The 72,089-nt window shown below is 42.1% G+C and overlaps 1 protein-coding gene across 1 annotated transcript; it reads right to left on the bottom strand.

Annotated features, from left to right (window-relative positions):
• Positions 1 to 32,350: 32,350 nt before the first annotated feature.
• LOC100008793 (lipophilin AS) lies at positions 32,351 to 37,317 on the bottom strand. Its single transcript, NM_001082093.1, is given in 3 exon segments — positions 32,351 to 32,493; positions 34,978 to 35,165; positions 37,201 to 37,317. Coding segments are annotated over 3 exon segments (276 nt in total). The 5' UTR covers positions 37,256 to 37,317; the 3' UTR covers positions 32,351 to 32,460.
• Between the last annotated feature and the right edge of the window lie 34,772 nt (positions 37,318 to 72,089).

The raw sequence follows: 72,089 nt of genomic DNA, 5'->3' as shown, positions 1-72,089 counted from the left end.
TGTGAAACCCTTCCTGCATTATGTCTGCTTATTCATACTGAAATGCATGCTGAAAATAGAAATGCAAACCTGACTCTCTTCTCAATAACACAACAGGACTGCAGAGTTGCTAACTGATATTGATTTAAATATGGCGAGCATTTCAAATTCCAAACAATATTCATTTGAGCCTCTTAAAGTCTTCTATGAGCCTGAGGTTAGGTCACATATCTCTCTTTCTTATGACATAAGTTATTTCTCTCCAAGGGCACCTTTCCACTCTGGAGAGAACTTTTGCACTATTTTCTTTGTACTGTTTTTTCCATAGCAGATGACTGTTGCTGTGGATTCGTTTCTGAGAGGAAGAGCATGGTGGGGGCAAGAGGCATGGAATCACCACACAGACCCCGAGAGCCAGGTGAAAGCAGGCCTGAGGCAAGCAGCCTGCGGACTCATTTATTTCAGTTGCTACAGCAGCTTATATAGCCAAGGTGGCCAATCCAGTCAAGGGGCAGTCTATGCCCTAACCAATCACACCCTGTTGTCAGGCAGTTTCCAAAGCCATCCAATCACAGCCTGTTGCCAGTCAGGCTCTGTTGCCAGGCAGTTTCTGAAATCATCCAATCATGACCTAATGTCAGGCTCTGTTGTCATGCAGTTTCTGAAACCATCCCATCATGGCCTGTTGTCAGTCAGGCTCTGTTGTCATGTGGTTTCCAAAGCCATCCAATCACGGCCTGTTGCCAGGCAGTTTCTGTTGTCAGTGGCCATCTTGGCATGACCTTCTCACCTTCTCATTCCACCACATTCATGACCTTCTCACCTTCTCATTCCACCACAGATGACCAATAATTATTTATCATACAAATGTAGGAGGACTGAGTACTAGACTACTCCAGTTTCAATTTCATTTGGATTCCAGATCAGTGTTTGATTTTGGCAACAGAAAGGCTGGATAGCCTGGGGGTCTTACCCTACTACTGCACTATTAGGGAATAAATGCATAAAATCCTGGTGATCCTGTCTAGTCTGACATCCAGGAGCCATAGAAAATTGATCAATTTTCCTTACATAAAGTATATCTCTGCTTTCATTTTTCAGCCAGTGTAGTGGTAGTCCAGGCATTCTTGCTGAAACCTTAGGTTTCCTAGTGACTAGTGAAGCTGGGTTCAGGTTGCAAGTTGCCAATACATTGCATCTGCCATAGCTGTTGACATGAAGCTGAAGTGAAGAAATGCACAGATCATATGTTCCTCGGAAACAGGCTCTTAATGGCAAAAGCACTGGTGATTTCTTTCACTTTCATGCATGGAGGCATCAGAGTGGTCACAGGCAGGAATGTTTGCTTGCTTTTGTGTTTGTCACGTCCTTCTTGGTTGAACACTTGCTTTCTGCTCCCCTGTTGATTAAAGGATCTGAGGCCACCTAGTGGATGCCACCAGTAACATCTGCTGAATTACACTGCTACATAGGGCATCCTGGTCAAGTTCCTTCTTTTCAGGTCACCTTTGCGGATGTCCTGAGTAGGATTAAAACCCAGGTCTTAGGCAGGGATGTTGAAGTTCCATGCTCTGCTGGCTGCCTGCCTGCGAGCTTTCCTGAAGGTGATTTCTACTCAGTCAGGAGTCACAATCATCTTTAAATCTCCTGGGCAGTTTTGGGAGTACTATCCAATTCATCACCCTCCTCTATCTATTAGAAATCTAAGCTTCTTCCTGGCCCCACTCTGGGTATATTTGCTTGACTTGAGAAGGCTGACCACTACTGTGCATGGTAGTTTGTAATTTTACCAGGTCTGTTCCCGATTCCTCACGCACACTGGCTCTCCAAAGTGCCTTTACTGGCAAAACTCCTTTCAAATCTTTGTTATACAGGGTCTCTTGACTTTAATTCCTGGAGATTTCTCTCATGACCATTGTACTAAATAGAATTCCATTACTTTTTCTCTGGAAAAAAAGGGTTCTAACTCTCTTGGGCTCCCCTCTTCCCACATCTTCTTCATATATTCCACCTGACACTCTATGACAAGGTTGACCTTCTGGAAACAAATTCTGTTTTTTATAAGTTTACTTAAAGTAGAACTACAACAGCACTCCTTTTAAAATGTGTATGTTGACAGTATTGTGTTACAGTAGATAAAATTGCAGCCTGTGACAACAGGATCCAATGAAAGTGCCTGACCATGTCCTGGCAGCTCCACTTCCTATCCATCTCTCTGCTAATGCTCATGGAAAAGCAGCTTTAGATGGTCCAAGTGTTTGGCTCCCTGCCCTGTGACTCCTGGCTTCACTCTGGTACAACACTGGTCATTGCGGCAGTCTGGGGGAGTGCATCAGTGGATGGAAGATCTCTGTCTCTCTCTCTCTGTAACTCTGACTTTCTAAAAATAAGTAAATCTTAAAAAAAGTGTATTTGAAAGTCACTGAGAGAGAGAGGTAGTGAGAATAGAGAGAGCCCCAAATGAACACATGTCCGTGGGTGCAATTGGCAAGCCAGGAGCTGAAAAGTCAGTCCAGGTCTCTTACACATGGGCAGCAACACCCTTGTGCCCACTATGGTCTGTATTATTAGGACATGGGAATGAGGAGTCATAGCTGGCTGTTCTACCCAGGAGATCTGATATGGGACAGGGGTGTCTTAACTGTCATCCTAAGTGCTGGGCCAGATGTTCACCATGCCTCTCTATTTTTTTTTAATGAAATAAAATTTGGTATTTTAGTTGGGATTTAGCACATTGAACTCTGTGTCATTATCAAATTTTCATATTGTTATTTATTTATTTATTTATTTATTTTGACAGGCAGAGTGGAGAGTGAGAGAGAGAGACAGAGAGAAAAGTCTTCCTTGGCCGTTGGTTCACCCTTCAGTGGCCACCACGGCCGGTGCGCTGCGGCTGGCGCACCGCGCTGATCCGATGGCAGGAGTCAGGTGCTTCTCCTGGTCTCCCATGGGGTGCAGGGCCCAAGCACTTGGGCCATCCTCCACTGCACTCCCTGGCCACAGCAGAGAACTGGCCTGGAAGAGGGGTAACCGGGACAGAATCCGGCACCCCGACCAGGACTAGAACCCGGTGTGCCGGCGCCGCAAGGCGGAGGATTAGCCTAGTGAGCCGCGGCGCCGGCAAATTTTCATATTGTTTTAAAACAAATGTTTTTCTATTGCTCCTTCCCCATCTATGTTTTCTCTGCTATCTAAGCATGATTTAAGCAAAGTTGTTACCTAGGAAGGAGGAGATAAAAGAGACTGACAAGCTTCTCACTGCATCATCAGGTTTTAAGTTGTTCAGGCTGTGTGGGACTGACAAGTGCTTTGTCTCATGGGACAGTTTTGCGGGAGTTTGAGAAAAGCCAACATTATGAAGCTATATCATTGCTTTTTGTTTTGTTAAATAATGAATGTTCAGCAGAGCTTTAGAAAAATTAATGTTATAGTAGAAAAAATTAGTAGAGTTGGATACAAAAATTAAAAGGAAGATAAAATGTATGTCTGTAGTGAAAATGTTAAAAATGATATGATTGAAAGAGAAAGTTCAATGGACAATGAATTATTTACAATTAATAGAATTGCTGACTAAGAGACATGGTGTTAGAAGCAAATCTGCAAAGAAATAACCCAAGAAAATGTATCAGAAAGAAAACATGTGATAATGAAAAATCCATTATGAGAACTGGCATTTGGTCTGGTGGTCAGGGTACCCAGGTCCAATTCCTGGCAGCAGCTCCTGATTCCATCTTCCTGCAAACGCTGGAAAGTAGTGGTGATGGCTCAGGTAATTGGTTTCCAGCAACCCATGTGCGAGACCAGGATTGCATTCCTGGTTCCTGACTCCAAGCCTAGCCGAGGGTGGGTTTTTATAGGTGTTAGGGAATGGATTCAATGAACGGTTTTTTAGGTTTTTCTGTCTGTCTCATTCTGTTCTTTCTCTGCAAATGAAATAAGCAAACATAAAATAATCTGTAGAAAACTTATTCTCCTAATTTTGTGACATTTCAGTCACATCTTGAATATCATAATGAATCAAAGATTTCCAAGAAGGGTCAATCATCATGAAATTATCTCAGGAACTAGGAAGCAAGGAAATAACACTAAAAAATCAGATTGCCATTTGTATTTCCACACACACACACACACACACATCTTTATCTGTTTTATTCAAGGCTAATTATGGTATAAATACTCCCAAGAGTATTTTCTACCAAACAGGAAGGTGAAAATGGAATTATAAAGAATTGGGATTCAGGGGCAAGCCGTGGATTAACACGAGTTGATAGGTGACCAAGGAGACAATGGTTTTAAAGAGGAGAACCATAAAAGAAGTAGAGATGAGGATGGGAATAAGCATCTGGACAGAAGGGCAATGTGAAGTGCTTTTCATGGATGACTAAGGGCATTTTTTTTTCTTTTTAAAACGTGCAACTATATCACATTTTAAAATTAAATTTGTGGAAAGTGTAGACTATTTGGAAGACAGAAAAGAAAAAAAAGAAGGGATGGAAGAAAATGAGCAAAATTGTGGGCATGGTGTGATTTTTTTTCACAGAGAGAGCTTAAGATGTTACAGGTGAATATCATGTCAAATTGAAATCTACTTAATGTAGAAACAACAGATACTTTCTTTGGAAGATTAATTAATTTGCAGAAGAAATTAATTATCAAGTTGATTGACAAGAGAAGGAAGACGAAAAACAAGGTATATCAATAAGACTAGGCTTTCTCATGAAAATAAAGTCCTCTAGAGACTTGAAGCAGAATGAAACCTTTGATATGTACATTCTCAGAGAAGGAAGATTTGGTGGAGGAGGTGATGACTGAGTTGGACAGAGAAGTAACTAGAAGAAGATGACAGGCAGGGGGCAGTGGAGCACTTTAGGTGTGCAATGCAGCCTGTGTAGAGGCCTGGACATGAAGCTGAGCCCAGCACACTGGAGGACAGAGAGGTCCACACTCCTGCCCGTATCTTGCCATGCTGGGCCTCCACTGTCAATCACCTGAGTGTGAGACTCCCAGTAGTCCTCATTGTTCATAGGAGAAAATACTTTTAGGGAAATCTTGAGTATTTCTCAACCTTGGGTATATGGGCAAGGGAGGTGCATAATTCTTGAGAGGCTGACTCGTGACTCTTGGGTGTTTAGCAGCAACCTGGGCCTCCACACGCTTGAAGTTGTAGCACCACCTTGCAGACTGACATCCTCAGGGGATGGTGGAAGTGTGGAGTAAATATTCCTTAGTACACACTCACTGCTCCAGTTGTGGAAAATCTGGCTCTCTGTTCTTCTCCATAACTTTTCCAATGCCCCAAATATGTTCACAACTGTGGAAAAAACAACATGCTTAGCAGGTTCATGTGATCATGGATAGAAAATAAAATGGCTAAGTCAATGGAGTAGACTCTGGTTAGGAAATCAGCAGTCACTTTTGAACCAGAGTCAGCTCTTACTCAAACATTGCAGGGAAATGTCAATTTGAGTAAAGTGTACAGCTTTGGAGAAAGAACCCAGGAGAATTGGCCAGGGGCTGACACCTGACCCTGTTTCTGCTTCCAGATATATCTCTGGATTCTAGCTCATTAGAGGTAATCATGTTAGAACATGTCATGGTGCTGGTCACTTCAGAAGAAAGGGAAACTGAGGCCCTGGTTGGTTGGCCCAGTCTCTAACCACCACGTCTGCTTACCTGCCTCCTTCCTCCCTGACCCCAAGTTTCTCATCTTGAAAAGTGCAAAAGTTGTATTAGTTCCCAAAATGTCATACTGACATCGAGTTTTAGTGTGGGGTTTGATCTGAACCTTTTCTAAAAATTTAAATTAAATGAGCTCTTTTTAAAAATAACACTAGGAATAAAACAAGTAGCACAATTAATGGGCTCTGTACAATGTAAAACTCTGCTCCAGAAAATTAATTACAAGATTATTTCTTGATCTCTTACTGTAGGATATTACTATAGTAATACAAGTTGTGTGTATTCCACACTCCTCAGAAGCATGGAGCCAGGTATCAGGAAGATGGAGAAGTGAGGAGAGAGCTGCTAACGGAAACTCTTTGAGGTTAGTGAATAGGGAGATCTCTGAGATGCAGGGGGAAGGTAGGGGGAAAATGTGGGGTGTCCTTGATGTGGCTCAGGGAATGAATGAACTGCTTCAGACAGAGTGACTTACTCCGTGCAGGAGGAATCTTCAGGGAGCAGAGATCTCCAGCAAAAAACTCTGGACTTGTGCAGAAATCAATCCACAGTTTACAGGGTGCAGTGGAGGTCACAATGTTCATGTGAGCCCTGATGTGAGGTTATTGGTGACAAGCGAAGGAGGAAAGTAGGATTGAGCACAGTCTCTGGAGCCGGAACACCTGGGTTAAACGCTGGTTCTACCCCTACCGAGGGTGTTCTGGGGGAACTTCTGTCTGCTTTCTCTAGCTGAGGTAAAGTGATAGGACCACCTATTAAATAGGCGAGAAAACCTTCAGTTTGTTCAGGGTGGTCGTAAATTCTGACATCACATCCACTTCATGTCCTGTTTCATCTTCTACAGGCACAATATTTCCAGTAAATACTGTGGTAATCCTGTTCAAAAGATTGCTGTGAAGATTAGGGAGGCTAGTACAGTCTCTCATCTATGGCTGTATGTAATCATTTAACTTTCATGTTCTTTTTAAGAGTTTCCTGAAAATTGCTCAGAGATTAGATTTTAAATGTTTGCTCTACCAAAAATAACTATGTGAATTAATTGCTATTAACATTGAGTTAATCATTACTCATTTACACTTATGTGTATTAAAATACACAAGAATACACATATGATTCAAAATTGTCAGTAATATCTAAATAAAGTCGCTAAGAAATAAATTCTGAATATGTAAAATACTTTTGACTTGGATTCTATTATGACAGCAATATGAAGAAAATGAGGGAACTTTAAAATTGGGAAATACAATTAAAATAAGACTACTTTTCAGCAAAATTTTCAAAATGATCTATGCAGTTTTTTTTTCATAAAATTCATTTTCATGAACTTTTTAAAGAACCACATATAATCCACTTTTTGTTACTTTAAAGTACTTGAGAAGAGCTTTTTGGGAAAGAACTAGTTTATTTTAGCTTACAGCTGGAGACACAGGATCGGATTGGCTGTCATCCTATGGAAGCTGCCCTTGGCAGAGCAGGTATAGAGGAATCATCACTTGGTAACCCATGAAGTATGAAAAAGAGAGAACTTAGGATGAACTTGCACTGAAATAATCAACCCTCTTCCCCGAACCACCCTTCAAGGGCACATGCCCTATAATCACAAGACCTCCCACCAGCCCTACCACGCCAACACCATCGTTAGCTCAAGTCTCAACCCTAAGTCAATACACCATCAACATTAAGACCTCAGAGTTTAAACAACTGCCTTCATCTTTATAATGAACTTCAAAGTTTGGCAAGAAAATACATTTATCTTTAATTCCATCTGTCAACAAACTTTTTGAAGCTCTTGTATATGTTTGGGAAAGATGTTGTTTGTGAACAATAGCATTAAAGAGCTTGAAAAAGGAGGCATCAAGTAAAATCAAGTAAATATGGACCAAAATACAATGCTTTCCTTGCAAGCTTAAAATTTTTAACTTGTAACTTTATCATGAATGTGTTTCCTAACAATGGTTCCTGTTGACATGGTAGTAGTACCTACTGTGTGCCAAGCTCTATTCTAAGAACATGCATGTTTTAACTCTTTTATGGTTCACAACAATTCTATGATTGTGCTATTCCCACTTAAAAGTGACACAGTGCATTAAGTTTCACTCTGATGTTTCAGGCACAGCACACCATATAGCCAAGAAGTAGACAAGGTGGTCTGCCCTGAGTCCTCCCTCATGACCCACTGCCATCAGGACCCTAAGGTCTTGCAGAGATGTGGCCTAGCAGGCAGCATGTAGTGGCTCTCAGCCCAGGTACAGTTTCCGAGATTCTCTTTCCAGGTCCTCCAGATGTCCTGGGAATGTCCAGTAGGGATAGTGTCAACCTCTGGAGTGAAGGGATTATCCCCTCCTGGTCCTTCTCTTCCTTGATATCTCTGGTCTCATCCTCACTTCCCTCACCATCTAAATTCACTCAAATTCAACTTTCTAATTTCCTACCCAAAGCTTCCCTGGTCCTCTGACCCAGAGGAAGTGTCTCCCATTTAAATGAAAGTTCCCTATCCCTTCTCGACTTCCCAGAGCCCTTTGTGCAAATCCCTGTGCACTCCTCCTGTCCCATGGGGACTTTCATGTACTGTACTTTTGTCTCTAGCCTCCTAGAGGTTCAGAAGAACAGAGTGCTCTTCCCACAAGTGAGGTAGCAGTGGAGGGTTAAGCTACTGTAATGTGTATCCTGTGAGGGAAGTTAGGGTTGTTCCTGGGTTCCTAGTCACAATGGAGGCCCCAGTCTCTCCCAATTCCAATGCCGTTCCACAAAGATGAGGGCAGTAAGTATTTCTCAATGATCATGCTCTCTATGAGAGATTTTTTCTGTCCTCCATCACTCAATACCAACCCCTTGTCACTACATACATACACTAATACCTGAGGAAGACTGTCTGTTGCAGGCTTCTGTCATATGCGGAGGCTCTTAGTTGGACTATGAAGAGGGTAATGGACATGAGCTGAACACAGAGCAACACAGACACGAAATCTTTATCTAATTCAAGAGAAGTTCCAAATTTAGAAAAAACAGTCTTTAAGATCTGACCTAAAGCATTTCAGTGTAAACTAAGCTGCCTGCAAGATCACAGGGCTTTTTGATGGATCTTCAAATCTGTTCTAGATGTTGCAAAATATCTAGAGTGGAAGAGACACAGCTTCAACTATATGTCTGTCATTTATTTCTCAACATCTTTAGTAAATGAATGGTGCAGCCATATTCTCAGAATGATAGAAATATAATACACATGCAATATATTCCCCAATTATGAAGAAAAATGTACATATCAGAAGCTTACTATTTAAAGAAATATGGTGCCGGTGCCGCAGCTCACTAGGCTAATCCTCCGCCTTGTGGAGCTGGCACACCGGGTTCTAGTCCCAGTCAGGGCGCCGGATTCTGTGCCAGTTGCCCCTCTTCCAGGCCAGCTCTCTGCTGTGGCCAGGGAGTGCAGTGGAGGATGGCTCAAGTGCTTGGGCCCTGCACCCCATGGGAGACCAGGAGAAGCACCTGGCTCCTGCCATCGGATCAGCGCGGTGCGCCGGCCGCAGCTCGCCGGCCATGGCGGCCATTGGAGGGTGAACGAACGGCAAAGGAAGACCTTTCTCTCTGTCTCTTTCATTGTCCACTCTGCCTGTCAAAAAAAAAGGTACATAGAGGATTCAAAAATATTTTTGAGTTTTTTGTTGCAAATACATGAATTAATGAGAAATATGTTTCAGAAAATATTATTAGAGAACTGCTATGGCTAAAAATGGCTTTAAATGTCACAAAATATGCATGAATGTATACTAAGATCTTCTAGGAGGGTGAGAGATCAAATATCATTATTTTAAGGCATAATTTATTTCTCTCAAACAGACTAGCTCAGTTTGCACAGTGAAGGATTTATCTTTGTCACATATTTTTCATAGCAGGATATCTGTTAAAAAAGATGGGACCCTGAAGGATCCTAAAGTACTTCAATACCTGAACATCACTTGGTCTGATCAACATTTCTTTATCACAAGGGAAATGTTGGCCCAGCAACACACGGAATCTGAAATTTTTGAATCACTTTATTCTCCCTGTAAATTTTGGTTTGAAAATGAGTTCCTTTTCTGGGATGTTATTATCACAAGGCGTATCTCCAGGAAGCCTCACTCTAACATGTCTTGCTAAAACATGGAGTTTAAAAAGATAACCCATTTAGTGTGGGCACCTGACATAATGTGGGATGTTTTCAGATGAATTAGACAAGGGCACATCCATAAAGATGTGGACATCAACCAGCTCCCCATTAAGTCCTGACAAGGAAATTGTCTTTTATTTCATTACCAAAGTCAGTCAGTTGCTTGGGATTGGAGGAAGCTGTCCATGGCCTACTCTTTGAAGGTACACACTAAGCACACAATGCTTCTTACCTATGCTTTCCAAAAAAATCACTGTGATTTCTTCTCAGAACAACTTACACTCCATCAGAATGATGTAAAGAAAGCTGTCACAAATAGTCCAGACATCAGACAATTCATTCATGAGTAATGAAGAACAAATTCATGTCTCTGACTCTCATTTGTACTTCTTGCATTTTAAAAACACCTAAGCTCTGTTTTCCCTTCTTGTTAGGTTATTCGCTTCATCCTTACTCAAACTTGGCTGAGATTTCTATCCTTGTGGCTTTGCTTTTCTTTTCTTGACCCCATCTGGCCACTTGATTTGCCTTCCTTGACATTGGCAAGTGCCCTTCACCCTCAGGCTTCTGTCCTTGCTGTTCCTTCTGGCTAAAACTCTCTCACACCCCAGATCTGTCCTTGGATAATGTCCTCCATTCATCAAAGTCTTAGGAAGTGGCGGGTTTTCTTGCAGGATCTTGTCAGAGGCCCCCCTCACCAGTCAGTCTATTACTTCATTCTGCTTTTGCGATTATATTTTTCTTGCAGATTCCAATGTGTCTCTATTATTGTAGGTTTGTTAATTTATTTGCTCATTAGAAAGCAAGCTTTAGAACAGTAAAGTTGGGGTCATGTTTGTTCCTACACTAAATCTTCAGCACCCAGCCCAAGTCAGTGTGCAGGAGAGACTTCATAGATGGTGCATGGCTGCTTAGATGCATGGATGAGGCTCCATCTATGAGTAATAATTTATTCCTGATTATTCCAAGTTAGGCCACATGATAAAAGCTCAATCTATAGCATCCATCAACTATCTAAATCTCAGCGTGATTTAATTTATAGATTCCTCCCTCCCCCCCCCCCCAAAAAAAAAAAACACTCAGGAATCTCAGAGACATCAGCATTGCAACTTTCTCCTGGCTGAATTTCTTGCTCCATGTTGCCTATAGAGGGACAGTAGTGCAGGGTCTGAGCCACTTGCCACAGAGCAAAAAGGACGAGAAGAGCAAGAAGAAGAGGACCAAGAAGGAAAAAGGGAGAAGAAAGAAAAAAGAATGAGGAATAGGCAATCCCAGTAAATATAAAAATGATGATAAAGGCCTGCGCCATGGCTCACTAGCTCACTAGGCTAATCCTCCACCTGCAGCGCCAGCACTCTGGGTTCTAGTCCTGGTTGGGGAGCCGGATTCTGTCCCAGTTGCTCCTCTCCCATTCCAGCTCTCTGCTGTGGCCTGGGAATGCAGTGGAGGATGGCCCAAGTGCTTGGGCCCTGCATCTGCATGGGAGACCAGGAGAAGCACCTGGCTCCTGGCTTTGAATCGATACAGTGCGCCTGCTGCAGCGCACAGGCCATGGCGGCCATTTAGGGGGTGAACCAATGGAAGGAAGACCTTTCTCTCTGTCTCTCTCTCTCTCTCTAACTCTGCCTGTCAAAAAAAATGGTGATAAAAGCACAAGCTCCCACTGCTGGATTTGATCAGTGTGGAAGCACTTTCAAATACATTTCAACTAAAACCTGTGTCATCACTGTAGACTCAAATCATATGGAAATCAGAAATCACTGCCTTCCTGGGTAGATGGAGGGAATGAACCTGATTCCAGCAGGGCAGAACTACTCAGCAGAGAAAATGCTCACATTGGCTTTCCCTTGTGATTCCTCTCATATCCTAGGGAGTAGAAGTTCACAAATGTGGAGGACAACAGTTATCAAGAAAACGTTGGCACTGCAGTGGAAGACACATTTCTCACAGATTGGAGAACAGTTGATGTAAATATCTAATGAACCAAACTGATGCCCATATGGGTATGGGGATACATACCAGGCAATGTCAAGTTGTATAAAGCTTAGTATATTTGTGAAACAGATAAGAAGAATTAGTCAGTTCTTGGCACTAGGACCTTGGTTCAACTTCCTGATCTGGCTGCCTGCCAAAGATACATGTTGTACCTGGGTTAGATCACAGGTAATGGTTGCTGCTGGAAAGGGGACCTGAGATGACCTAGGTCCATCCTGGAAGGGTTTCTATTATGTCCTCTGCCTCCTCTTTCATGACACTCAACTCCTCAACCAGGAAATGAAATGTGGTGCTGTCAGATCTCAGGATGTCACACCAATTTTGGTATTTGAGTATGCTGTGATAGTTGCCTTTGCAAGTATGTGGATAAAGTCCCGCTTCCTAACAAAGAAGTATGCAACACAATTAGTAAATTCCTAGTTAAAAATAGTTGTGCTCCCCAGAATAATTGCACAATATTCTATGACTGTTTGGCAGAGACATGAAGGGCAAGATTTATGTCCTCGAGCGTTTGGAATTAATAACAAAACAAATGGTGAGGACAGAACTGCACAGTGTTCTATTTTTCTTATCATTAAATAAACTGTCATGTCCATTTTTTAAGGCTCCATGTCCCTTTGATAGTGTCAAGGTTGTCCTGGGTCCAAATTCACTATCTTCTGGTTACTGTGAAAGAAGGGGCTAAGTGGGCTCCCCCTAGTGGGCACTTGTTTCCTCGTCCAGTCTAAGGTCGAAACTATGACCCTCCATTTGTCCCGGGAGGGAATAGCTGGATCCCTGGGCAATAAAGAGAACAGTCCTTAGTGCTCACCTCCAAAGTGACTTCATTGATCCCTGACACTTAAGACAGAGGACAGCTGCCTCAACACAAAGCTGGCTATGGTCCTCATGCTGGCTATCCTCACCTTCACTGTTATTCAGCTGAATTCTGTGCTTAGGGCTGCCCTTGGAATGGTGGTTGTTACCTGGGTAATTCTTGTACCGGGGAGCCTCAGTACAAAGGGTGGGTATAATAGAAATAAGAATCACCATTACTTCTAGGGAAGAGATAAATTTCTTGGCTTTACACCAGCGCTGGAGCTGTATGTTATGTCTTATTGCCATTCAATGTGCTACACGATGGGCATCACTGTCATGAAAATCATGATGAACCTGAAGGTGGAATGTTAGATTTATATATTTCAGGGGAGCAAGGGAAGAGCATGACCAATGGCCCCAATGACATTGTGCTCCAGTTGAGTTCCCTGAAATAGGCACTCATAGAATTTCATAACTGTGTAAGAAATAGACCTTCCAAGGGGAAGGCACAGGATGCATTGTGTGGTCCAATGTCCAACATAAAGTGAGGGCACACTTCACTTATTCCTTAAGATGGTGTACATGCATTAAATCACAATAAGATCACAGTCAACTAAATCAAAAGTCCTGGAGTCAGTGGGGAAATCCAGGAAGAGGAATCCAAGTCTGAAATCTTTGCCTTCTGCCATAGGATTGGTCATAGCAAAGAGGTTCTTGAGCAGGAAGTTCTGTTGTACATTGGTTGTGCATAGTGAAATTAATAGAGTACCAGTTTGGACATTTGTACAAGTTGTGCCAGCTTGTGTCTATGCTCGGAAATCAGCTGAGCAGAGACTCCTTACTCCGGTATGGAGAAATAACAGAGGACTAGGAGCTTGTACTGTGTGAAGCTTCTGAACTGGGACTGTGAAAAAAAACTGAGGGTGTATGGGAAAACTCACTGTGTGGCCGGGACTTTTAGCAGTCTCAGTGGGAGATGCCACAAGCTCGGGGGTTCCTGGTTAGCTGGTGAGAGACATTGCTGGGGAATCTGAACTTGCACCGAGGACTGCACAGATCCTTTGTGTGGTCCTTGGGACAGAGCAGACAAATATTATACCATGGGGGCTAGCACTCAGGCACAAGTTTCCATCAAGGAGAAGAGGTCAGCTGAGCAGAATATACCTCTCTTCTGATTAAAAAAGAGAGAGAAGATTTTTCCACACCAACCTTGGGAGTGTCACCTTAGGTGCACCTTAACCCTGGAGAACTGAACAGAGCTCTCTGGCCACACCCACTACAAGGCCTCCAGAGATTCACTGAAAACAGAGAGTACACTTATCTACAGAGTTACAGTACAATGATAAAAGTTGCCACAGTGAAAAAAAAAAAAAGAAGAAAGAGACCAACGGGTATGTTCACAAATGCCGAACAACAAATACAACAATACAAGAAAGAGGAATAAGGAAAACAACATGATGCTCCCAAAAGAACACGACATGACACTTCAATGCCAGAATATGAAGATGATGGGACAGAAGAAATGGAACTCAAAAAATGATCATAAGCTTACACAGAAGCAATCAAGAGCAAACACATGAACTACTGAAATCCATGCAGGACATGAAAGGAAATTTCGCCACGTGAAAACAAGAGTGTCGATTTGTTAAGTCAACAACAGGAGTCACTGTGCACTTACTCCTCATGGAGGATCTCTGTCCTTAAGGTGCTGTACATTTTGATTTAATGCTATAACTAGTACTCAAACAGTATTTTTCACTTTGTGTTTCTATGTGGGTGCAAACTGTTGAAATCTTTACTTAATCTATACTAAACTGATCTTCTGTAAATAAAGAGACTTGAAAATGAATCTTGATGTGAAAGGAAGGGGAGAGGGTGTGGGAAAGGGGACGGTTGCTGGTGGGAGGGAAGGTATGGGGGGGAAGCCATTGTAATCCATAAGCTGTATTTTGGAAATTCATATTCATTAAATAAAAGTTTAAAAAAAGAGAAATCAAAATGGAATGAAGAATTCAATAGAATAAATAAAAAGTGCAGTGGAAAGTCTTAAAAACAGGATCAGTGAGGCAGAAGAGAGAATATTGGACTTATAAGACAAAGCACAGGAAATTTATACAGTCAAACCAAGAGCAAGAAGAGGAAAGTAGAAAATAGAAAAAAACACTGATGGAAATCTACAAGATACTATCAAAAAACCCAACATACGGGTTCTAGAGGGTCCCGAAAGCACGGAAATAAAGAAAAGATTAGGTGGTCTTTTTAGTGAAATAATAACAGGAAACTTCCTTAATTTGGAGAAAGAGAGGGGCATCCAAGTACAGGAAGAACACAGAACTAATAGAGAAGACCAGAAAAATCTTCACCACTACACATTGTAATCAAACTCAGCACAGTAAAACAAAATGAGAAGATTCTAAAATGTGCATGACAGAGAAGCCAGATTACTTTCAGAGGATCTCCAATTAGACTCACAGCAGACTTCTCATCAGAAACCCTACAGGCTAGGAGAGAATGGCGAGATGTAGCCCAAGTCCTAAGAGAAAAAAAACTGTCATCCCAGAATATTATATCCTGAAAAGCTATCATTTGTGAATGAAGGTGAAATAAAGACCTTTCATAGCAAACAGAAATTGAAAGAAGTTGTCTCCACTTGTCCAGCCCTGCAAAAGATGCGTATGGATGTGTTACACACAGAAACATGTTCATCAATACGAAAGAAGGTAAAGGAAGAAAATCTCTCAGTATAAGATCAAAGAAAGTTCAAAGTATAAATTAGGAATATCTTTGGACAAATGTCAGGGCAAATTCATTACATATCAGTAGTCACATTGAATGTAAATGGTCTCAACACCACAATTAAAAGACACACACAGGCTGAATGGATCAAAAGCAAAACACTAGTGGTGCTTACAAGAAACACATCTTATCAACAAAGACACACACAGACTGAAAGTAAAAGGATGGAAAAAGATATTCCATGCCAACAGAAACCAAAAAAGAGCTGGTGTAGCCATCTTAATATCAGACAAAATCAACTTTAGCACAAAAACTGTTAAGAGAGACAAAGAGGGGCACTATATAATGATAAAGGGATCAATTCAAGAGGAAGATGTAACTATTATAAACGTATAAGGACTTAATTACAGGGCACCTGCCTTTTTAAAGAAATGTTAAGGGACTTAAAGGGAGACTTAAACTCCAACACAATAGTATTGGGGACTTCAGTACTCACTGTCAGCAATGGACAGATCAATCAGACAGAAATTCAGCAAGGAAACAGCAGATTTAATCGACACTGTGCTCCAAATGGATCTAACAGATAACTACAGAACTTTTCATCCTATGCTTAAAGAATACACATTCTTCTCAGTAGTGCATGGAACTTTCTTTAGGATTGATCACTTACTAGGCCATAATGCAAGTCTCAGCAAATTCAAAAGAATTGAAATCTTATCACCATCTTCTTAGACCACCATGGAATGAAGCTGGAAGTCAGCAACTCAGGAATCTGTAGAGCATATGCAAACACATGGAGACTGAACAACATGCTCCAGAGTGAACAGTGGGTCACAGAAGAAATCAAAAGAGAAATCAAAAACTATCTGGAAGCAAATGAAGATAACTTACAATATATCAACATTTAGGGGATACAGGAAAAGCAGTGTTAAGAGGAAAGTTTATAGCAATAGGTGCCTACATCAAGAAATTGGAAAGGCACCAAATAAATGAGCCATCAATGCCTCTTAAGAATCTAGAAAAACAACAACAAACCAAACCAAAAACTAGTAGGAGAAAAGAAATAATTAAACTAGAAGTAGAAATCAACAAAACTGAATCCAAAAAATTTCAAAAGGTCAGCAAAACGAAGAGCTTGTTCTTTGAAAAAAATAAAAAACTGACACACCATTGGTCCAAGTAACCAAAAATAAGAATGAGAAGACCCAAATCAATAAAATTAGAGATGTAAGAGGAATTTTACAACAGACAACACTGAAATAAAAAGAGTCATTAGAAATTACTACAAAGAGTTGTATGCCAACAAACTGGGAAATCTATCAGAAATGAATCGATTCCTAGACACATGCAACCTACCTAAATTGAACCAGGAAGACATGGAAAACCTAAACAGAACTATAGTTGAGGCAGAAATTAAATTAGTAATAAAGGCCCTCCCAGCAAAGAAAAGCCCAGGACTGGATGGATTCACTGCTGAATTCTATCAGACATTTAAAGAAGAACTAACTCCAATTCTTCTCAAGCTATTCAAACAATTGAAAGAGAGGAAACCTTCCCAAATTCTGCCTATGAAGCCATCACCACCTTAATTCCTAAACCTGAAAATGATGCAGCAGAGAAAGAGAATTATAGACAAATTTCTCTGATGAACATAGACGTAAAAATCCTCAACAAAATTTTATCCAATAGAATGTAACAACACATCAGAAAGATCATCCATACACAAGCCAAGTGGGATTTATCCCTGGTATGCAAGGATTGTTCAATATTTGCAAATCAATCAATGTGATGCACCACATTAACAAACTGCAGAAGAAAAACCATAGGATTATCTCAATAGATGCAGAGAAAGCATTTGATAAATACGACACCCTCAGCATGATGTGTTGGAACACATCATGCTGAGTGAAATAAGCCAGTCCCAAAGGGACAAATACCATATGTTCTCCCTGATCGGTGACAACTGACTGAACACCAAGAGGGAAACCTGTTGGAGTGAGGTGGACACTATGGGAAACGGTGGCTTGATCAGCATAGCCCTGACTGTTAATGAACAACTTAATACATTATCCCTCTTAGTAGTTTTTTTATCTGTTCTACTTAATATGACTGGTTTAGATCTGTAATTGATGCACAGTTATTCTTAAGTGTTGAAAATTAACTGAAATGTGATCCCTGTTGAACATGGTGGTGGGAATGGGAGAGGGAAGAGATGTATAATTTGGGACATGCTCAGGCTGACTTGCCCCAAGTGGTGGAGTTGGAAGCATATCAGGGGATTCCAATTCAATCCCATCGAGGTGGCATGTACCAATGCCATCTCACTGCTCCAGGTGATCAGTTTCAGTTCACAGTTGGTCATGGTGGAGGGACTGGGAGTCAAAGGGAGCACATAGACAAGTCTAGTACCTGCTAACGCTAACCGATGGAGTAAATAAAGGGGAGAGTGATCCAACATGGGAAGTGAGATACTCAGCAGACTCATAGAATGGCAGATGTCCTAAATAGCACTCTGGCCTCAGAATCAGCCCTAAAGGCATTCGGAGCTGGCTGAAAAGCTCATGAGAGTATTTCAGGCATGGAAAGCCAAGACACTCTGGCAAAAGATCTCTGCGAGTGAGATCCCAGTGGAAAGAACAGGTCATCGAAGAAGGAGGTACCTTTCTCTGAAGGGAGGAGAGAACCTCCACTTTGACTATGACCTTGTCTAAACAAGATAAGAGTCGGAGAACTCAGAGGGCTTCCATAGCCTTGGAAACTCATGACTGGAGCATAGGGAGATTACTGATGCCATAGACAGGAGTGTCAATTGGTAAAGTCAACAACAGGAGTCACTGTGCACTTACTCCTCATGTAGGATCTCTATCCTTAATGTGCTGTACATTGAGATTTAATGCTATAACGAGTACTCAAACAATATATTTCACTTTGTGTTTCTATGGGGGTGCAAACTGTTGAAATCCTTACTTAATGCATACTAAACTGATCCTCTGTAAAAAAAAAAAAAAAAAAAAAAGAAATTATCAATTCCCAACTTGACTCTCACTGGGATTAAACATGACAATAGGTCTGCTCTGATTTCATCATCATTTAAAAAAAATCATCTATTATTTTTCACTTTATGTTTCTGTGTGGGAGCAAACTGTTGAAATCCATACTTGATGTATACTAAGCTGATCTTCTGTATATTAAGATAATCGAAAATGAATCTTGATGTGAATGGAAGGGGAGAGGGAGTGGGAAAGGGGAGGGTTGTGGGTGGGAGGGACGGTATGTGGGGTAAGCCATTGTAATCCATAAGTCGTACTTTGGAAATTTATATGCATTAAATAAAAGTTTAAAAAAAATATGACACCCTTTCAGCATGAAAACTCTAAGCAAATTGGGTCACAAGGAAATTTCCTCAACACAATTAAGGCAATTACGACAAACCACAGCCATCATCAGATTGATTGGGGAAATGTTAGAAGCCTTCCCACTGAGATATGGTACCAGACATGGATGCCCACTCTCACTATGACTACTCAGTGGAACTGGATATTTTAGCCAGAGCGATTAGGCAAGTCAAAGAAATCAAAGGGAATCAAATTGGGAAGGAAGAAATCAAACTATCCCTATTTGCAGACAACATGATTCTTTTTTCGGAGATCCAAAGAACTGCACTAAGAGACTCTTGGAATTCATATTCATAGAAGAGTTTGTCAAAGTAGCAGGATATAAGATCAATACACAAAAATCAACAGCCTTTGTATACACAGGCAATGCCCCAGCTGTGAAAGAACTTCTAAGATAAATCCCATTCACAATAGCTACAAATAAATTAAATACCTCAGAATAAATTTAACCAAGGAGGTCAAACATCTCTACAATGAGAATTACAAAGCTCTAAAGAAAGAAATATAATAAGACAGAAAAAATGAAAAAAACTTCCATGTTCATGGATGGAAAGAATCAATATCATCAAAATGTCCATTCGTCTAAATTAATTACAGATTCAATGCAATACCAATCAAAATACCCAAGACATTCTTCTCAGATCTAGAAAAAATGATGCTGAAATTCCTTTGGAAACACAAGAGGCCTCGGATAGCTAAAGCAATCATATACAACAAAAACAAATCTAGAGGAATCAGAATATCAGATTCCAAGACATACTACAGGGCAGTTGTAATCAAAACAGCATGGTACTGGTAACATATGGTACAGTCAACATATATTTTATCAAGGATCTAAAACAAATTACTGGAGCAAGGACAGTCTATTTAAAAATGGTGTCTGGAAAACTGGTTTTCCACAAGCAGAAGTATGAAGCAAGACCCCTACCATTCACCTTTCAGAAAAATCCACTCAATATGGATTAATGATCTAAATCTATGACCTGACACCATCAAATTGTTAGAGAACATCAGAGAAATACTTCAGGAAATTGGCAAAGACAAAAACTTTTCATGACAATAGCCTCAGGCGATCATTGACATCATAAATAAGAGGATCAATTGCTAAATCAACAACAGGAGTCACTGTGCACTTGCTCCCCATGTAGGACCCCTGTCCTTAATGAGTTGTACTATGAGAATTAATGGCAAAAATTGTCTTCAAACAGTACTTTATTCTTTGAGTGTCTGTGTGGGTGCAAACTATTAAAATCTTTACTTAGGACAGAATTGATCTTCTGTATATAAAGATATAAAAATAAATCTTAATGAAGAAATAGGTGGGAGAGGGAGTAGGAGATGAGACAGTTTAGGGGTGGGAGGGTGGGATGGGGGAAGAACTGCTATAATTCCATAGTTTTACCTATGAAATTTATTTTTATTAAATAAAGCTTTCATCCATGCATACCTCAAACCATACACACCAGCAATGTTAACCATATCATGAAGCTTCTCCTGCATGCGGACCTGTGCTCTGTGCTGCAGAGTCAGCATAGGATTAAGTAGGGCTCGATCTTTTTACTTTTCCGGAGCTTACTGTCTAATGAGAGGAAATGAACAAACCTAGAATAAATGAAGCATACCAGAACTGTGCAACACAAAAAATAATCACAAAATAGCTTGAAGTGATTGGTGAGAGGGTCCCTGGTAAGCAGCCCTGCAGGAACAGGTGCCATTTACCTAAGACCTGGATGAAGGGAGATCAGTATTCAGTATTCAGAGACAGAACTGGGAAGAGTGTTCTGGGCAGAAGGAACAGAAAGCACAGAGGCCTCAGGATGAAGGCGCTCATGGGTGTCAAAAAACGGAAGGGAAATGACCACATGGGATCAAGAGAGGAAAATCACAGCCCTAGAGTACACAAATGTCAGCCAAGTTTATTTAAGGATAAAGTGCACAACGCAGAAAGAAGAAACACAAACATGACATGTATGTTAAAAATAAGTGCATACAAGACCCAAAGATATGAGTTTGTTCTTAATTATGAAGAAATTGATTGATGTCTGAATTATTTGTGATATGTCTTACGTCACACTGACGAAGCGTAATTTGTTCTGTGTAGAGAACAATAATGATTTTGGGAATGGCTAGACAAGAAGAACTGTGTGCTTATGTAGGTACCTTAAAACAGTTGGCTGTTGATGGCTTCCTTCAGTCCAAAGGCAAGTGAAAGTCTTGGTAGTTGATGAAAGACAGTTTCTTTGCCCTGGGCTTAGCAAGAATATGCCTGACACCGACTACTTATGGCTTTTACCTAATTCACTTGGAAACACTCCACATTGTTCCAGGTGCCTACACTAAAGGGGTTATGGTTTTTTTTTAGCTTTCTCTTTTATAGGACATGTTATGTGCTCATTCTCTGGTGACTCAAATAATAATAACTCATTCTAGAAAGAAACTTATTAAAAACCAATATTTCCAGGGAGAAAAAGGTGGTCCAATAAGCTCACCATCCTTGTTTGTTGGTCCAAGCTTTCTCTTAGAAGAAAATGAATTTTGATTAGGTACCCAAAAGAAATTCAGGAACTGGAGTTGGGTGTTATCCTTCAGGGTCTTATGTGTGTATGACGGACATGTGCTTATCATCTGCTATGAGAAGTATCCCACAAATATAAATCATTCATTGGCTCTGTGCAGACTAAGCGGGTAACTTTGTGAGCAATTTATCTTTAGAAATAGTGATATTTGAACTCCTGTCAGCATGTACACATGCATATTTTCCGACAATTTATTCTTTAAAATTTACTATTACTAGGCTAATCCTCCGCCTTGCGGCGCCGGCACACCGGGTTCTAATCCCGGTCGGGGCGCCGGATTCTGTCCCGGTTGCTCCTCTTCCAGTCCAGCTCTCTGCTGTGGCCTGGGAGTGCAGTGGAGGATGGCCCAAGTGCCTGGGCCCTGCACCCGCATGGGAGACCAGGAAAAGCACCTGGCTCCTGGCTTCAGATCAGTGCAGTGTGCTGGCCGCAGCAGCCATTGGAGGGTGAACCAAAGGAAAAAGGAAGACCTTTCTCTCTCCCACTGTCTCTCTCCCACTGTCCTCTCTGGCTGTCCAAAAAAGTTACTGTTACGCTATTAACTTGTTTTTCAGAACCATGTTTCTCAGTAATTCATGCATTTGTACCCAAAACCTTGAAATTTCTTTTTGAAGATTTCATGTATTTTTTTTCTGGTAAGTTTTGGCTATGTACTTTTTCCACCATACTGGGACAAGGTGTCTCTCATTTTTCATATTTTTCATATTATGCTAACATTTTTACACTTTCCTCAGAGAGATTTTTTAACTTTTATTTAATAAATATAAATTTACAAAGTACAACTTTTGGATTACAGCAGCTTTTTCCCCCATAACCTCCCTCCCACCTGCAACCATCCCATCTCCTGCTCCCTCTCCCATCCCTTTCACATCAAGATTCATTTTCAATTTTTTTATATACAGAAGATCAATTTAGTATATATTAGGTAAAGATTTCATCAGTTTGCACCCACAGAGAACGTAAAGTGTAAAATACTGTTTCAGTACTAGTTATAGCATTAATTCACTTTGGACAACACATTAAGGACAGAGATCCCACATGGGGAATAAATGCAGAGAGATTTAACGTTAGACCTTGGAAATAACTTTGAAGGTTAGCCTTTTCCACTTTGTTATTTTGCAAAGTCTATAGGTGGTTATAAGATCTTCCAATGACAGAAACTTTGGGAAGGCCTCTCATTTTGGAGGCATCTTGGTTTGCCTTGAGATGTTCATATTTCAAGTCCTGAAGCTTTTCTAAACTAGGGACCTCCCTTGCTTTGGGAAAAGCCTGGTGCTAGGATTTCATGTCTATTTTTCCCTGTATTCAATTCACACCTGTTCACTTCACCATTCACTAACTAAGAGATTACATATATGTCAGCAACCTGCAACAGACTGTCTTCTCCCAGGTACTAGTGTATACATGTAGTGAGAAAAGGTAGAGACTGAGAGGGAGCAAGGGAATCCTTCATAGGTACATCATCACTGAGAAACACTTAATGGGCTCTCATTTGCATAATGGGACTGGAAAAGTGAAAGACTGGATCCTCAATGATGAGACCACAGAAATTAAGAAAAAAAACCCTCTTCCATATACAAGATGCACATTTAAAAAAATATTTATTTAGGGCCGGCGCCGTGGCTCAATAGGCTAATCCTCTGCCTTGCGGCGCCGGCACACCGGGTTCTAGTCCCGGTCGGGGCTCCGGATTCTGTCCTGGTTGCCCCTCTTCCAGGCCAGCTCTCTGCTGTGGCCCGGGAGTGCAGTGGAGGATGGCCCAAGTGCTTGGTCCCTGCACCCTCATGGGAGACCAGGATAAGCACCTGGCTCCTGCCTTCAGATCAGTGTGGTGCGCCGGCCGCAGCACACCGGCCGTGGCGGCCATTGGAGGGTGAACCAACGGCAAAGGAAGACCTTTCTCTCTGTCTCTCTTGCTCTCAATGTCCACTCTGCCTGTCAAAAATAAAAAAAATTATTTATTTAAAAGATAGTATTACAGAGAAGGAGGGAGGGACACATACACACACACACAGAGAGAGAGAGAGAGAGAGAGGGAGAGCGAGGGAGAGAAAGAGAGAGAGGTTTTCCACCCTCTGGTTCATTCCCCAAATGACCACAGGGGCTGGGGTAGGGCCAGGTGAAGCCAGGAGCCAGGAGCTTCTTCTGGGTTCCCCATGTGCCTGTAGGGTCCCAAGTACTTGGGCCATCCTCTGCTGCTTTCCCAGGTGCACAGGCAGGGAGCTGAGAACTGGATCAGGAGTGGAGCAGCTGCGACTCTAACCAGAGCCCATATGGGATGACAGCACTGCAGGTGGTGGCTTAACCTACTACACTGCAATGCAGGCCGAAATTATTGTTTTATTCTCTACAACTACCTTTCTTGTGGGAAGAGATCTGTGTCCTTTTGTATCTCCATGAGGTTTGAGATGCAAATACAGTAAATGAAAGTTCTGATGGGACCGGAGAGATGCACGAGGGGCTCTGGGAAGTCAGAAGAGGGAGAGGAGATTTTCACTTGAGTGGGAGAAATTTCTTTTGGTCTGAAATATCAGGGTAGGCTTTGGGTAGGAAGTGGCTAGTATACATTTGAGTGAATTCGTGTCATGAAGGTGGTGAGAAGGAGGCTAGAGAAGTCAGGGAAGGGAAGGACCAGGTGGGAAAAATCCATCTGGACATTCCCAGGTCACCTGGGAGCAGTTGTGAAGGGAGAGTCTTGGAAGCTCCGCCTCTTTTGAGAGTGAGTATATGCTACCCGCTGGATCACGTCTCTACAAATTCTGCAGCCCCAATCCCTTAGGATCTCAATGGCAAAAAGTGAAGGAGGACTCTGGTCTCCCGGCTGCACCAGGTGCTGCCTGTGCAACATTAGAAGGAGACTTATTGCCCTGTGTCTGTTTAAATGGGAACAGGGCAATATTAGGACTATTGTGAGGAATAAATGAGTTAAAATGTGCAGATCCTTAGAATAAGGCTTAGCCGGCGCCGTGGCTCAATAGGCTAATCCTCCACCTTGCGGCGCCGGCACACCGGGTTCTAGTCCCGGTCGGGGCGCCGGATTCTGTCCCGGTTGCCCCTCTTCCAGGCCAGCTCTCTGCTATGGCCAGGGAGTGCAGTGGAGGATGGCCCAGGTGCTTGGGCCCTGCACCCCATGGGAGACCAGGAAAAGCACCTGGCTCCTGGCTCCTGCCATCGGATCAGCGCGGTGCGCCGGCTGCAGCGGTGGCCATTGGAGGGTGAACCAACGGCAAAGGAAGACCTTTCTCTCTCTGTCTCTCTCTCTCACTGTCCACTCTGCCTATCAAAAAAAAAAAAAAAAATTTAAAAAAAAAAAAAAAAGAATAAGGCTTAGTGTTACCTAATGTCACCTGTAGTTATTATTGGGAAATGTGATTGTGTTAATGTTACAGGTAAAATCTTCTAAGCATGAAAATAAAGCCCCGTGTTTTCACCAATGTTTTGTCTGATATCCTGCCTTTCAAGATCTTTTTTGAAATTTTTCACAAATAAAATCTCTCCCATGGGACTTGGAAGTTTATGGGCAAGCAAAATTAAAAGTCCATTTTGCTGCAATAAATGAAGTAAATGAAAAAGGGTGATCTTCTTTTTTTAATTTTTTAAAACTTTTATTTAATATAAATTTCCAAAGTACAGCTTTTGGATTACAATGGCTTCCCCCCCATAACATCCCTCCCACCCACAACCCTCCCCTTTCCCACTCCCTCTCCCCTTCCGTTCACATCAAGATTCATTTTCATTTCTCTTTATATACAGAAGATCAGTTTAGCATACATTAAGTAAAGATTTCAACAGTTTGCTCCCACACAGAAACATAAAGTGAAAAATACTGTTTGAGTACTAGTTATAGCATTAAATCTCAATGTACAGCACACTAAGGACAGAGATCCTACATGAGGAGTAAGTGCACAGTGACTCCTGTTGTTGACTTAACAAATTGACGCTCTTGTTTATGGCATCAGTAATCACCCTAGGCTCTTGTCATGAGCTGCCAAGGCTATGGAAGCCCCCTGAGTTCACTGACTCTGATAATTTTTAGACTAGGCCATGGTCAAAGTGGAGGTTCTCTCCTCCCTTCAGAGAAAGGTACCTCCTTCTTTGATGACCCATTCTTTCCACTGGGATCTCACTCGCGGAGATCTTTCATTTAGGTTTTTTTTTTCCCCAGAGTGTCTTGGCTTTCCATGCCTGAAATACTCTCATGGGCTTTTCAGCCAGATCCGCATGCCTTAAGGGCTGATTCTGAGGCCAGAGTGCTGTTTAGGACATCTGCCATTCTATGGGTCTGCTGTGTGATCTTCTAAATACTCATGGGGAAATACATGTTATAAAAAATCAGGCTGATCAAGTCACCGTTTCTCATAGTGTTCATTTCACTTTAACAGGTTTCCTTTTTGGTGCTCAGTTAGTTGTCACCTATCAGGGAGAACAAGTGGTATTTGTCCCTTTGGGACTGGCTTATTTCACTCAGCATAATGTTTTCCAAATTCCTAACAGGGATCACTTTTCAGTTAAAATTTAAACACCTAAGAATAATTGTGTGTTAATTACAGAGTTCAACCAATAGTACTAGAACCAAAAACTACTAAAGTGGATAGAGTATTACATTGTATATCAACAGTCAGGACAAGAGCTGATCAAGTCACTGTTTCTCATAGTGTCCTTTTCACTTCAACAGGTTTCCCCTTTGGTGCTTGGTTAGTTGTCACCGATCAGGGAGAACATATGATATTTGTCCCTTTGGGACTGGCTTTGATTCTCATTTATCTAGAAGGAAAGATGTCTGAGAATCTCCTTAGCTGTCCTCTCATTTACCCTTTCATTCACCCATGGATTCTTCACTGAAGTAATTTATCTCCCCATTCCCCATCTTCGTTACCTTATCAAACTGTTTATGCATCCATCTATCAATCCATTCAGTCATCCATCCATCCATCCTCCCAAACACACACTCACTCATCCACCCTTTGATTAAACATGGCTGAAACTTGAAAATGTCATGATTTTTGTTAAGTATGAATTTTCATTCTCACACATTATTAGTTTTAACTTCAATTGCAAGGTTCTTCTAAGTTCACTGTAGTTTGATCTCTCATACTCCCTTTTCAAGTGTAGAGTTTCACAATCAGTAAGTAGTTGTATTCTATGTTTTCTCTAATGTAATCATGTTACTTAGCTTGGTAAGATATACCCTGTTTAGCCAATAACTGTGATGGTCGCATCAGAAATCTATCTCATATTTTCAATTTCTATTAGTACTCTGGTTAATCAAGTTCTTCGAAACTAAAGAATATTGACACAACAGGCACTTGGCATCTCCCTGTCTTTTTTTTTTTTTTTTTTTTTTTTTTTTTTTTTTTTTGTGTGTGTGTGTGACAGGCAGAGTGGATAGTGAGAGAGAGAGACAGAGAGAAAGGTCTTCCTTTGCCGTTGGTTCACCCTCCAATGGCCGCCGCAGCTGGCGCGCTGCGGCCGGCACACCGCGCTGATCCGGTGGCAGGAGCCAGGAGCCAGGTGCTTTTCCTGGTCTCCCATGGGGTGCAGGGCCCAAGCACTTGGGCCATCCTCCACGGCACTCCCTGGCCACAGCAGAGAGCTGGCCTGGAAGAGGGGCAACCGGGACAGAATCCGGTGCCCCGACCGGGACTAGAACCTGGTGTGCCGGCGCCGCTAGGCGGAGGATTAGCCTAGTGAGCTGCGGCGCTGACCTCTCCCTGTCTTTAACATTATGCCTATATGCTACACTGTGATTTATTCTTAATAAAATTGCCTGAATATTTAAAAAAATCAGGCTGATAATTAAAGAACTTTCACAAGAAAATAATGTTCTTTTAATTTACTCAAGTTTTTGAATTTCTGTCATGTTTTATGTAGTTTTACCATATTAATCTTCCAAGAGCCGAATATATATATATTTTTTTTTTGACAGAGTGGACAGTGAGAGAGACAGAGAGAAAGGTCTTCCTTTGCCATTGGTTCACCCTCCAATGGCCGCCGCAGCCAGTGCGTTGCTGCCAGCGCACCGCGCTGATCCGAAGGCAGGAGCCAGGTGTTTTTCCTGGTCTCCCATTAGGGTGCAGGGCCCAAGCACCTGGGCCATCCTCCACTGCACTCCTGGGCCATAGCAGAGAGCTGGCCTGGAAGAGGGGCAACTGGGACAGAATCCGGTGCCCCGACCGGGACTAGAACCCAGTGTGCCGGCGCTGCACAGGATTAGCCTGTTGAGCTGCGGCGCCAGCCTGAATATATATCTTTAAAAAATGTAAGCATGTATTATTTGTTTTATTTTAGCATTATTGACAACTTACAATTGTATGTGTTTATGTGCATTTTGTTGTATGTGTATACTGGGAAATGATTACCATGATTACCTTGACTTTTTCTAATCTGTGTCCTCTAAAGAGCTGGAACCAGGAGAGATATTTGGAAGTAGGAAAAGGATCAGGTGTCAGTCCCTGGCTGATTTTCCTCAGTTCCTTCTCCAAAACTGTGAACTTTACTCAATTTGATATTTATCTGTGATGTTTGGTTAAGAGCTTAATCTGGTTCCCATGTGACTGTTGAATTTCTAACCAGTTCTACTGCATTAGGTTAGTAATTTTTTCTTTCTATGATTATATGGTTTTTCCAGCTGTACTGCTTCCATAGTGTGAACATACAGTGATTAGGGGCATTAGAAGGGTTCTATAGAAGAACTGATGGCCAGGCTTTTCCTGCTGGATTAAGGAGTGTGTACTAAGGTATAATCACTCCACACTCCCCATCCCCTGAAATCAGTCATCTAGAGATGATTTTGGTTGTTACAGCTGGATGGTGATGGGTGTGCTCATTATGTAGATGGCCAGGATTCTAGTAAATCCCCACAGTCACAGGTCAGCCTTTCACCATAAGGAATTATCCACTTTCCTCACTACACACTAAAGGTGGAAAAACACTGTAGAAAAGATTTCTGTAAGTCTGGCTTCTCTTCTGAGCTACAAGGAGTAGTTCTAAGGAGACTCATTTCACTTTACAGTGGGTCCCACGTCAAGAGCAGGCCTAGAGAGGCTCCCAGGCAGATAACTGACACTGTCCCCCCATCCCCAGCTCCAGTGAAAAGATGCTTGGAAGAACATAGGTTTCTTCATCCTCTAGGGAGATGGGCTCAACCTCATACACAGGCTCCCTCACACACTTGAGGGCCCTGTTTCTTCCTACCTGCCCCTCATCTTCTAGGTCCTTTACTTTGTACTCAGTCATCACAGCTTACACCAAATCTTCCTTGTTGAAGAATGCACACCCCGTAAGGACTTTGTTCTTCTGAAACTTCTAAAAACCTTTATTTTTTATGATAAAGTCTCATCAATATACCTTGCATAGCTTTTCATAATACATGTTTTCCATGACTTTTTCATGCTTCTTTGTGTTTCTTTAGGTATTATTTGATTTTAAAACCAGATCCAAGGGGCCGGCACCGCGGCTCACTAGGCTAATCCTCCGCCTTGTGGCACCTGCACACCGGGTTCTAGTCCCGGTCGGGGTGCTGGATTCTGTCGCGGTTGCCCCTCTTCCAGGCCAGCTCTCTGCTGTGGCCAAGGAGTGCAGTGGAGGATGGCCCAAGTGCTTGGGCCCTGCACCCCATGGGAGACCAGGATAAGTACCTGGCTCCTGCCATCGGATCAGTGTGGTGCGCCAGCCGCAGCGCGCCAGCTGCGGCGGCCATTGGAGGGTGAACCAACGGCAAAGGAGGACCTTTCTCTCTGTCTCTCTCTCTCACTGTCCACTCTGCCTGTCAAAAAAAAAAAAAGCAGATCCAAGGTCAGGACCACTGGTTACAGCATGTCTCAAGGTCAGGACCACTGGTTACAGCATGTCTCACAGTGCTTGCCCTCCTGCTTTCCAGAGAACTAGTAGTAATAAATGAAAGAGGACACATAAAACTAATAGAAAATGCAGATAGTGGCTTCCAATAAATAAATGCTTTCAGAACTGGCCATCAAAGAAGGAGATAACTTTCTCTCAAGGCAGGAGAGAACTTCAACTTTGATTATGGCCTTGTCTAAATAAGGCCAGAGTTTGAACTCAAGAGGCTTCCATAGCCTTGGCAGCTCATGACAAGAGTCTCAGATGATTACTGACATCATAATTAAGAGTGTCAATTTTTTAAATCAACAACAGGAGTCACTGTGCACCTGCTCCCCATGTAGGACCTCTGTCCTTAATGTGTTGTACTATGCAAATTAATGGTAAAACTACTACTCAAACAGTACTTTATACTTTGTGTTTCTGTGTGGGTGCAAACTGTTGAAATCTTTACTTGGTATATACCAAGTTGATCTTCTTTATATGAATATAATTGAAAATGAATCTTGGTGAAGAATGGGATGGGAGAGGGATTGGGAAATGGGATGGTTTCGTGTGGGAGGGAGGTTATAGAGGGAAAAGCCACTATAATCCAAAGGTTGTACTTTTGAAATTTACACTTACTAAATAAAAGTTAAAAAAATAAATGCTTTCACTCTTTTTGATCATAATAATAATGACACCTTGTATAGGTTGATTGATTTACATTATCAATTGATTTTCTATATTCTGACAATGACTGGACAATAATACATGACATAAACATATAGATGCTGAAATATACATATATTTATTTATATATATATATATACACATATATGCTGATAAATGAGATGTGTTTGGAGTTGAGTGTGTATAAATCCTCTTTTTAGGATGAGGGTATCAGAGAGACTTCCCAGAGTAGGAAACATATGAAATTAATTTTACAACTGTTTTGGGGAAGATAAACACACAACAGTAAGATCTCAAGCCTTTGGGTAAAGGTGTGACCTAGAATAATTCACAAGCAAATGGAGTTTAACCAACCCTGACTGGGAACAGATGACCCAGGTGAAGGCAGAGATGAAGTTGGAGGAACACAGAAGAGTGAGCTTTTGGAAGTCTTTGTGTGCATCACCAAGGCCACAGACTGAATTTATCCAGGTGTTACAAGAGACCATCAATCCTTTTGCATACAGCAAAGGTAGACTGAACTTTGTCATGGGTTTCTCATATTAAGTACTATTTATAATTTTCCATTTTTGCTGATAGAATTAAAATATATACCTTTCAAAAGAAATGCTGCATTTATAAGGATTAATCCATTCCTTAATGAAACACAATCATAACTATTGTCATATGACTGTAGATAGTGACTAAGAATAAGTCCTCTTACTTGAAACCCTTATCTAGTAATTCTGGATTATTGTATAGAAATCGGGCACATTTCCACTTGAGAAGGCTCATTGTAGCATGCATTGGGAGGATATCACAGGGTACAGGCAACATGCAGGACTTTGATTTGAGTTATGTTAGACTTTGACCTGAACTGAGAACAGAGACAGATTGCACTGGGGTGGTGGCTGTAGGGGTGGAAATGAGGAGACCCACAGAGGTGATACTGTGCAGTGGAAAGGGAAGAATTTAGGAGGTAAGAGAAAAGGAGCAGTAATTGACTGGCTAATTTCTCCATATTGCTATCCTCACCCTAGTTTCTAGAATCTGTGAAAGTTGCATTGCTAAGATACAAATCACTGTGTGTCTTTGATGAAGAAAGAAATCTTGCAATGGAGAGGCTATGCAGAGTAACTGGGTGGTTTCTAAATGAAATCTATGAGTTTTATAGGAACGAGGTAAATATAAAATATGCACAGAAAGAGATAAAAAATATATCTTGGAGGCTGAGGTTTGAGAGTTGTGACTACATGACAAGGACTGCCATCAGCCACCAAAGCTTAAATTAGTAATTAACAGACTGTCTCCTAGAGCCTTCAGGGAGAGTGTGGCTGACTTCTGGCTTTAAGGAGCCTAAATGGATGGTGAATACTAGTTTCCTACAATCATTGGAGAATAAAGCATTTAAATAATCAAATTTGGTGTTTTTTTTTTTTTTTTTTTTTTTGGACAGGCAGAGTTAGAGAGAGAGATAGAGAGAAAAGTATTCCTTTTCCATTGGTAAACTCCCCAAATGGCCGCTATAGCCGCCATGCTGCGCCGATCCGAAGCCAGGAGTCAGGTGCTTCCTCCTGGTCTCTCATGCGGGTGCAGGGCCCAAGCACTTGGGCCATCCTCCACTGACTTGCCGGGCCACAGCAGAGAGCTGGACTGGAAGAGGAGCAACCGGGACAGAATCCGGGACAGAATCTAGTCCCTGACAGGGATTAGAACCTGGGGTGCTTGTGCCACAGGTGGAGGATTAGCCTAGTGAACCGTGGCATCAGCCAAATTTGTGGTACTTTGTTACTGAAGCTGGAGAAAACTAAACAAGAAGCCTATGATGTCTCCATGTATTAAACTTAGTAAGGAAAAAAAAAAAACTGAATAAGGTAACTTCTGGTCATGGTATCCACTAGCAAGGAAAGGGCTGGAGGAAGAAAGAGTAGGTTGAGGACAATCAGTCTGCAACCCTTTCTTTTTCAGTTTTCAAACCTTACTTCTGAGGTGATGGTGTGCTGATGCTGCTGACAACCTAGTATTTTCCTAGGGATGTTGTGAGAGATGGTGAGCTTGTAGATATTGAAGAAGTCTCTGAATGTCTGGGGCCAAAATGATTCAAAAGCAGGGTAACACCTGAAAATACACTTCACATTGTGAAAAATTGCATGTAATTGATACTGTCCAGGGCACAGGTTCAAATTATACTGTAGAGGCAGCTGAAGCAGTTTGCCTGTGAGGATGACCAGAACATTATATTAGGGCAGTTGTAGGATGTGAACCATGGCTTCTGGCCAGTCAGTGAGGCTTGAGGTGTCCTTCAGGGCAAGATCAACAAGATTGCTTTAGTTGTTTCACACTTTACCATAATTTTCATTCATGATTTCATTAATGGGAAATCTGTGAAGTAAGTCATTGTGGTTGATAGCCTCATATTTCTTTACTGAAGTCTGAACCTCAGGGGTTTGACTCTCTTCATTGATCATTATCAACACCAAAGGCAAATTCATCATTACAAAAAACCCCATCATTTCAATACCCATGAAATTAATATAATGAGAAGACAATTGGATAACTGCAGACAAAGTAATTTATTAGAGCAAGACATTGAAATTTTATATAGTATGGTAAAGAGGCAATCCTGGAAAGACAATGGGCACCAACATCAAATATCCTTCATGTCTTACAAGGTACACGTCCTCAAAACAATTTCTCCCTGAAATTGAACAGAAAGGAAGAAGGGGGAAAAGATGAGATCAGTCACACTTCTCCTACAGATGACAGATCACCACCACCCAGAAGTCAATGGAAGTTTCCTTCCAAAGGCATTGTGTAAAATTAGAAGGCCTAAAAAGCAGGTGTGTGTGAAATTAAGTCACAGCCTAATGGAGTTACCACAAACAAAGCACATTCGGGGACTGTCTTCCCAAAGTAGGTGAAATATAAGGACACTTGGAAAAAGGTATAGAAATGTCAAATTTAAAAAGTTTTCTATTATTGAAACCACACATAGATATTTTGTAATAAGCTTTCGTAGACAAGATTCTACCTACCACCTGGCATGACTTAAGTGTATGGTTAGTTTCAAATGGAAAGGGGTAACATTAAGAATAAAGCAGAAGGTTCTAGGAGTTATTTTCTCTGACATGTCAGGACAGGGATCTCTACTATCCCCTCAAAGGGGGAACCACGGCTGAGTGGTGCAGAGCAGGACTTGGAGTTGATGTTGCAAGTACTACATTCAGTAGATTTCCAGGCCCCCATGATGTGAATTCTGCTTCATGACTCTTGAACTCCTCAATACAGAAGGTCAACATTTGTGACCATTTGCAGTTGAACTTCACTGTATAAAAGCAGGGTCAGCAAATGGTAGAGTTAGAAACATACCAGGGGACTCCAATTTAATCCCATCAAGGTGGCATGTACCAATGCCATCTCACTAGTCCAAGTGATCAATTTCAGTTCACAATTGATCATAATGAAAGGACTAAGAGTCAAAGGGAGCACATAAACAAGTCTAGTACCTGCTAATACTAACCGATAGAATAAATAAAGGGGAGAGTGATCCAACATGGGAAGTGAGATACTCAGCAGACTCATAGAATGGCAGATGTCCTAAATAGCACTTTGGCCTCAGAATCAGCCCTAAAGGCATTCGGATCTGGCTGAAAAGCCCATGAGAGTATTTCAGGCATGGAAAGCCAAGACACTCTGGCAAAACAAAACAAAACAAAACAAAACAAAACAAAACAAACAAAAAACAAACCAAACCTAAATGAAAGATCTCTGTGAGTGAGATCCCAGTGAAAAGAACAGGTCTTCAAAGAAGGAGGTACCTTTCTCTGAAGGGAGGAGAGAACCTCCACTTTGACTATGACCTTGTCTAAACAAGATAAGAGTTGGAGAACTCAAGGGGCTTCCATAGCCTTGGAAACTCATGACTGGTGCATAGGGAGATTACTGATGCCATAAACAGGAGTGTCAATTTGTAAAGTCAACAACAGGAGTCACTGTGCACTTACTCCTCATGTAGGATCTCTGTCCTTAATGTGCTGTACATTGAGGCTTAATGCTATAATGAGTACTCAAACAGTATATTTCACTTTGTGTTTCTATGGGGGTGCAAACTGTTGAAATCTTTACTTAATGTATACTAAACTGATCTTCTGTTAAAAAAAAGAAGAAATTATCAATTCCCAACTTGACTCTCGCTGGGATTAAACATGACAATAGGTCTGATCTGATTTCATCATCAGTTAAAAAATCATCTATTATTTTTCACTTTATGTTTCTGTGTGGGAGCAAACTGTTGAAATCTTTACTTAATGTATGCTAAACTGATCTTCTGTATATAAAGAGAATTGAAAATGAATCCTCATGTGAATGGAAGGGGAGAGGGAGTGGGAAAGGGGAGGGTTGCGGGTGTGAGGGACGTTATGGGGGGGAAGCCATTGTAATCCATAAGCCGTACTTTGGAAATTTATATTCATTAAATAAAAGTTAAAAAAAAGAAAGGTCTTCCTAAAAAAAAAAAAAAGCAGGGTCAGACAGACTGGTAAACCACTTTATCATCAGATTTCCTGATAAAAGAGGTACTGCTTATTCATTTAAATGCTGCTTTTTCATTTAAAACTGCAGGAGACAAAGCAGCAATGGTGCCTGCCCACAACCATGTCAAAGGAGTTAATGGGAGTGAGCTCCTGGATCTGCAGGAGCTGGGAGAGAATCCCAGCCAGACACTACCTGTTCTGACAGAGGATGAGCTCAGTTCCCTCTGTCCATTCATACCAGCCCTCCAACACATCAACCTTCACACCTGAGAGTCTAAGGGGGCCAGATACACTGGGAGGGCAGTGCTCATCTTCAGGAAAGCTAAGAGGTAGAGAGGCATCCACGCTTGGCTTTTCAACCTCTTTGCTTGGAACTCAGGCTGTCTGATTTCTCAGTGCAACATGAAGAATGTGGCAATCATGCAGGAGATCTAAGTAGGAGGGGCATACCCATGAAGCCAGGATGCCATGTGTGGCTGAGTTCAATTCAGCAAGTGTTCTAGTAACATCCAGCCTCGGGACCACCTTTTACAAGGATATCAGCAAGACAGATGCTCTGCCACCTGGGCACCCTATAGAAGAGTTAATTGACGCCATATCTTACAATGGGACTAAATAAGACCGTTATGCATAAAGGAGGAAGAAATTACCAGCACTTTTCCAAATAGTACTCTTTTTCCAAGGCTCATCTTATCTGTACATCTCTTAACTTGCAACTTTGCCTCCACAGCTTCTGGAGGTGCTCCGTATTTGGAAAGTGATGCCCTGAACACAGATTCACTAGCTAGTAAGTTGGCTGTGCTTTCAGCTATAAAGGTTGGACAGGCCGCTGCATCAGCTGCAGAAAAAGAACAGAAAAACAGTTTATTTGTGACAAGTCTTCCCACAGCACAAAGCTCTTTGACATTAGATAAAGGATCCACAGGGTTTTCTTCTTTGCAAGCTATAATTGTTCTAGTGGCAGTGGAAATCCCTGGAGATCATAATTTCCTCAAAATTAGACAGAAAGTGGCAAAAGAAGAAAATGATGAAGAAATTTCTTCATCATTAATCAGTTTTCATGTTTCTTTTTCTAAAACACATTCACTACTTTCCAATGCTTCTTCCCTTTATGGAAATTCCATTACATAGATTTGAGAAAACTTGGTTTTGTCTGATTATTGAGTGACAGCTCAGAAGCCATGGATTCTGGACAAGCGGGATTTGGGGATGATCCAACTTGAAAGTGACAGGAAGAGTCAGAGTCTTAGCACAGATGGAACAGTGAGAGTAAATCAGGAGGACAGCAGGTGAAGTAGTTACTGTGTGGGGAGGGAATATTCTGAGACTAAGTAAAAAGGAACTTAGATACGCTATCACGCGTAGACAGAGCTCAAAGCTAAATTTCAAATAGAGATAACTTTTTCCCACATGCAAAAAGCTCCTGCAGTAAATTGTGATTTGTTCTTTTATTCTACAGGGAGGTCCAGAATCCCCCAAGAGGATGAACAGAGAGGACTATGTCTCATTCTTGCCTTATCAGGAATTATGTACAGCTCTGAAAAAACTTTTTCTTTCAGGTCTCAATTCCTCTCTCCTTCAAGGTTCTTTTTTTAAAATTTTTTGACAGGCAGAGTTGGACAGTGAGAGAGAGACGGAGAGAGAGTTATAGAGAGACAGAAAGAAAGGTCTTCCTTCTGTTGGTTCACTCCCCTAATGGCCGCTACGGCTGGCGCTGTGCCGATTCGAAGCCAGGAGCTGGGTGCTTCCTCCCGGTCTCCCACGCGGGTGCAGGGACCCAAGCACTTGGGCCATCCTCCACTGCCTTCCCGGGCCACAAAGAGCTGGACTGGAAGAGGAGCAACTGGGACTAGTACCCAGCACCCCAACCGGGACTAGAACCCGGGGTGCCGGCACAGCAGGTGGAGGATTAGCCAAGTGAGCCACAGTGCCGGCCATCCTTCAGGGCTTTTATACTTACCTTGAACACTTAATATTCTCTGTATCGTCCTAATGGGGTCTATTCAAGACAGCATCAAACATTAGGCAGAACATGTAAATCATATAATCTAATAAAGGGAAAAGGCAGGAACCAGGAACAGGTTCAGAGAATGAGAGAACTCAGTAAGTCTCAAGGAAACTTGTATCATTTCTCAGCCTATGGAGATATGCAAAGAATTTTATGATTTAAAGAATGGCCAGAATTAATTTTATAGAAGGAGAAATCTTAGCAGTAACCTGTATAGTAGATCTACTGGCATTGCTTGAGCACTCTTAGAAAATTGGGAGTTCTCATAAATGGTTCCCTTTTTTCTTAACCCATTTGAACAGGGATTGAGACAATAGCCTCTTCTCAGACTGGGGCCTCTACAATGGTCCTTATAACTCTAACATGTCACAACTTTGAATTTATGAGTAAGAGTCTGTGGCTCTGTTAGAATCTGCATGTGTGTGGTGAGAAAAATGCCTGATCACTACAGACATGTCTACAGCAGGACTCTTGATATTCTTAATCTCACTGCATTCTCACCCATAGTGTTAGCTAGAAACATGAGGGATAACAAGAGGCTGGAATTGAGTAAGCATCTGGCACAAGGTCAAAGGACTGAAAAATGGCAGAGCTGACTCATACTAGGACTTCCCACTTTACTCTGCTGCTGTCAGAACTCCAGTCCTGGCCATGGATTCACGCTCCCGTCAATCTCCCTGAAATTTCCTGCAATCTTTTTTCTTGTCAAAGTTCCTAGGTATGGGAAAGTTTATATGGACCCTGAGAGGTTGGGGGATATTTCACTTTGGAATTGTGATTTGTTCCAGACCCCTTTCCAACATCAAAGAGAATTACCTGGTATGCAGAAGAGGCTCTTACCGTACTCATCACAATTGATACTCACCCTCATAGCAGCAAAGGGCCAGACTGATCAGCAGGATAGACGCTAAAATCTTCATTGCTTTGAGCTCTCAGCTTTAGAGAACTGGGAGTGATTTGTCCTTCACTGCTAGAACTGTGGAGCCACGGGCTTCTTGGGCTATTTGTATGTAATAAGCTCTCAGGTCCAGCCCATGGAGGCATGTGGCAGGTCACAAGGCCTGGCTTCCAGCCCTCCTTCCTCAGGGAAGGTCGATGACTTTTGTCAGTGTTAATCTGCACACCTCCCTCAGTGTACACAAGAGATCAATCTAAGGGAGCTGGGCTCTGTCCTCCAGCTTTGCATTCAAGTGCCCAAGAAATGCCATGTGGAGGTTCATTTGCTGTTAAGATTATGATTATTATATCTTTGTTGTATCTGTCAATGCAGAGTTCCATATGTGTTCTAATAACAGCAGGACAGCAGCAGAGAACACAGGAAGCAGGTGGAGTGTGTTGGTGTCTGCACTTTGGTTATGGAAGGGCAGAAACACAGAAACCCAAATCTTGTACCTTATCTTCCTGACAGGTATTTCTCTTGCTACTGATGCACTCTGAACTCTGCCTTTTCTCCACGTTCACCACCTCTTTACCCACAGGACTGCCTAACAACATGGCTGAAGTGTCTTATTTTAGGGGACTTGCTTTATTTGAAGACTACTTCTCTTGCTGGCCAGGCTCCTCTGATAGGTGCTTTCTTTGGGTATGACATGGACACATTACAGAGGTTCACATCTTCAGCCCAGTAAGACCATGTCTAGGAAGTGATGTCAGGAAGAGAGAGTCTAAGGAGCAATATCAGCCATAAGACATAGCAGGAAGTTCCGAAGGCTTCTACTCCTCACAACTATGGGTAGCAATACTTAACAAGCTAGTACCATTTGTGAAGAATTAGAAATCAGTTGAAAGGCTTGTGCATCATAGTCATGAATGTAGACTCAGCAAAATAGCTTCTGGACATCCTCACACAAGATGCCCAGATCACAAAAGACCTTCCGCTCCAAGCTTCACTAGGCAGAGGAAGACATTAGGCCTCACGTGCAGTAACCAGCATATCCTCGATGATACAGCACAGTGGCCTACATGCTGTCTTGAGAGTTTGCAGCTGTGGTGAGTCTGAAACAGTGCAGTTTTCTGGGGGAGAACGGGTGGTTGGCACCACTGATCTTTGCTTCTGCTCCTTCTATCTGGCACCCAGATTTTCTCAGACACTTAATAAAGCAACCTGAAGGTTTTGTAGGATGCCAACTGCAGCACGTCATGAAAATAAAATGATGGAGGCAATAGAAAGACAAGTGGATGCCGCCGGAAAGTAGTAGGAGGGAAGAATGGACAGAAAACAGCTGAGTTGTCAGGCATGACATTATTTTCTATGATGCCATAATGTAGACTAGAACTCATGACTCATTTTTCCAAGCCTACAAAAGCTATACCATAGAGTAAACAGTAATGTTATTTATGAACTTTGGATTATGTTAATGTCTTATTGTAGGTTTAGCGACTTTTGTACAAACGTAGGACGTTGTGGAAGACATTGAATATGTAGGACAGATGTTTAACCCAAATGCAAAAGAATCATTGCTCTAAAGTAGTCTATTACATCAGTATGGCAGAAAACATGTCACTAGCATATTTTTGTCATAGATGGGAGGATGTATTTGAAAAACTGAGTGAGAGAATCAATCAACATGCATAAACATGTTGTTTATGGGGCCAGTGCTGTCGCACATCAGATTAAGTGGCTGGCCATTCCACTTTCCATCCAGCTACCTGCTAATGCACCTGGGAAAGCAGAGTAGGATAGCCCAAATGCTTGGGCCCCTGCTGCCCATCTGGGGACACAGATGAAACTCCAGGCTCCTAATTTCAGTACTGCCCAGTCCTAGGTGTTGCAGCCATTTGGGGAATGAAGTAGCAGATGGAAGATCTCTCTCTCTCACTCAAGTCTGCCTTTCAAATAAATAAATAAATCTTTTAAAACATGTTATATATTGGCCGGCACCGTGGCTAAACAGGCTAATCCTCTGCCTAGTGGTGCCGGCACACTGGGTTCTAGTCCCGGTCGGGGTGCCGGATTCTGTCCAGGTTGCCCCTCTTCCAGGCCAGCTCTCTGCTATGGCCCGGGAGTGCAGTGGAGGATGGCCCAAGTGCTTGGGCCCTGCACTCCATGGGAGACCAGGAGAAGCACCTGGCTCCCGCCTTTGGATCAGCGCGGTGTGCTGGCCACAGCACGCTGGCCGTGGCGGCCATTGGAAGGTGAACCAGCGGCAAAAAGGAAGACCTTTCTCTCTGTCTCTCTCTCTCACTGTCCACTCTGCCTGTCAAAAAAAAAAAAACATGTTATGTATTAACAAAAATCTATGATTATCAACTGCAAAACTATTTTAAATGAAAAGGGTTCAAGTTAGCTGGAAGAAAAATCAGTACATAAAAATCAATTAATCTCCTGTAGACAAACTATTGCCATGACATAGCTGAATGGGAAAAATGATACTATGGACAACACTAACAACAACAGGGCTAAAATATTTTGAAATATAAATATGCAAACATTTTTGAGAGAATCAGGAAACTTTGCTCGTGGATATGAGCTAATCATGGAGGGACAGGCATTAACCTTAGGGAATCATTAGACATTTGAAGATGTCAACAATTCTGAAATTATTCTGCAATCACAGCTGTGCCTTTTGGAATCTTAATATTGTGGCTGAGTGCTTACTTTTGCATTCTGAAGTTCTGGTTTGTTTTTCAAAATTAGAGTGTATTCATTGGTTAAGAAGCGAGGAGGAACCCAACTTTGGACCAGAACACGTGAGGTCAGGCTCAGCTTTGGTATTTATTGGGCGAGTGTAGCCTTCAGCAAATTATTTCACCTCATAGCTTCAGTTATTTCATAGATAAAACAGATATGAAGACCACAATCCCTAATTCACAGAATTTGAATTATGAGTATATGGTTCAACAGAGGAAAAATAGCACACTATTAAGCACTGTATGCCAGCTGTTATAATTGAATAAAAAGGAAATGAGCCTTATAAAATAAATCGCCTCTTTTTGCCAATGTAAATTATCAAAGTGAATGTGATCTGTCAACAAGGAAGCTTTATTTGCCCTAAGTAAACGTGCTCAAGAATTTGGCTCTGGTTTTAATGATATTTTTCTCAGTTAACATGGTAACTTCTGGGTAACTTAGAGTATTAATATCCTTAGTAGTGAGTATCAGAACCACATTTATGAGTTGGAAGTTGGAGGGATATATATGAACTATTTCTAAGGCTCACAGAGTCCCTGGTTCTCTGCCCTTAGCAGGATGTGCTGGTCATTCTTGTCATTTTGGCTCGGTGTTAATCCAAGGAAGTATCTAGAGGTGGCTCATCAACAATGTTCCTGGTACCTGAAATCTTTGAAAGGATCACTTTAATGCCCTGATGCCAACAGAGACATTCATCATAAATGTACTCTGTGGTAACACTGACTATTACTGGAACTATCCCCCCGCCCCCCCGCATTATCAGCCTAACATTAGTTTATCAAAGACAAAATTTAGTAGTCACCAATCTGCATATTAATGCAGCATCTTGATCTCCAACTAGCAATCTAGAAACTTACAAGAATCAATGTGAGGGTCTATTTTGTAGTACACAAAATCTTTTCCTATATCCAATGGTTTCCTTTTATCTGCTTGTAATAAAATCAAAGGCTGTACCAATGGAATATAGCTCAGAGGAATAAAGAATTGAATGACATCACTACCACTAGAATTAACCATTTCTCACATGCCCATTGATAGAACAGGTGTGTTTCCATACTATATCAAAAACATTAAATAACTGAATAATATATTTGAAAAATAACACATCATCCATGGATATATAAAATGTATAAGGGCTCTTATCATTAAGTGATACATTTATGAATAAAACTCAACTCACAAGTTTAATAACCACAAAAGTGAAAAATATATGCTATTACTGTTATCTAAACTCTAGACATGTCCACCAGGATACAAATAAATGCTTTATTTGAACTGAAAAAGTGTATGATGGTATTTTATTAATTCTTCCCTTGACATTGATCTCTAGTGATCCTAGGAGATTGATGCCCCAAGCTTCATTAGTGCAATAATTCAGCTTATGTAGTAGCTGCTTACCAGACTCTCAGACCCAATGCCAGAGCCTTAGCAACCCTAATGCACACCCCAACTTCACTCTGGAAGATCTGGCTTGCAAAGTGAGGCCCCTCCTATGGTAAAGGTGATTGGACATCAGGGACTGTTCATCAAAACCTACTGTGACCAGATAGTCCTGTGGTATTGTTAATCTCCATTCCCCCGTCATAGTCCAGGAATAAAAAAGACAGAAAACTCAGAAGTGCTCCTTGAACAGGCTGTCATGTGTGCAGTGCCCTCTTTTGCTATATATAATGCTAGAAGTCAGTCTTTCAACAAATTGGGACACATCCTATATTTTGGGCATCCTTGACCCACCAGAAAATTTACTTCCCAAATCACCTGTCATCAGGAAATATTCCCCATGATTCACTTGTAACATTACACTGTCTCAGTGACTTCAGTTCTTATCTTGCTGGAAAACCAAAGCTATTTTATCCTGGGTTTTGCAAAATCAAGTGCCAGTTAGCATGGTGAGAAGAACACTTCCCGATATTTAGCTGATAAGAAGAAAGAAAACCATAAGAGATTGAATAAAGATTTTATTGAAATCAGGGACAATTGGATGGAGAAGCTGAACAAATAATCCGAGAACTTTTGAAATGGATCAGAAAATCTCTGAGCTGATAATCACTTAGCATCGTTTAGCTTATTTTGTTAACAAAAATATAGATCAATGAGAGAAAATTTATATCTTCTTTCTCTGGGATCTGTGGTGGGGGGAGAGGTCACTATGTGTATAGCCACTCCCCTTCTGAACTCATAAAAGAGGCCAACAACTGGGAGAGGCCTTTCTTCTTTCATTGGAGAACAGGACTGGGAAGAGGCGTTGAAAATGACCTCTCTCCACTCACTTACTTCCCCCAGTCCTTTTCTTCCTCTGGCCCACTGCCCTCCACAACTATGCCCATGCATGCATGTGTCTGCTTTCTCATCCTTAAATAAACTTTACCTCTTTATTCACTGTATAAGTGCCTGTACTTGAAATACGTCTTTAAGTACAAGGCAAGGACCTCGAATATTTAAATTAATTAAATTGATTTGATTAATTAATTAAACCCCACCTCCCCCACTTCATATTGGTGACAGCCAGCCAGGAGGCTGCTGAAGAAGTTCAATCTAAGTATCAGTGGGGTAAGTGGATCTCTGTCTCAGTGGCATGTGGAATTTTTTTACTCTTAAAAAACTCCTCTTTCACTCCCAGTCTCATTGCTCTTCAGGCTTGGGCAGGTCAGCTAAAATGCAAATGTGATGGATGTCTTTGTTGTTCTTTTTTTTTTTTTTTTTTTTTTTTTTTTTTTTTTTTTTTTGACAGGCAGAGTGGACAGTGAGAGAGAGAGAGAGAGAAAGGTCTTCCTTTGCCGTTGGTTCACCCTCCAATGGCCGCCGCGGCCGGCGCACCGCGCTGATCCGATGGCAGGAGCCAGGAGCCAGGTGCTTTTCCTGGTCTCCCATGGGGTGCAGGGCCCAAGCACCTGGGCCATCCTCCACTGCACTCCCTGGCCACAGCAGAGGGCTGGCCTGGAAGAGGGGCAACCGGGACAGAATCCGGCGCCCTGACTGGGACTAGAACCCGGTGTGCCGGCGCCGCTAGGCGGAGGATTAGCCTATTGAGCCGCGGCGCCGGCCTGTCTTTGTTGTTCTTAATTTTTGTAGCTTTAGGGAAGAAATGTCAGTACAAACTGCTAGCCTTGAAGGAATTTGGACAGAGGAATGAGAAGAGGGATTGACCAGTTTGTGAATATTTAATGAAAATTTATAAGTATTTCCAGGTTGTTTGTAGTGTATGTGTGCTTAAGATTTATTTATTTATTTATTTATTTATTTATTTATTTTACAGGCAGAATTAGACAGTGAGAGAGAGAGAGAGAAAGATCTTCCTTACGTTGGTTCACCCCCAAATGGCTGCTACGGCTGGCGCGCTGCACCGATCCAAAGCCAGGAGCCAGGTGCTTCCTCCTGGTCTCCCAGGCGAGTGCAGGGCCCAAGCACTTGGGCCATCCTCCACTGCACTCCCGGGCCACAGCAGAGAGCTGGACTGGAAGAGGAGCTGCCGGGACAGAACTGGCGCCCCAACCAGGACTAGAACCCGGAGTGCCAGCGCCGCAAGTGGAGGATTAGCCTAGTGAGCCGTGGTGCCGGCTATTTATTTATTTGAAATGCAGTATGAGAGAGAGAGAGAGAGTGACAGAGAGAGACAGAGAGATAGAGAGAGAAAATGAGAGAGAGAGAGAGAGAGAGAGAGTTAGAGAGAGAGAGAGAGAGGAAAAGACAGAGAGAGGGAGATCCTTCCATCCTCTGGTTCATTCCCCAAATGGCTGCAATTACTGGAAATGGGCCAGTCTGAAGCCAGGAGCCAGGAATTTCTACTGTCCCTAAAAGAGTGCAGGAGCCCAAGGATTTGCGCCATCTTCTGCTGCTTTCCCAGGAAAGTTAGCAGGGAGCTGGATCAGAAGAGGAGCAGCTAGGGCTTGAACTGGTGCCCATTTGGGAAGCCAGCATTGTGCGCAGAGATTTTACCTACTATGCCACAACACTGACTTCTGTAACGTGTTTTTAAGGTCAATTTTTACTGTGGGACAAGCTGGTACATAGCATTCAGGGTTTTGCATGTGATTCCACATAGCTGACCAATTTCACATCTGAAGATGTCTGTTTCTTTAAGATCTGTGAGCATGGTAAAAGTGCTGAAACAGGTTCTGTTGCCTGGTTACCACTCCCAATGATGGGAGATGGGACTTCCCCCTCCAACATGGCATAGGCGGGACTTCTTCCAAGATAGTGGCCCCCATGGGATATGTAGCTGCCAAGATGATGGTCCCCAGTGGGACTTCCACCATCACCAGAAGATGGGCAAGCATGCCTCACCCTAATATTGTGACCCCATAGCTAGTCATGTGTTGCATGCCTGATCAGCTGTACTGTACTAAAATTTTTTCATCTGCATACCGGCTTCTACCACTCTGGAAAACACTCCAGATACGGGGTTTCATTTCCTCTGCTGGTTCACTAGAATCTTAGCAATGGTGGCTCCTCCTAAAGTCACAAGCCCCAGGCTTGGCAGTACAAATTCCCTGAAAAATTTTGGGGTACAGAAGGCCTAGGGTTCACTTAGAACACTGGCAGCTTGTTTCAGCTTTGTACTGGGATTTTTATCACTCAGGAACTTAGCCTCCTAGTGTGAGATTATGTCACCTCGAGGTCAAAATTTCTAGTGCCATTGGTAACAGTCCCCAAGCAAATTTGGGGCACTGTGGTGGAATTTTCCCAGTATGTGTTTGTCTCCAGGTAGGCTGGCAATTTCACAATGGCAGTACTCCCCCTAGTGGTCAGCTTATCCAAGGCATAGCAGTTTCCTGTATATGTGTATGTGTGTGTGTGTGTGTGTGTGAGAGAGAGAGAGAGAGAGAGAGAGAGAGAGAATGAGAACTGGGTAATTATTACCCCAGGTCAACCTGCAAGGAACCTCTCATTAGCCTGGCTGTTACAGGGAGCCCCCTAGCAAGCTGGCTAAAACAAAGAACCCCACTTTAGGGTACAAAAGAGATTCTAAGGTATCAAATTATATCTTTAACTCACATGCTTAAGCATAACTAAGCACATGGAGAGCCTGTCTACTTTTGTGTTCTCAGGTTCTACAAAGAGCCTTTTCCATCTGTGTATGACTCTGAATTAATTTCTATTGTTCACTCCAAAGTATACAGTTTCAAAAACTGTTCATGGGACCCCTAATTCCTATTAGCCAGATGGTAAAAATAGCATTTCAAGTGTTTAATAATAATAGAAATAATGCTAAAGAGGAAGTGATGCTCCAATATGGGAAGTAGTTCAAACAGCAGGCTCAGAGAATGGCAATCACTGGAAGAGTACTCAGTAACCTCAGAGTCAGTACATAAGGCATTCTGGTTTGGCTAAAAGTCCCACAAGAGACCGTTTCAGATGTGGAAAGTCAGGACACTGGTGCAAAGAGTGTCCTTTTACGAAAGACTTCTGTAGTCTGTTCCTCTAATGCAAAGAAGTGGTCATCAAAGAGAAAATATCCCCTTCATTGAAGGGAGGTGAGAGTTTCAATTTTCTCATGGCATTGTCTATATACTGATGGGGTTTGAGAATTCAGAAGGCTTCTAAGGCTTAGGCATCTCATGTCAAGGCCCTTCAGTGGTCACTGACATCATACATAAGCATGTTAATTTATTAAATTTCAGAGAGGAGTACATCCTTCTTTGATGACCCTTTCTTTCCTCTGAGGTCTCACAGAGATCCTCCGTGTAGGATATTTTTTGCCACAGAGTCTTGGCTTTCCATGCTTGAAATGCTCTCACAGGCCTTTCAGCCAGACTAGGAAGCCTCAAGGGTTGATTCTAAGGTCAGAGTGTTATTTACAGTGATTGTCATTCTAGGAGTCTGCTGAGTGGACTGTTTCCCATATTGGACTTTCCTTCCATTTTAATTCTATTATTAACAGACACTTTATTTACTTATTTATTGCCAGGCAGAGTTCGACAGTGTGAGAGAGAGATAGAGAGAGAGAGTTGTAGACAGTGTGAGAGAGACAGAGAGAAAGGTCTTCCTTCTGTTGGTTCACTCCCCTAATGGCTGTCATGGCCGGCGGTGCCCTGATCCGAAGCCAGGAGCCGGGTACTTCCTCCTGGTCTCCCATGTGGGTGCAAGGACCCAAGCACCTGGGCCATCCTCTGCTGCCCTCCTGGGCAACAGCAGAGAGCTGGACTGGAAAAGGAGCAACCGGGACTAGTACCCGGCGCCCCAACCGGTACTAGAACCCTGGGTGCCAGCGCCGCAGGCAGAGGATTAACCAAGTGAGCCACGGCACTGGCCTTGATGTTATTTATATGGTCACTTTTACACTTAAACCCATACAGTCCTACAGACTTACTTCTAAGGGTACAATCTAAAAGCTTTTCACAGGACTCCAATCTCATAAAAATCGGTGGTTTAAACACCATCTTAGCTGTTAAAATGATCATATTAAATGTTAAAGTCAAATTATGTGTAGCTTAAAAAAATAAACAGGCTAGTTCGGTCGCTGTCATCTAATGACTCATATATAACAGTTTTGTTTTCATGGTTTACTGACTTTTTTTAAAACATTACTGAGAGATAAGACGTTAACTGTTCTTATGTCACAAATCTGATCTATTTCTACTGGGACTCCTTTTCTCTCACATCTTCTTAATAGATTACACCTGATGCTCTGTGACAAACTTGGTCTAGAAACAAGCTGTGGATTGCTATAACATTCCTTTAAGTAAAAGATCCATGACTATATATTTTTTAAGAATTTTTAAAATTTACTTTACAGACAGAGTTATAGAGAGCAGTAGAGCCAGATATATATATATATATATATATATATATATATATATATATATATATCTTCCATTCCACTGGTTTGTTCCCCAAATGACCACATGGCCAGAGCTGAGCTGATCAGGAGTCAGGAGGCAGGAGCTTCTTCCGGATCTCCCACATGGGTGCAGAGGCCCAAAAAGTTGGGCCATCTTCTACTGCTTTCCCAGACGTAGCAGAGAGCTGGATCAGAGGAGGAGCAGCAGAGACTTGATCCTTCGCCCATATGGCATGCTGGCGCTGCAAGTTGGGGCTTCATCCCACTGCACCACAGCACTGGGCCCAACTCTCTATTTTTAAAAACTTTACAGAAAAAGAGAAAGAAATGCTGGGAGAGAGAGAGAGAGAGAGAGAGAGAGAGAAATATCTTGCTGGTTTACACCCCAAATAATTAATTCATAATAAACTAATTTTTTATGATTTGTTGATCCAAGTTTAAGAAAATAGTGATATCCCCTTCCTCCCTTCCTTCCTTCCACTTTCATTTTACCTTTATTTTTCTTTCTCTTTCTCTTTCCTTCCTTCCTTCCTTCCTTCCTTCCTTCCTTCCTTCCTTCCTTCCTTCCTTCCTTCCTTTTCTCTCTCTCTTTCTTTCTTTTTAGTTTTTGAGACTTTTAATTTTACATTAAGATAAAAGGCTTAAATACTTCACCAAATAAGAAGTTTAACAAGTAGAAAGCAAAAAGACCCTAGTTTATTGGAAATATTGATAATGGCTATAATAATTGTACAGGAATAATATAATATTGTATGTAATAATATAATGATAGTATGGGAAAATGACCATTTCACTCATAAACAGACAATTTGCCAATTAGTCATTTGTAATTTCTTTCAATTAAATCGTTGCAATGGCAATGTAGCATCTAAATACTTTCTGTGTGATTACAAGATACTAATTAAGGTCAGTTAGACTTTAAGCCATTTCCACTCAGCAGTTTAAATAGGTGACACAACGAAGGAAGTGGAGGTGAGGGTATCTACAAAAGAGGGAAAGAGAAATGTTTCACATTGGAAAATTTAGGAGACTCTTTTCCTGTCCAAAAGTTGCAGCAATTGTATGTTTTAAAAAAATAAAAATTTTGAAAAAAAAATAGAAAGTTGGAAGCTGGAAGTGAAAAAGGTAAGAAAGGAGGAAGAAAAAGAGCAAGTTGTAATGTCACAGAAAGGTTAATATACTCAAAGTAATTATCACATTAAACTGAAATCTACCCTGCACTAATCTTGAAGGATCTGATATGTTTTTGGAAACTTTAGTGTTTCCTTGAATAATTAATTGGGAAGTTGAGTGACAAGGTATAGCAATGAAAATAAACACACTGTGTCATGAAAATGAGTCTTTTCCAAGAAAATAAAGCCCTCTAGAGACTCAAAGCAGAATCAAACCATTTGGCATGAGCGTTCTCCAAGAAGCAGGATGAGAAGGATGCTTTTGAGGAAGTGGTGATTCGGAGGCACAGAGAAGGACCTAGAAGTGGATGACAGGTAGCAGGAAGTAAAGTCCTTCAAGTATGTGGTGCAGCCTGGACAGAGGCCTGGGCATAAGGCTGATCTCAGCACACTGGAGACAGAGAGCCACACTCCTGCCTGCATCCCGTAATGCTGGGGCCCTACTGTCAATCACCTGACTGTGAGTCTCCCTAGCACTACTCCTCATTGCTCAGAGGAGAGAACACTTTTGGGAAAATCTCTGGACAGTGCTTTCAAGCTTGGATTTTTATGCAAGAAAGATGGATAATTTTTTATGGTGAGAGTCTGACATGTGATTAGGGGATATTTTAGCAGCAACTGGGTCATCCACAGACTTGCTGTCATAGGCACACCAACCACTACCCATCTGTGACAAAGAAAGCCCTATCCAGTTCACATCACATGGATGTGTGGAGTCAATGTGCCTCAGTACAGACTCACCGTTCTATCGGAAGAAAGTCTGGCTGTTGGTTCCTTAACATACATTTTCTTTTCCCTTCTCTTCTCTTCTCTTCTCTTCTCTTCTCTTCTCTTCTCTTCTCTTCTCTTCTCTTCTCTTCTTTTCTCTTTGGACAGGCAGAGTTAGACAGTGAGAGAGAAAGAGAGAGACAGAGAGAAAGCTCTTCCTTTTTTCGTTGGTTCACCCCCCAAATGGCTGCATTGGCTGGCGTGCTGCACCGATCCGAATCCAGGAGCCAGGTCCTTCCTCCTGGTCTCCCATGTGGGTGCAGGGCCCAAGCACTTGGGCCATCATCCACTGCCTTCCTGGGCCACAGCAGGTAGCTGGACTGGAAGAGAAGCAACCAGGACAGAATCCGGCGTCCCAACCGGGACTAGAACCTGAGGTGCCAGCACTGCAGGTGGAGGATTAGCAAAGTGAGCTGCAGTGCCGGCCACCTTAACATACATTTTCTAATGCACCTAAAATCTATGTTCACAACTGTGGAAGCAATATATCTAGAAGCATTATGCAATCATTGGAAAGAAAAAATTCCAACTTAAAGGAGTTGATATAGTTATAAAATGAACAGTAACATGTGGACCAGATTAAGCTCATATGAAATGTTGCAGATAAATGTCATATTGAGTAAAGGTCACAGTGTTGGAGAAAAAACCAAGGAGAATCCCCAGGGGTTGATACCTGAACCTGGTTCTGCTTCCAGATATGCCTCATGGTTCCAGATCATTATCTTCAGCCAGGTTAGTTCATGTCTGGGTAAACATCATTTCAGAAGAAAAGGGAAACCAAGGCCCTTGTTGACTCAGTAACCAAACACTTCTCACCTGCCTCCTTCCTCTCTGATCCCAACTTCCTCAGCAAGAAAAGTGCAAAGGAGGTGTTAGTGCTCAGCATGCCACACTGAAAGTTAGTTTTAGTGTTGAATTTGATCCAAAATTTTACTAAAGATTCAAAATAAATGAGCTCTTCTCTCTTGATGGATCTGAAAACAAGTAACACACTCAGTGGACTCTGTACAATGTCAAACACTGCTAACAATACAGATACAAGATTGTTTATTTTTTTATTTTATTTATTTATTTTTTTGGACAGGCAGAGTGGACAGTGAGAGAGAGAGACAGAGAGAAAAGTCCTCCCTTTGCCGTTGGAGATTGTTTATTAAGCAGCTGCTGTATGATGTCAAATGCCAACAAAAATCGTGTATATTCCACACTCCTAAAGAGCATGGACTCAGAAGACAGAGCTAGCTAATAGGGTCCTGGTGAATTCGTTTGAGGGCTGCTTATGAAGATACATGAGATCTGGAGACTGGGGAGTCTCTGGAGATGCTGGGGGAGGCTAAAGCAGAGATATCAGGTTGTTGAAATGGTGTCATCAGTGAGCTAAGGATTTCCACCCAGAGAGCCTGCAGCAGAGCAGAGGAGGAGGGGAGTCCACAGGGAGCAAAGGTCTCAGGTAGAAAATTCCAGGGCTTTTGCCGAACTCTACCCAGGGGTCACACAGTGTAATGAAGGCCACAGTGATCACTTGAGTCCCGATGTGAATAAGGACAAGCTAAGGAGATGAGTAAGGTTGGTCAGTGCCTAGAGCTAGAACACCTGGGTCACATCCTGGTTCCCTCTCTGTGTCCTGGGAAAGTTCTGTTGTCTCTCAGTGCCCTACTTCATTTAACTGAGGGCTGATGATAGGATCATCTATTTGACAAGTGACCATAAATCCAGTTTTCTCAGAACAGTCCTGGTCCATAATTCCTGGGATTTTGTCCAATTCATTTCCCATTTCCTCTTCCTTACCTTCATGTTGTACACTAAGTCCTGTGGTCCTCAGATTGCTGTGAAGATTATAAAGCCTAAAATAGCATCTGGCAATTCGTGGACTAAAAAAGCCTCCAAAGCCTTGGCAGCTCATGTCAAGAGACTCGGGTGGTCACTGACGTCAAAAATAAGTCTTAATTGTTAAATCAACAACAGGAGTCACTGTGCACTTACTCCTCATGTTCACTTCTGTCCTTGATGAGGGGTACTATGAGAATTAATGGTAAAACTTGTTTTCAAACTGTGTATATGGGGAAATGACTAATTCAAGCTAAATTGCCTCCCTCACCTCACATACTAATACTTTTTGGTTAGGAAAATATAGAAAATATAATTTCTGAGTAATTTCCTTGAAACTATTCAGGAAATGATTAACAGTAAAGAATTTACTGTGTGTGCCTGTGTGGGTGCAAATAGTTGAAATCTGCTTAGTATAGAGTTGGTCTTCTGTATATAAAGTTAATTTAAAATGAATCAATGGAATATGGAATGGGAGAGGGTCATTCAAGAAATCAAAAGAGAAATCAGAAACTTTCTGGAAGTAAATGAGGATAACAACACAACATATCAAAACTTATGGGATATGGCAAAAGCAGTATTGAGAGGCAGGTTTATAGCAATAGGTGCCTATATCAAGAAATTGGAAAGGTACCAAATAAATAGCTTTCAGCACATCTCAAGTACCTAGAAAAACTGCAGCAAACCAGACCCAAATCTAGTAGGAGAAGAGAAATAATTAGAATCAGAGAACAGGTTTGAATCCAAAAAAACATTACAAAAAATCAGCCAAGCGAAGAGAGGCTTTTTGAAAAAATAAACAAAATTGACACCCCATTGGCCCAACTAGCTAAAAAAAGAAGAGAAAAGACCCAAATCAATAAAATCCGAGATGAAAAAAGAAAAATAACAACAGACACCACAGAAATAAAAAGAATCATCAGAAATAACTACATGGACTTGTATGCCAGCAAACAGGAAAATCTATCAGAAATGGATAGATTCCTGGACACATGCAATCTACCTAAATTAAACCATGAAGACATCGAAAACCTAAACAGACCCATAACTGAGACAGAAATTGAAACACTGATAAAGGCCCTCCCAACAAAGAAAAGCCCAGGACCAGATGGATTCACTGCTGATTTCTACCAGACATTTAAAGAAGAACTAATTCCATTTCTTTTGAAACTATTCAGAACAATTGAAGAAGATGGAATCCTCCCAAATTATTTCTATGAAGCCAGCATCACCTGAATCCCTAAGCCAGAGAAAGATGCAGCACTGAAAGAAAATTATAGACCAATATCCCTGATGAACATAGATGCAAAAATCCTCAATAAAATTCTGGCCAATAGAATACAACAACACATCAGAAAAATCATCCATCCAGACCAAGTGGGATTTATCCCTGGTATGCAGAGATGGTTCAACATTCGCAAATCAATCAATGTGATTCACCACATTAACAGACTGCAAAAGAAAAACAATATGATTATCTCAATTGATGCAGAGAAAGCATTCGATAAAATTCAACACCCTTTCATGATGAAAACTCTAAGCAAATTGGGTATAGAAGGAACATTCCTCAATATAATCAAAGCAATTTATGAAAAACCCACAGCCAGCATCCTATTGAATGGGGAAAAGTTGGAAGCATTTCCACTGAGATCTGGCACCAGACAGGGATGCCCACTCTCACCACTATTATTTAACATAGTTCTGGAAGTTTTATCCAGAGCCATCAGACAAGCAAAAGAAATTAAACAATACAAATTGAGAAGGAAGAAGTCAAACTATCCCTCTTTGCAGATGATATGATTCTTTTTTTTTTTTTTTTTTGACAGGCAGAGTGGACAGTGAGAGAGAGAGACAGAGAGAAAGGTCTTCCTTTTGCCGTTGGTTCACCCTCCAATGGCCGCCGCGGCCGGCGCGCTGCCACGCTGATCCGATGGCAGGAGCCAGGAGCCAGGTGCTTTTCCTGGTCTCCCATGGGGTGCAGGGCCCAAGCACCTGGGCCATCCTCCACTGCACTCCCTGGCCACAGCAGAGGGCTGGCCTGGAAGAGGGGCAACCGGGACAGAATCCGGCGCCCCGACCGGGACTAGAACCCGGTGTGCCGGCGCCGCTAGGCGGAGGATTAGCCTAGTGAGCTGCAGCGCCGGCCTGATATGATTCTTTACTTAGAGGATCCAAAGAACTCTACTAAGAGACTACTGGAACTCATAGAGGAGTTTGGCAAAGTGGCAGGATATAAAATCAATGCACAAAAATCAACAGCCTTTGTATACACAAGCAAAGCCACAGCTGAGAAAGAACTGCCAACATCAATCACATTCACAATAGCTACAAAAACAATCAAATATCTTGGAATAAACCTAACCAAGGACGTTAAGGTTCTCTACGATGAAAACTATGAAATCATAAAGAAAGAAATAGAAGAGGATACCAAAAAATGGAAAAATCTTCCATGCTCATGGATTGGAAGAATCAATATCATCGAAATGTCCATTCTCCCAAAAGCAATTTATAGATTCAATGCAATACCAATCAAAATACCAAAGACATTCTTCTCTGATCTAGAAAAATGATGCTGAAATTCATATGGAGACACAGGAGACCTCAAATAGCTAAAGCAATTTAGTAAAACAAAAACAAAGCCAGAGGCATCACAATATCAGATTTCAGGGCATACTACAGGGCAGTTGTAATCAAAACAGCATGGTACTGGTACAAAAACAGATGGATAGACCAATGGAACAGAATTGAAACACCAGAAATCAACCCAAACATCTACAGCCAACTTATATTTGATCAAGGATCTAAAACCAATTCCTGGAGCAAGGACAGTCTATTTAATAAATGGTGCTGGGAAAACTGGATTTTCATGTGCAGAAGCATGAAGCAAGACCCCTACCTTACACCTTACACAAAAATCCACTCAACATGGATTAAAGACTTAAATCTACGACCTGACACCATCAAGTTATTAGAGAACATTGGAGAAACCCTTCAAGATATTGGCACAGGCAAAGAGTTTCTGGAAAAGACCCGGGAGGCACAGGCAGTCAAAGCCAAAATCAAATATTGGGATTGCATCAAATTGAGAAGTTTCTGTACTGCAAAAGAAACAGTGAAGAGACAACCGACAGAATGGGAAAAATATTTGCAAATTATGCAACAGATAAATGGTTAGTAATCAGAATCTACAAAGAGATCAAGAAACTCCACAAAAACAAAACAAACAACCCACTTCAGAGATGTGCCAAGGACCTCAATAGACATTTTTCAAAAAAGGAAATCCAAATGGCCAACAGACACATGAAAAATGTTCAAGATCACTAGCAATCAGGGAAATGCAAATCAAAACCACAATGAGGTTTCACCTCACCCCGGTTAGAATGGCTCACATTCAGAAATCTACCAATAACAGATGCTGGCGAGGATGTGGGGAAAAAGGGACACTAACCCACTGTTGGTGGGAATGCAAACTGGTCAAGCCACTATGGAAGTCAGTCTGTAGATTCCTCAGAAACCTGAATAGAACCCTCCCATACAACCCAGCCATCCCACTCCTTGGAATTTACCCAAAGGAATTTTAAATTGGCAAACAAAAAAGCGGTCTGCACCCTAATGTTTATTGCAGCTCAATTCACAATATCTAAGACCTGGAACCAACCCAAATGCCCATCAACAATAGACTGGGTAAAAAAATTATGGGATATATACTCTTTAGAATACTATACCGCAGTAAGAAACAACGAAATCCAGTCATTTGCAACAAAATGGAGGAATCTGGAACACATCATGCTGAGTGAAATAAGCCAGTCCCAAAGGGACAAATATCATATTTTCTCCCTGATCGGTGACAACTGACTGAACACCAAAAAGGAAACCTGTTAAAGTGAAATGGACACTATGAGAAACAGTGACTTGATCAGCATAGCCCTGACTGTTAATGAACAACTTAATACGTGATCCCTCTTAGTATTTTTTTGTCTGTTCTACTTAATACTACTGGTTTAATTCTGTAATTAATACACAGTTATTCTTAAGTGTTGAAATTTAACTGAAATGTGATCCCTGTTAAATATAAGAGTGGGAATAAGAGTGGGAAGAGATGTACAATTTGGGACATGCTCAAGCTGACTTTCCCCAAATGGTAGAGTTAGAAACATACCAGGGGATTCCAATTCAATCCCATCAAGGTGGCATGTACCAATGCCATCTCACTAGTCCAAGTGATCAATTTCAGTTCACAATTGATGGTAATGATAGGACTAAGAGTCAAAGGGAGCACATAAACAAGTCTAGTGCCTGCTAATACTAACCGATGGAATAAATAAAGGGGAGAGTGATCCAATGTGGGAAGCGAGATACACAGCAGACTCATAGAATGACAGATGTCCTAAACAGTACTCTGGCCTCAGAATCAGCCCTTAAGGCATTCGGATCCGGCTGAAAAACCCATGAGATTATTTCAAGCATGGAAGCCAAGACACTCTGGCAAAAAAAGGACCTAAATGAATGGTCTCTGTGTGTGAGATCCCAGTGAAAAGAACAGGTCATCAGAGAAGGAGGTACCTTTCTCTGAAGGGAGGAGAGAACTTCTACTGTGACTACGACATTGTCTAAATAAGATAAGAGTTGGTGAACTGAAAAGGTTTCCATAGCATTGGAAACTCATGACTGGAGCATAGGGAGATTACTGATGCCATAAACAGGAGTGTCAATTTGTTAAGTCAACAACAGGAGTCACTGTGCACTTACTCCTCATGTAGGATCTCTGTCCTTAATGTGCTGTACATTGAGATTTAATGCTATAACGAGTACTCAACAGTATTTTTCACTTTGTGTTTCTATGATGGTGCAAACTGTTGAAATCTTTACTTATTGTATACTAAAGTGATCTTCTGTATATATAGAAAATTGAAAATGAATCTTGATATGAATGGAAGGGGAGAGAGAGCAGGAAAGGGGAGGGTTGCAGGTGGGAGGGAGTCATTGGGGGAGGAAGGCCAATGTAATCCATAAGCTGTATTTTGGAAATCTATATTCATTAAATAAAAGTTAAAAAAATTTATAGTAGATAGAGTCTCCTCAGTTGAATTAACATAGTGAAAAATGAAAAATGCATTGATGATCACATAATACTAAATTTTGTCCCCAACAGAAATCTCCATTTGAAATCGTGGTCTACTGGAGAGGGAGCATAGCTCCCAGATAAGTATTTCATAATGTCTCCTTGTGTATACAAGGATAGTCACACAGGGACACAGTCATGTGGTCCTGTCTGCACATGAGGAAGAAGGAGGCAAAGAGCAAGAGGGGGAAGAGCATGAGCAGAACAGGGAGAATAAGGAGGAGGATGGAAGTGGTAACATCACTGTAAATCTAGGAAAGTCATGGGAGCACAAGCTCACACTACTGGGTTTATGAGTATGGAAGTCATTTCAGATCCATTTCCACTAAAGCCGTGTGCCATCAATTGTCTGTAGGCCAAAATTACTGACTTGCTGGAAGGACTGAGCGGATGACTCTGCTTCCAGCCCAGCAGGAATACTTTGGCAGAGCAAATGCTCACATCAATTTACCCTTTTGCTTCTTCCCGTCTATGGAGTAGAGGCCCACAAATGTGGAGGATTACAGTCAGCAGAAACTTGTTGGCATTGAATTGAAAGGACAAATCACTCACTCACTGGAGAACAGGTTGATGTAAATGTCTAATGAACCACACTTATGCTCATAAGGATGTGGGGATTAAATCTTTAAGTATACATATCAGGTAAGGTCAAATTGTGTAACGTTTATGAATTTTTGTGAAGGAGTCAAGGAGGATTTGTCAGTGACTGCCAGCTGACTTTGGCTATGTTACTTAATCTGGCTACATCCCCAAGATTTTAGCTGTGCCTGAGGTGGACCAGAGGATAATGATCAGTACTGGAAACTGGGACCGAAGATGACCCAGGCAGAGCATGAAAGTGGCTCAACTGCGTGTTCTGCTCACCTTCCTTCTTCATCCAAGACTCCCTAATCCTCAATGGGGAAAATAAATGTCATGGTGTCAGCAGCTGAGATAAGTGCTGAACCTGGTTTTAGAGTATTTGTGATATTTGTTTATGCTAAGGGTGATTATTTAGTTAAGGTCCAGTTTCACCTTATCCTACCACGGGCACTTGCAAAATAGTCATTAAATTATTTTAGAGAAAGTTAATTTGCTCTCTCCAAGTCAAATACACCATTATTTATTGGGTTATTGCATGACTGTTACACAAAAATAATAATTGAAAGGTATGTGTCCTCCAAGAGTTGGAAACAGTTTGAAGTCACCTGTGGTCAGCATCCTGGAGATGTTATTAGAGAATTGCTTAGAGAACTATTAAGTCCTATACATCCTGCATAGTGAAAGAGACACTGGAGAAGGACACAGATATCTAAGGCCTCAAGCAGAAAGCTATGGTGTTCATGAGATTCACCATGCAATTCATGTAGCACTAGAATGACAATCTGGCCACAAAGCCCCACCTGACGGGTGATGTAGCTGTCTGATGATGAACCTGCTAAATAAGCTGAGTTGAAAGCATTCGTTCTGTGGGTTCAGAACTCCGGACTTCTTACTCTGGCTCTCTTGCTTCCTCACTGTGCATGAGGGAGGTTGAATCATCTTCTGTGTTGCATTTCCTATAACTAGGGAGGAATGCTGTGCCCATATAATTAGGAGGTGATCACAGATTCCAACTTAGAAAAATCATGTGTTGGGTTTACTTGCACACCCTGCATGTCATGTCTCCTTTGACCCTGAAAAGTGATCCAGATTGAGCATTAAATTGAATTGTCATGCTCTGTGTGGGGCTGCTGCAGGGCAGATTGGAAGAGACTCACAGTTCATGCAGACCAGTAGTCTATGCAATGGTTTTCTTTTCTTTTTTAATTGAATGTTTATTGAGCAATTTCATGCAAAACTATTATAGCCATTATAGAAAACATTTGAGATTCTTCAGAAATCTGAACATAGATCAACCATATGACCCAGTAACTACACTCCTGAGAATTTTCTCAAAGGAAATGAAATCAACATATGAAATAAATAAATAAAATCTTTAAAAAAAAGATGAAAAGCAGTGGGACTCGAATCAATACCCATATGGGACACTGGTGTCACAGGTGGCTACTTATCTGCAGTGCCTCAAAACCAGCCCACCAACTTGCTACACAAATCTAACCAGTGCACAAGAGGTCCAGACCAAGACCACAATTGCAGGGAAAAAAGTGTAGGGGATATATTTTCAGGAGAAAAGGGAACCCCAAAGCATGAATTTCCTGTTCCGGTGTTGAGAACACTGGACTTTACTAAATAAATGTTCTGAATCCATTTCTTCTTGGCTGTGTAAGAAGTTGACTTCCAAACCGTGTTCCTACCTAAGGGATTGAGCCCATTTTCTCAAGCTTACTACCAAGACTCTGGCTGCAAACTTCTGGAGAACATAGTTGAAAATACCACCAATACAGGGGTGTCTGAGAAGGAATACAAAACAGTCCTCCATCCACTCATCTACTCTCATGACACTGAAAAGGCCATAGAGGTGTTCAAACAGTGCTTCCTCAGCCAGAGCAATGAAACTCTGGTTAACATTAGTGTCCTGGTATCAAAGCTGATTACTTCATGTTGTGTTCTGTAAATCACTGTCCAGGAATGAGCAGATCCTAAACTAATCCTCAATAATGATGTACAACTGATGAACATCTGTGAATTTTAATTTTGTCCTCACTTGTCCAATAGGGAGAAGAAAGCTTAGAAATGTCTCACTTAACCCTCACTCCCAGGTTCATGTACAGTGAGATACACATGGGCATGCATACAGAAGAAGGGACACACACACTTGACACAACACATGGAACACACATTCACACAAATATATTCTGTTAAAAGAAAAAGTCTGACTCTCTAGGAGACACTAACTTTTAGGAGCAACCAGCAAACAAACTTTCCTCCCTCAGAAAAGAAATGGTAGAAATGTTGCTAAATTTTTTTGAAGTCCAGAAAATAACAGTGCATAAATTCTACATAACCTTCTATAAAGAACATAAATGCACATACAAGCAAGCTTATTATTTTAGGATTCATGTTTGAGATTCATTCAACATTGTGTCAGTCACTGAGGACAGCCCAAGTGCCAGTCATGATTATGAGACCAGCATGGATAAGAGAATTGTTGCAAGCCAAGCTCCAAATAACAATGAGTATGTCTGCCTAATTTCATGTTCTTTAGGCTTCTTGTTTTAGTATTAGCTGAATATTCTAGTATTCCACTAAAATAATCCATACAGAAAACTTTGAATTATATCTAAAAGTGTAAAGAGAAAAGTAAGGATCATCAGAAATTTAGGATGGTGGGATGATTTTATCTTTAAAAATCTACCTTAAGTGGGTGTTTGACACAGTTTATAAGACAACACTCAAAGGCTAGCAACTTCTATACTATGGTGATTTCCTATTATTTGTACCCTGGTAGGCAGGAGTTGCTGACTCAGGTATGTGGGTCCCTGACACCTGTATGAGGGTATGAGATTGAGATTCCATCACCTGTTTTCCAGGCATTTGGGAGTGAATCACCAGATGGAAGATCACTCTCTGTCCTAGTCTATCTTTCTCCGTTTCTGTGGCTCTAACAATTATGTGTCTCTCGAAATGAAATCAAAATAAATAAAAATCTGTAAGTGTATCAAGGACTGGGTGTTGATACTGAGCGGGTACACAAACATTCAGGACATCAGTTTCCCATCTCAGCGATCCACATGAACATGGTACCTCCCAACTTTGACTTGGCTGAGCACTATTTGTTCTGAATTAGCAATAGACTGAATGCCTCTCTCTCTTTCTCTCTCTCTGACTTTCCCTCTCTTTCTATAACTCTCCCTTTTTAGTAAACAAATAAATATTTTAACATGTACTCAGGAACAATATAAGACAATCAGCAATGAGGGACCTGATTTAGTGGAATGATACTTAGTGTAGTACTCACACATCTTGTAAGTTCAAAAGTAATGGTGGACAGCCTCAGCGTGTTACATAGTTTTTACTCTAAGGCCATATAGGGATTCTGTAATATCACATTTGTTATCAAAACCAAGATTGAAATTATTCTGTGTTGAAAAGTGGTTTTAGAAATAGCTCAAATAGGTCAGCTCTCCACAAATAGTAAAGACAGCATCTGTACTGGCTAAATTATTTCAGGAAACAGGACTTTTGGAGAAAAAAAGAAAACCATTGAATGAATCTCCTCTTAGGGAAAGTCTCCAAAACATCAGCCTCTGTGCAGCATCCTTAAGTGTCTCCTGGATTGTAGACTAAATGAGAAAATGTTTCATTTTTCCTTATTTATTATCTTAACTGTTAGTGCTTTGAAAAAAATACAGGAAAATGAAAAGCTCTGATTTTCAATATTTGACCTTTGAAGAGAGCATGGAAGTGCTAGGGGATGTGTCTGCATTTGCTTTCCAGGAAACAATACTTGACAGCACTTAATGTGCTCCATTTTAATTGTCACAAGAGCTTTGGCTCAAAGCGCTCAGACTATGCCCAAAAACTGAATGTTGTCTGCTAGAAAACAGGTTTCTGCCTTATTTTCTCCTTTATCAATAACCTGGAAGACGACTGTTGAAACCTGGAGTGCATTTGATTTCAATAAACTCGCTGCAAGAAGCTGAAGTTCCAAATCTTCTCCTACACTAGTGTGGTTTTAGAGCTCCTCTCTCACCTGCCTGTGGGTGTAGACACACATAATGCATTATAAGTCAAGGGCATTATATTGGACAGGTTGTTCACTGCACCTCTAATAAATTTTGGTAGCTAGAACGATGGATCCAACTTTTCATTCTCAGGGAAGACCATGAGATGAATCATTTCTTGGCTTACTGCTTGAGGGGAGAAAGGGTCAAAGCCATTGGCCAGCTCAAGTCTTTACCTTTGGTCTCTTCTGGGTGATTATATTCTGATCGAGCTATCCGGACTCCAAGATTTCAAAACATAACCCAAGACCTGTGTTGTCAACTGCACAAGGCTGGGGCACTGGACATGAGGCGTGATCCCTTCCCTTGGTTGCTTGAAGGAGCTAGGTCTTCCCTGGTTTATGAAGACACACTGGGTTCACGGTACCCTGTGCAAGGGTTCCAGATTGCCCACACTTAATTTCAAACATCTGCACTTATGTTCTCCTGGATGCACAGTCCTTTCAACTAGTTTCTTCTTTTCTACCCAGGAAATTTCTCTCTGAATTTTTGGTGCATTTGGGTATTTATGAGGGAAAGAGCCTCCATAACTTCCTAATATGCCTGCTAGAGAACATCACATCACACCTTTCCTCTCAATAGACTGAGAATATGACCCTCTATAGAGTGTCCATGTCACACATTAACAATGAAACTGGTTGAGGGGAACAGGTGTAATAGTTTTCCCTCAAAGATAAGTCCCCTAGAGTGAGGTTGTTCAGCCATGTTCTAAGGTTCCAGTGTGAATAAGGTGATGATGGGAGGAAATTTCTTTTACAGGCTGGGTGACTGAGCAACTTAAACACTCCTTGTCACTTGTCACCCAGGCTAAGGGTAGGCAACTGAGTCTCATGGATGTGCACTCCTATAAGCAGCTCCCCTGATCCCCTGGCCCCATCATCCTGGGATGTAGTAGAATACACCTGTGGTTCTGCACTGATAAATAAAACAAGGTCAATTAAAAATGCACAGAATCAATCTTAGGCTCAAAGTCTCCTGTCTGTGACATGAGAGTGCCCTCCTTGCAGATAGAGCAGAGATGCCTCAGACTGCTGTCTTATGAGGATGGGAGGAGGGGTGGGTCTCACAGTGATGGATGGCATCAGTCCTCCCTGAGTAAGGAGGCCTGCAAGCCAGGTCAAGGGATTTGTTACATGCCTTGCTGGGCAGCATCAGTGAGGCTCACGACTTGCACATAGGCCTGTTTTCCATAGACTCTCAGTTCTGGGCACAGAGGACTGTCGGGGAACGACACAGCCTGGCCAGCTGTGCCCCTCCCGACATGTACAAGCACAAGAAGTTTAGTGCTGGGCTTTTTCCACCCTGCCCGTTGCTAATTGCAAGATCCTGTTTTGACTTTAAGCATCCTGTTATTGCATGTTTCCCACATTTACTAAGTTTTGTTTCTTGCTGAGTTGGTAACATGTTTTCCGCGAATCATATATAAACAGGTGGACAGTGGGAGGGGGATATAAGAGGGCTGGAGGAGGCAAAGACGGCGGGCGTATGCGACATGTAATGCGAGTCTGCTGAAAAAATAAAGTGGAAGCTGAAAAGCCGATAAAGGCATCTGGTGTCTCCCAGGTCTCGCCGGCGTTAACCTATCCGGAAGGTGCATGCCTGCAGAGGACAAAAGTATAATGATTTCCTTCCATTCTTCTTCCACTGGATCATTCCCTAAATTCCATCTATTGCTACAGTGGGCTAGAGTGAAGCCAGGAGCCAGAATTCTTCCTAGGCCTCCAAAGTGGGTGATAGGGGTCTGAGCACATGGAATCACCTGCTACTTCGCAGGATGTTTCAGTTAGAAGCTGGATGAGAAGTAGTGGGGGGATAAACTTGTACCCCAATATAAAAAATGACATCACAAGGGGCATGTGAAACCTCTTTTCCACAATGTCAGCCCTTCTTATAGTTTTTTCAGGATAAAAACTCCAAAAAGAAAACCATCATGATGCTGTTTGTTTCCCTCCTGGTGGTCACTTCATCCCATGGCTGCTGTGAAGGTATTGTTTGTGATGGTGCTGGAAAGACCCTTCTGTGCACACCATGCAATCATCTGGAGTGAAGTGGGATTAGAGTTGGATCACAATTCTGGAATATTTTTATGGGCCACCCAAAAGCTAAGGGCTCATTTATTTCTAAGATTAATTTTATTAAAAAATGCTAACTTTTTGTTTGTTTGAAAGAGAAAGAATGCTAAAGGGAGAGAAGGGAGAGAGAGAAAGAGAGGGAGAGGGAGAGGGGGAAGAAAGAGAGAGAGAGAGAGAGAGAGAGAGAGAGAGAGAGAGAGAGAGAGAGAGAATCTTCTATAGGCTGGTTCCCTCCCCCAAATGATTGCAACAGCAGGGCTTGTCAAGGTAAGAGCCAGGATCCAGGAGCATTATCCTGGTCTCTGACATGGGTGCAGGGGCTGCTGCTTTCCTAGGAACATCAGCAGAGAGCCACATAAGAAGTGGAGCAGCCAGGTGTTGACTGGCACCCATATGAGATGCAGGCATTGCAGGCAGCAGCTTAACCTCTTAAACTACAACACTGAAGGCTCTTTTTATATATCTCAGCATCTGGAAGTATTGCAAGGAAATGATTTTAAGGAATTTTTACCAGCCTGGCAGAAGCCTCACTCCTTGACTGACGTGCATGTGCCCAGCAGCACAGTGCCTCCTTGAACCTGCATTAGCACAAAGTTGAAGTCAAGATCTTGAGACAGACCCTGCAGTCAGGCATTCTGATATGACATAGGTGTCTTAACTGGGTTGATACTGCAAGTCCACGTTTCCACCGCTTCCAGCCTTTTCCCTAAATGTCACCAATGACTTGCTAGGTCACACCTGGGAGATTAGAATTCAATCAAGGTCTTCAGGGTGAGTTGCAATGATCCAATGATTACAACCATCTCTGTTACCTCCCAAGATCCAGACTAATAGGAAGCTCAATCAGAACTAGTGATCAAAACCAGTTAGTTTGATATAGATAGGATGCCTGTCTCCCAACCAGTGTTCTAACTTTTGAGCACTCACTCACTCTGAGACTATCTCTTTTTAACTCATAAACTCCAATGTGTGCAGTGTTGTAGCAGAAGTTCCGTATTTACACCAGTTCAGGAAGAGTCAGTTATCTCTGCATCTCTGAATGGTCTATTTTTATAAGACTAGGAGAACAAAGATACATAGTTGAGTGTTTCTAGTTTTCTTAATTGTTAGAAGTAATGGTAGTTGAACTCTATACAAGTTAGCATTAAGACTTTGATTTACAGTATTAATTCAGGCCAATCATTCAGCTTTACCATGATGTGCATATCAGCTCTCAGTGCTTATCCTAGACTGTCTGAGTCTCACTGGATCCTCATATTTCCTTAACCTCTTCCTGGCTTTCTGTATTTTAACTCTGATCAAGCTATTTCTAAATTCTTTCCACTGGGATCTCACTCCTGGAGATCTTTCATTTAGTTTTTTTTTTTCCCCAGAGGGTCTTGGCTTTCCATGCCTGAAATACTCTCATGTGCTTCTCAGCCGGATCCGCATGCCTTAAGGGCTGATTCTGAGGCCAGAGTGCTGTTTAGGACATCTGCCATTCTATGGGTCTGCTGTGTATCTCACTTCCCATGTTGGATCATTCTCTCCCTTTTTTATTCTATCAGCTAGTATTTGCAGAAACTATCCTTGTTTATGTGATCCCTTTGGTTCTTACTCCTATCATTACCATCAATTGTGAACAGAAATTGATCACTGGGACTAGTGAGATGGCATTGGTACATGCCACCTTGATGGGATTGAATTGGAATCCCCTGGTATGTTTCTAACTCTACCGTTTGAGGTAAGTCAGCTTGAGCATGTCCCGAATTGCACATCTCTTCCCTCTCTTATTCCCACTCTTATATTTAACAGCAATCACTTTTCAGTTAAGTTTCAGCACTTAAGAAGAATTGTGTATTGATTACAGTATTCAACCAAAAGTATTAAGTAGAACAAACAAAAAATACTAAGAGGGATAACATATTAAGCTGCTCATCAACAGTCAGGGTGAGGGCTGATCAAGTCACCGTTTCTCATAGTGTTCATTTCACTTTAACAGGTTTCCTTTTTGGTGCTCAGTTAGTTGTCACCTATCAAGGAGAACAAGTGGTATTTGTCCCTTTGGGATTGGCTTACTTCACTCAACATAATGTTTTCCAAATTCCTAACAGGGATCACTTTTCAGTTAAAATTTAAACACCTAAGAATAATTGTGTGTTAATTACAGAGTTCAACCAATGGTACTAGAACAAAAAAAATACTAAAATTTATAAAGTATTACATTGTACATCAACCTCAGATATTAGGAAAAGACTTCAGGAATTGGCCATGGGATCCCAAACCCATTTAAGCCAATTGTTAGAAGTGGCATTTCAAGTGTTTAACAATAGGGTTAAGGCAGAAGAGAGAGTGCCCCATCATGGGGAGCAGGCTGAACCATAGGCTTATCAGAAGGCAATGGCTGAACCTTACTCACCACAACCTTGGGGTCAGCCAAGGGGAAGTCCTGAAGACAGGGAGGTGCTATAGTTGTGGCCAGCAAGGACACCTGGGGAAGGACTGTCCTCTTCACAGGCCCCCTTTCAGGGCATGCCCCCATTGCAATGGGATCAGCCATTGGAGAAGGGACTGTCCTCTTCCCTGAAGGGAGGAGGGTCTCCTGCTGCACTTATGGCTTCCTGTGAACAGTGACAGGGCCTGGGGACCTTGAAGGCTCCTGAGGATTAACATCTCACACCAAGAGCACCGGGTGACCTTTGAAGTTGCAGGTAAGCATGTTAATTTTTTAATTGACACAGGAGCCACTTACTCTGTGCTCATTTCCCATGCTGGACCACTTTCCCTTAAGAGCTGTACTGTTGTGGAAGTTGATGGGAAGCCTCAATCCCAGAGATTTACCTTACCCTTAGTATGTCAGATAGAAGATGTGCTGGTTGCCCACCACTTCCTAGTTATGCCAGAGTGCCCAACTCCCTTACTCAGAAGGGACTTATTGTTGTCCCTCAGAGCCTCTTTAAGGATAACTTCTCTGACACCTAAGACATAATTAGGATGCTGACAACTACTGAAGTGAGTCCTTGTCTGGATAATAGCCCTGCTGAAATAAAGGAAAGAATAGACCCGCAAGTCTGGGATACAGGAATTCCTGGACAGGCCATAAAGGCCACACCCATCAAGGTTCTCTTAAAGGATAAGAATGCATTTCCTCATCAATGTCAGTACCCAGTGAAACCAGAAGATAGAAAGGGACTCCAGCCTTTAATGAAAAATTTCTCAAACATGGACTTCTGGTGCCTTGTCAATCCCCTTGTAACACCCCCATCCTACCAGTCTTGATGCCCAATGGAGAATATAGGGTGGTTCAAGACCTCAGAGTGATTAATGAGGCAGTTATTCCAATCGATCCCATTGTGCCAAATCTGTATATATTGACACAAATACCTAAGGGAACCTCTTGGTATACAGTATTGGACCTAAAGGATGCTTTCTTTTGTATTCCACTAAGCTCAGAATCCCAGTTTTTATTTGCCTTTGAATGGATTGACCCAGCCTCCGGGATAACTCAGCAGTATACATGGACTGTCCTCCCTCAGGGGTACCAGGATAGCCCTCATCTGTTTGGCAATGCACTTGCAAAAAAACTCAGTGAAGTGCAACTAAAGAATGGGGCGATCTCACAGTATGTGGATGATATTCTCATCTGTAGCCCCTCCAAAGAGGACTTGGATGAAAACACCATCCAGGTTTTAAACTTCCTAGCTAAGGGTACAAAGTTTCCCCAGCAAAGGCCCAAATTTCCAAACAAGAGGTAGATTACCTGAGGTACATCCTAGCTCCAGGGAAAAGGACACTCTCAGTCAAAAGAAAAGAAGCTATTTTATGTATAGGGCCACCACAGACAAAGAAGCAACTCAGGGTATTTTTAGGGATGGCAGGATTCTGTAGGATATGGATCCCAGGATTCGGGTTGATAGCCAAACCCTTGTTGAGGCATTGAAGAGCCCTGATACACTCTACTGGATGGTAAAGCTACAGAAGTCATTCCAAAGAATCAAAGAGCTTTTAACAGAAGCCCCAGCACTAGGGATTCCTAATCTGAACAAGCTGTTTACCCTGTTCATAGCAGAAAAACAAGAGTGGCTTTGGGAGTACTGACCCCTAGATTGGGTCTGCTACCACTACTAGTAGCCTACTTTTCGAACAGTTAGAGTCAGTAACAACTGTCTAAGGGCAGTTGCTGCTACTGCACATTGGTGGAGGAAGCCACCAAATTGAACTTAGGTCAGCCTCTTGAAGTTCAAAGTCCACTCCAAGTGAAAGGAGTCTTAGAAATTAAAGGACACCAATGGCTAACAGGAGGGTGCCTCACTAGATACCAAGCCCTATTGTTAGACTCACCTGAAATGGCGGTGAGTGAAAGAGCTCCAGATTGTGAAGCGAACTCATTACATGAGATATGCAGAGACTTCTGGACCAAGAACAGGCAGGATCTGTGGCCCTAATAAGCAGGAAGCAGCTACCGAAGATGGTGACTTGCTCTGCCAAGAACAAGGCCACTGGATGTAGGACTGCCCTGGATGTTGAAGGGCTCTTAGTTCAGAACCACAGACCCTGTTGCCCCAAGCTAAAGTCTTTGTGATATCCGAATTTGGCCCCCTAAAAAATGTGGCCCCTTTAAGTTTCCCAGAATCCAATCTGGGAAGCCACATATGTTATCAAAATTTGGGATGCCATATGATATCACCACATGCTTATTAATAAATCCACAATATTATTAAGCCTAAGGGGTTCTTTCCTAATATTTAAAGAAGAATTCTAAACACCAGCATAAATGAACTAAGGCGTGTGATATGTTTTAAGCTTTTATTCATTTCAAAAGATGCATAGGAACATGAGGTCTTTATTTATAAGAGAGAGGTAGATCTGGGTTCATACCAAGTACCAGGAACCAGCCACATGAAAGAGCATCTAGGCCAGGAAGCATAGGGCGGTTGGCCTGAAGTCCATGTGCCTTGGAGGTGCAGGGCTACAACCAGCCCCCTACTGACAAGAGGCCAGGATGAGGGAAAAAGGAGGAAAGGGCTGTTCACACCCTGTCCCAGGCTTTTAATCCACTTTCAAAGGGGAGTGGTTAATTAACCTGATTAGCTGGTGGGTGCTCAGGTGTGGCCAGGTAGCAGCATGAGGTCACACAGGGGCATGGTAAAGGCGTGGCCTTCCAGCTCACAAACGTAATCAATTTTAACCCGTATGCCTGTCTACTTAATTTGGCTCTGCCCAGCCTCTGCCCAGCTTCCAGCTCTAGCCACTGCTGTTAAGGGGATGGCCTAGGGTCAGTAAAACGTAAGTTGCCTATTTGTACCAGCCTCCTATTCGGCTCTCCTCCTGGTTCAGCCATGTAATGCCAATCAACATGGTGCCTCCCTTAAGGAGATGCACTTCTCTCTTATAATTCTCTTCTAGCACCCAATGGATAGGCCTGGGCCTCACACACCCAGCCAGGCCTTAAAGCCTATCCTCATATCATTAAGCTTAGAAAGCCCTTCCTTCCAGTTCTTAAAAACAGGGTTTGGAGTAACAGCTAACTTAGATAGTCCTGCACTATCCTGGATGGGTCCTCACTGACTACTTAAAGGGCCTATCTTTGAGGGGGGTACACAATAATCTATAATGTAGATGGTTAAATGTAAATGATTTAATAGTTTGTCTATTTTCCCAGCCTGAGACTCTAGTCTTGTACATTGGCTTAACTTCCTAGTAAAAATAGATGCTAGGTATCCAGAGGGAAAAAAAAGCTAAGCCAGTACATTAGAGTGTTAATTATTTAACCCTTATCAGTACCCCTAGGGAGAAACCCATCCCAGAGAAGATATAGGCCATAGAGCAGATTCCTACTTCTGCAAACTTCAGGCAGTCCCAACATTTCCCTAACAAATTACAGATTCCTAGACAAAGGAAATAGCACAGCTCCTAAACCAGGCTCTCAACAGGCCAAAACAGAGCCCCCTCCTTTGGGAAAAACAAATGATAAAGACAGCTTTCATGCACTGAAGCTGCCTAGTGTCATGATTAAGGCTCTCACAAAGGAATTGCTAATTCAGGCCTTCAAACAGGCAGGCCCTAGACCTACTACCTGCTGCCAAAAATGTGTCCCATACTAGGGTCAAAGTAGATGGGTACAAAATCATATTCATGCTTTCTTGTATAAGGCCAGACAACTCCAGGGCCAGGTCAGAACAGACTAAAATATCTGGCCTAACATTACATCTGGTCATGAAAATACTGGTCCTTGCCTCTCCTTGGCAACATAATGTCCACATTCTTTCTGCTCTCTGCAGGCTATTGTGCCTTAACATCTTTGTTTGTTCTGACTCTAACAGAAGACAAGCCATCTGGCTCCAGGTGCTTCTAAGACACGGCTTCCAGCCTACCTCATCAGACAGGGTGACCCGCCCTCTGGAACAAGCAGGACAATGCTTCCTGAGGCCAATCTCAAACACCCTAAGACAGACAGCAAGAACAAAATACCCATATCCATCTCTACGCCCATTTGTCGGCTTTTGAAGTAGTTACAGAATACGGAACTCAGCCTGTTTATCCCCATAAAGAATTATGGGTATTTTTTCTCTTGAGGGGGGTATGTTAGATAGGAAGTCAGAAATTGAACCTAAGTTTGTATGAGAAAGGCCTGAAGACCAGAACCTACTGCAGAAGCTCCAAAAGCCCAGCATCTTGCACTTCAATGTACTGCTCAGTCCCTGATAACCTCCCGGGTGGTCCCAGCCCTTCCCCCAAGGAAAGCTCCCAGGAGAATTCTCTCTCCTCAGGGCCTAAAGGGTTACCTGATATCATGGGTCAATAAAACCTTCTGGACACCCTAAGGGAAGGCAGCTTACTTTGCCTAGGCTCCAACAAACCTGTGGAGCAATTTTCTAATTTTCACCGAACAAACCCTTCTGCCAGGACTCTCCATCCTTTTTCATGGAGGATAGGGGGAGGTGGGAAACAGACTCCTGTCCACACACACACACACACACACACAAAGATGACATTTCAATAAAGATTTAAAGAATGGGAGAAACAGGCTTTGTATAGATACCAGGAAAAGCATCAAAGCAAAGCAAACAGCAGAAGACTGGTTTTGAGTCAAGAATGAAAATGGAGACAAGGGCATCTTCCTATGCTTTCCCAGGTACATTATCAGGGAGTTGATTCAGAAGTGGATCAACCAGGACTCAAACCAGGGGCCAAAAGATGCCCACATTGTGTGGCAGGCTTGTAATCTGCTGCACCACAGTGCCAGTCCCAACCTCTGTCTCTCTTGCATGGATCAGCCCTTTGTGAGGGCCAAGAAAAGGCATTGAAATGACTGTGACTGTGGCAACCCCTTGTGTGTTCTGAAAATGTCTTGGCTACACTGCACTCCCTGACAAACCTATGTGAGTATTGGGCTGTGAAGCACTCCCCTCACTCTCAGATGGATTGTCCCTTCATGGGGGACTGGGAAAAGGCCTTGAGACAGCTGGTGGATCCTGGCTGGGGCCACACTCCAGTGCTTCCAGAAGGTCTCTAACTGAACACCAGACCCTCACAGCCAGGATGGTATTGGGCTGGGAAGCACATTTCCTGCAGAGTGGCACTATTGAGACTGGGTGCAGTCTGGAGAGAGGCCATAGGCTCCATACTGCAGTGACCCAGTGACTCCTTACCATACCCCAAAGCTCAGTGCCTGTAAGTCTGTGACCTGCCCTTTTGGAGTACTCATGAGCTGTAACACTAGAAGCTCCAGCCTTCATACCTGTTGTTTCAGCTCTGGGAATGTTGGTCTGGTTCTAGTCACTTTCCTTTCGCAGGAATCATCCAGTGATGTGAGACTAGGAGAAGATCCTGGAGTTACCTTGAAATTCAGGCCAGAGCCACTCTCTGGTGTTTTTCAAAGACTCTTTGACTGGACACCAGACTTGGGCTGTCTGCTAGGGTGTTAGGCTGAAACTGCATTCTGTTCTTTCTACTGACATCAATTTGCTGGCGAGGCTGGGAGTAGTTTGGAGCAAGGCCATGGGCTTCGGGCCCCATTCCTCAATGAATCCTTTCTTTATCCCAAATATTGACAAGATCTCCATCTCTCTCTGCTTGTTGCACTAAATGCTCTCTTTACCTTCCCAGATATCCTCAATTCCTACAAACTCCAATTCTTGATTGGACTTTAATTACCCCTTTCACAGAGTGGTGGCTTTTCCGTCTAGACTCCCCATTAGGTGTAGCTCCCTGTGTGATCTGAACTTGTGTAGACAAGTCCCAGCATGTCTCTAGTGTCCCCTACCTTACTTCTCAGGTTCCTCTCTTTTGGGTCATCTCTCAGGTCCTTCCCATATAGCTCTTATCTTGGAGGAAGCTTACTAGGGAGATTTTTTTATTCCTTCACTATGCTCCTTTATCCCTTCACCTGTCTAGTCAGCAACCTCAGTGGTAGCCAGGGTTAATACCTTCTCTCCAGACTGTAGCTCAGAACACCTTTGCAAAGGCACTTGCCATGAAGGCTCATAGTCAAAATCAGTCCCATTTGATAAGACTCAAGGTTAAGAGGTGTAGAACAACTATTTTTCTTCATGTAGGGGAACAAAGCGACAGTATAAATATGATCAGACAGAGGCCCAGTCCAGCATGTTTCTGGTATGGGGAATTGATCACTCCCTGTGCGTGCTGTTCTGACAAATATATGTACTAGATTACAGACATGGAAGACTGAGCAAGAGTGGGTAATATGTATTAATTCCAACCTGATCTTTCTCCCTTCCCTGTGGGTTTCAGTGCACATCTAGCTGCCATAGGCAGCCAGAGTTTTCAGATGTCTCAAATTCATAAGATAAGACCAGAGGGAAGCTTCTGTTTTTATCTTCTCATTACAGATGGGAAATAAGCTATCCACCACATATTCTCTCTTGGAGTGTATCCTCAAACACTGGGATTCCTTTAATCCCTACAACTTAAAGAAAAATGTCTCATTTTTTTTTGCACCATCACCTGACCTAGTTACAATTTGCAGGATGGAGAAAACCTAAGTGGATTGAGATTCCTTATTTGCAGTCTTTCTTTGTGCCAAACTATCCCTGATCTATTAGGAGCCACAGGAGAACCCCCAACCCACCTTCTTAGAATTTTTTAGGGAGATTTTTTTTTATTTAATAAATGTGAATTTACAAAGTTCAACTTTTGCATTGTTGTGGTTTTCCCTCCCCAACCTCCCTCCCTCCCGCAGCCCACCCATCTCCTACTCCCTCTCCCATCCCACTCTTCATCAGGTTTCTTTTTCAATTATCTTTATATACAGAAGATCAGCTTAGTATATACTAAGCAAAGATTTCAAGAGACTGCACCCACACAACCGCACAAGATAGAGAGTACTGTTCGACTAGTAGTGTTATTGTTAACTCTCATAGTAAAACACATTAAGGACAGAGATCCTACATGGGGAGCAGGTGCACAATGACTCCCGTTGTTGATTTAACAATTGACACTCTCATTTATGACGTCAGTAATCACCCGAAGCTCTTGCCATGAGCTGTCAAGGCTATGGAAGCCTCCTGAGTTCACCAGCTCTGAACTTGTTTAGTCAAGGCCGTATCACAGTGGAGGTTCCTTCCTCCCTTCAGAGAAAGGTGCCTCCTTCTTTGATGCCCTGTTCTTTCTGCTGGGATCTCATTCACCGAGATCTTTCATTCAGGTCGTTTTAGCCACAGTGTCTTGGCCTTCCATGTCTGTGAGACTCTCATGGGCCTTTTAGCCAGATCTGAATGCCCCAAGGGTTGATTCTGA

The sequence above is a fragment of the Oryctolagus cuniculus genome, chromosome 1, assembly GCF_051225735.1.
Source record: "Oryctolagus cuniculus isolate XC-2025 breed Fujian yellow rabbit chromosome 1, ASM5122573v1, whole genome shotgun sequence".
NCBI classification, from domain to species: Eukaryota; Metazoa; Chordata; class Mammalia; order Lagomorpha; family Leporidae; genus Oryctolagus; species Oryctolagus cuniculus.
Note: the sequence above shows the minus strand (reverse complement) of the source record. Positions and strands in the feature narration are given on the sequence as shown.